General features: G+C 37.4%; 4 protein-coding genes across 9 annotated transcripts in view; 2 read left to right on the top strand and 2 right to left on the bottom strand.

Moving 5' to 3' along the window:
- LOC127977336 (golgin subfamily A member 4) overlaps positions 1-18,219 on the top strand; it is a 77,274-nt gene extending 59,055 nt beyond the window's left edge. For 3 of the 5 annotated variants that reach the window (XM_052582205.1, XM_052582204.1, XM_052582203.1), the window contains exons 18-21: positions 7,825-7,922; positions 8,002-8,115; positions 12,294-12,411; positions 17,284-18,219. In XM_052582205.1, the coding sequence (XP_052438165.1) occupies positions 7,825-7,922; positions 8,002-8,115; positions 12,294-12,411; positions 17,284-17,445 (492 nt within the window). In that variant the 3' untranslated portion in view covers positions 17,446-18,219. Of the gene's footprint in view, positions 1-7,824; positions 7,923-8,001; positions 8,116-12,293; positions 12,429-17,283 lie in introns of all 5 variants that reach the window. The other 2 variants (XM_052582207.1, XM_052582206.1) reach the window with 2 other exon arrangements.
- An 18,470-nt stretch (positions 18,220-36,689) lies between these two features.
- On the top strand, positions 36,690-39,307 carry LOC127977400 (uncharacterized). The gene is made up of 3 exons (XM_052582301.1): positions 36,690-36,850; positions 37,101-37,304; positions 37,949-39,307. The coding sequence occupies exons 2-3, from the start codon at positions 37,110-37,112 to the stop codon at positions 38,861-38,863; spliced, it is 1,110 nt and encodes a 369-aa protein (XP_052438261.1). The 5' UTR covers positions 36,690-36,850; positions 37,101-37,109; the 3' UTR covers positions 38,864-39,307.
- A 187-nt stretch (positions 39,308-39,494) lies between these two features.
- LOC127977375 (ATM interactor-like) lies at positions 39,495-48,326 on the bottom strand. Of its 2 annotated transcripts, none has more exons than XM_052582252.1 (4): positions 48,056-48,326; positions 46,231-46,356; positions 44,212-44,411; positions 39,495-43,945 (listed from the first exon to the last, which is right to left on the bottom strand). In XM_052582252.1, exons 1-4 carry the CDS (start codon positions 48,269-48,271, stop codon positions 42,205-42,207), a joined length of 2,283 nt encoding a protein of 760 aa, XP_052438212.1. In that variant the 5' UTR covers positions 48,272-48,326; the 3' UTR covers positions 39,495-42,204. The 2 variants fall into 2 exon arrangements, with proteins under 2 accessions (XP_052438212.1, XP_052438213.1); XM_052582253.1 differs by having other exon boundaries at positions 44,212-44,399.
- A 6,288-nt stretch (positions 48,327-54,614) lies between these two features.
- On the bottom strand, positions 54,615-59,992 carry LOC127977401 (centromere protein N). Its single transcript, XM_052582302.1, has 10 exons — positions 59,639-59,992; positions 59,061-59,106; positions 58,884-58,943; positions 58,658-58,731; positions 58,357-58,530; positions 58,074-58,175; positions 55,815-55,869; positions 55,411-55,520; positions 55,131-55,254; positions 54,615-54,998 (listed from the first exon to the last, which is right to left on the bottom strand). Exons 1-10 carry the CDS (start codon positions 59,807-59,809, stop codon positions 54,877-54,879), a joined length of 1,038 nt encoding a protein of 345 aa, XP_052438262.1. The 5' UTR covers positions 59,810-59,992; the 3' UTR covers positions 54,615-54,876.
- Between the last annotated feature and the right edge of the window lie 12,097 nt (positions 59,993-72,089).

Below are 72,089 nucleotides of genomic sequence, written 5' to 3'. Positions count from 1 at the left end.
AGTTAACTAACATTAACTAATGGAACCTTATTCTAAAGTGTTACCGGAGATGCTTGTTGGTCCAAATAAAGTTGGTAATGAACCCTCTTTTATGGCCAAACGCTTTGAAAATCCCGCCTTGTAATCACAGAGATTAGAAAAGCAGTCATCAGTGAAATGTTGTGAACACAACAAGGATTTGTTGTACTGCTCTGGTATTGTGGTAAAAATGAATTTTAGCCATTGGTTCTTCTGATCTTCATTCTTTGGCAGTGAAAATAAAACAAACTTTACAATTAAAAACACACTGTCTCCTCGACATGATGCTATCACACCAACCAGAGCGTCTGTGTGGGGGGTGGGGCAGGTCAGAGTTCCGTTTCTCCCAAGACGGTAGGCGGAGATTATTATGCAAAGTGTTCTAGTGACGTACATAGAGATGGGCAAAAGATTTGAAATCTATAACGACTCGTTTCAGCGATTCAGAGTCGACTCCTTACTTTAGAAGCCAATAACTGTATAAATCGTGTACTTTTTGGTTTAATTACTTTGCACATTGTTTACACTGATGTATAGCTACATCATACACTGTAATACAGGTAATTTTTGATTTCCCATCTGTGTGGCTCTTTAAAGGCAGTTCATCATTGAATTAAGTGATGTCATCTCTGTTCAGTTAAATTGTGTCTGTGCATTTATTTGCAATCAAGTTAACGATATCACTGTAGATGAAGTGACCCCAACTAAGCAAGCCAGAGGCGACAGCGGCAAGGAACCGAAACTCCATCGGTGACAGAATGGAGAAAAATACCTTGGGAGAAACCAGGTTCAGTTGGGGGGCCAGTTCTCCTTTGACCAGACGAAACCAGTAGTTTAATTCCAGGCTGCAGCAAAGTCAGATTGTGCAGAAGAATCATCTGTTTCCTGTGGTCTTGTCCTGGTGCTCCTCTGAGACAAGGTCTTTACAGGGGATCTGTATCTGGGGCTCTAGTTGTCCTGGTCTCCGCTGTCTTTCAGGGCAGTAGAGGTCCTTTCTAGGTGCTGATCCACCATCTGGTCTGGATACGTACTGGATCCGGGTGACTGCAGTGACCCTCTGATCTGGATACAGACTGGATCTGGTGGCTACGGTGACCTCGGAATAAGGGAGAAACAGACAAATATTAGCATAGATGCCATTCTTCTAATGATGTAGCAAGTATATAGGGTGTTATGGGAAGTGTTTCCGTTTCCGGTTTACCTAATTAATGCAGCCTAAAAATCCTTTAAAGGATTTGGATATTAAAAGCATATTAGTATGTGTAAGCCAGGTAAAAGAGATGGGTCTTTAATCTAGATTTAAACTGCAAGAGTGTGTCTACCTCCCGAACAATGTTAGGTAGGTTATTCCAGAGTTTAGGCGCCAAATAGGAAAAGGATCTGCCGCCCGCTGTTGATTTTGATATTCTAGGTATTATCAAATTGCCTGAGTTTTGAGAACGTAGTGGATGTAGAGGATGTACATGTATCTTACAAACCACAAACAAATGCCTTGCAATTTGATTCAATTTGATTGTGCAGCGGTGTGGACATGTACGTGTACATGTTGCAAATAAAAATGTTCTGTTCTGCATTAATATATCATTAATTGCTCATGCAAAAAGGAATCCATGCATATGTGGAACAGGAGACATGCATGCATTAATTGACGTCTAGTTTGAGTCAATCTTGTTTGGTTCATTTGGATTTTGAGACTTCATTTTCGCAGTTTTCAGCATTTCACGTCCCACACATACACACACACAACTACTAAAGAACAAGGCCCAGTGCAATTCATTAAAGTACATGATTTGAAAAATTTGCGAATGTGCGTCACTACAGTGAAACAAATGCTTTTCAACCGGTGTCTGCAGAGTTAAGAATTACATTAATGTGCAGCATTTTGTTCAAATAGAGACATATTTGTGAATACAAATGTTGTATAGTTTGTATTAAAAAATATCATAATTTGTAGGGATTAAAATGTTCATTTGTGGATCATCGATTCTATTTGATACATTTGAATTTTGAGACTTTCATTCCGCCCTTTAAGCCTTGCCCAATCCACACACAGCTCACAGTCCACGCGCAGCTGAGCCAAAGAAAAACAACGACCACTAGATGGCACTACAGCCCCACTCACCTGCGCATTCCATTGTGTACAGTTTTATGAATGTTACATTGTGTTTTCTTTGTATCTTTTTGATCTGGCTATTCTCCTCTGCCCATAGAAATACAATAAAACTGTTTACTTGAACTTGTTCTTAATTAAGACACAGAATAACTTATGTTTTTTTTTTTTTTCTTTTCTGTAATTTAACAGCACATTGTCAGTTATTCCTTCCTTGTAGGCTATTATTATTATTACTATTATTATTATTATTATTATATATAGGCTTACAACATTAAACCAAACATATAGATACACTATAGAGTCTAGATACATTGGTTAACTAAAACAGCCCATAGTACAATCCGTGCCGTTCAGTCTGAGCTGGGGTCAAACATGAAGAGGACAATTTTTTCATGTGAAGAAGACCATGAATTTTTTTTTTTTTTGAAAACAGGTTAAGTACAAAGCCTGGTTTACATAGGTCTAATAAATAATAATCTGAAGCATTCAAATTCAAGTAGCCAACATTGTGAAATGGTGAATTTGTGGTTCGTAAGATACATGTATAAAATTGATGTAGTAAGAAACGGAAACAGTTTCCTCCACTATCAAACTAAGCCGTATGTCACAGGTCGGAGCGGACCACAGATGTCGTGAGTCTCGCCCCTCCCTAGTTTCCACCTCGAGGAGGTCCCAAGAACACCCCAATGACCAGACACACGAGAGAGAGAGTATAATTAAAACAACTTTATTTAAATTATTTAAAAAGGTGTGAAGGGAAGGGAAAAGGGAATCTAAAATCCACTCTCGGGGCCAGAGAGTATAGGTCCGAGTCGCTTCTGACTCTGTCACGGGGACTCTCAGGTAAGCCTGTCCGTAATTTGTGTCCTTTCCTTCACGTGACTCAACAGGGTTTTTCTCAGTAGTGCCTTTGTGTTTCTCCTGCAGGAGAAACGTCGGTGGGGCCCTTTCAGTCCCTGCACGCAGAGCAAAGGAGGTAAGTAATTCTGATGAATTGGGTGGGGTGCGTACCTGACGCCGTTCACCACGAGATTCTGGGTCCGCGGTTGGAAATGCCTAAAAGGTCCACAGGTAAGTATGCAGGTGAATATATTGGGGTCTTGGCCTTCGGTGTATAGGCAAGTATGCAAGAAAGATACACGATCATTAACTTCGATTTTCGTCCAGGTAAACCCTACGGATGGAGTTTGCAGGTGAGTATGCAAGGGCGATGCACTGGTATTTAACTCGGGGCGTACAGGTAAGTATGCAGAAGGACAACTTTGTCTTTACTTTGGACGCACAGGTGAGTATACAAGGGCAACTAGAGCTTGACTCTGGGCATATAAGTAAGTATACAAGGACAATATGCTGGCTCTTAGCTTTAGACGTACAGAGAGGTATACAGGGGCAACTGGAGCTTGACTTTGGGCATACAGGTAAGTATACAAGGGCAATACGCTGGCTCTTAGCTTTAGGCGTACAGAGGGGTATACAGGGACAACTGGAGCTTTGCTCTGGGCATGCGGGTGGGTATACAGTGACAATACTGAATGGATACAACTCACAGACCCTCGAAGAGGTGGACGTCAGGCTTAAAGGGGGGGTGAAATGCTATTTCATGCATACTGAGTTTTTTACACAGTTAAAGAGTTGGATTCCCATGCTAAACACGGACAAAGTTTCAAAAATTAAGTTGTACATTTGAAGGAGTATTTTTGTTCCCAAAATACTCCTTCCGGTTTGTCACAAGTTTCGAAAAGTTTTTTTCGAGTATGGCTCTGTGTGACGTTAGATGGAGCGGAATTACCTTATATGGGTCCTGACGCACTTCTGCCGGAAGAGCGCGCGCTCCCGTATAGCGAGGCTGAGCACAGACATTTCACTGATCAGAGCGATTCACTGATCAGAGCGAGAGCATCGCGAAAAGTCACAAAAGAAGTGTGTTTTTGGTTGCCAGGGCAAGACAACCCTGCACAGATTACCAAAAAAAAAAAAAAAAAAAAACAGCATTAAGGGACCAGTGGATGGAGTTTATTTTTTACAGAGCATCAACGGAGTTGTGCAAGTGTTTTTGTTTGTTCCCTGCATTTCGAAGATGCTTGTTCACAAGGCCCAGTTTGACAACGGATTTGCGTATCGTTTATTTCTTAAGGATGATGCAATCCCAAGGAAAAAGGGTCACGATCGTGTGTTGGAACCGCAGGCGGTGAGTAAAACTGCTTCAAATATCTCTGCCTCCTTGTTAGTGCGTCCCCTCCCATGCCAGAGACCCGGGTTCGAGCCCCGCTCGGAGCGAGTCGTTGCTGCTGCTGCTTTCGTTCAGTTTCAGCCTCTGGATCTGATTCTGGATCATAAATAAACGGCTGAATCTGACTGTAAGCCATGGTTTGTTTTGGATGATGGGTTTTCCCTCACGGTAATGTCTAGGCCCGTCGTCAAGGGGGGGCATCGGGGGGCAGTGCCCCCCCAAATGACTTTTTGTGCCCCCCTAAACCAAACGCACAGAACAATTAACCAAACTTGCATTACTGTGTATTCACACCGCCGGGGTCGAGAGCGTCAAAGTGGCATTTTCAATGTAAACCAGCGGGGCGGCACGACTTGGCCTTTGAGAGCGTCGAACAGAGTTGAAATCAAGGCAACTTTATGGTAATGAGCTATGACGCGGTTGGGCAGCAACCAATCGGAACGTAGAAGTCAACCGCTTGAGAGGATTCCAGAGGACGCAGCTCCGATCACATTAGTTCCCAAGTAAAATAGAGGACAGGTTGATTATTGCTGTTTAGCGTTTGCAGTAATCTATGATGTGTCCCTGTTTGCGTAAAAAAATTATTAAAAGTGATACTTGGACCAAGGTGTCTGAGATCGTTCATTTTTAAGTAAATGATCTTAATATTTCGTCCACATCAACATTTAATGAGATTAACTTATAACGTTAACCTCCTTTAGAAATGCATAACGCATTACCTTCAGAAATGATTCAGACGATTAATTATTCAAAGCATTATTACACAGAACGTAATTTTAAATATAATTATATTCATAAATGTCTGTTAAAACATCCCAAAACAGCACCCAAACCTTGCAAAGACCTACCTCATTAATTATTCAAATACAACAACCAATGGCAAGTCTCCAGCAGCAGACCTTTCAATATGTTATTTTTGTGTTAGTAGTTTTATTAATTCAAATTACAATATGCAGTTTGTGTGTAAGTATATGTATATGTATATATAAATCATGCAATTCATTTAGTTAAGCATACAGTATTGTATTGTTTATACGCAATTCCTTTGCGCAGCTGAGCTGCGCGTTGCATGCGATCTCAGAATAAAATTTTGGCGGTTTTGGAAATGTTAAGAGACAATAAACAGAGACGTTGAGATCAAACGGTGAAGTATTTTATTTGAATAATTGAACAAAACAAGACTATTGTGGTCTATTTTAGCTATAGCCTAATATGGGTTTATGTTATGGTCTGTCTCAGATCATTAAAAAAAGTGTGCCCCCCTATGAAAATTAAATGCCCCCCCATTTGGTTTGTTCTGGCGACGGCCCTGGTAATGTCACAGCTTCCACATGCTCTCAACGCAAAAGCCTATTCGCGCTCGTGATTCTTTAGCTCCGCCCACACGTCACGCCTCCAGTCGGTCGTGTTTTTCCGGCAAAAATCGGTACAGACTATCTTTCTCTTATGAATATAATAAAACTAAAGACTTTTTGGATTTATGAAGGATGCAGTACTACTCTATATGTACTCAAGATTAACAGGATATTGAGTGAAAACGAGCATTTCACCCCCCCTTTAAGCTCTTTTCAGCTCGGGAGTCTAGAGAAGGTGTATATGTCACGACAACTGTGGTCTTCACCGGGGCAGACTTCCCAGACCAACACTCAACACGGTCAGCTCCAACCGTGGAAACTCTCCCAGGACGACTCAGAGCCTCAAGCTCAGACCTGTAGGACTGGTAACAGACAGACAGAGTTCCTTCACAAATTTACTTAGCTTCAGTGAATATATGGAGAAAGACACACCACCTCTCGAATTTTGAACAAGAGTGGATAGAAGTACAGATTGAAGTTGCTGCACGTTGGGCCTTCCATGGCCTCAGCTGGTGCCACCACGCTGGGTGACTTCAGGTAGGTTTGTGCCACCGGGTATGTACCTCAGGAATGACTCGAACGCTTCCCTCTCCTCTCTTCCAGACAACGGACCAGAGATCTAGACAGGGGCGAACCTCTGAAAGCACTCCACAAACAGGTATTCATACACAAGGGCTACACAACTGGATGTTCATATAGCAGCCAACACTTCTCTCAGTCGTCGTCCCCCACAATATGCACACTGTTCCTTACTTGCTATTGTTCACACGTCACCACTCGGCGGAGTAGGAGTCCAAAGCCACGAGCGGGCATGTATATAAAAAACGGTCGTCTCACAACACCGGTGCACGTTCTTCTCCACAGGGTTTTCTCTCCCAGCCTAGAGGGTGATTACTGACGACATGACACAGCACGACACTGCAGACTTCAAGTGTACACACAGCAAAGAAAAGGACTCACCCACTGCACTCCACACACTCACAGTGAATTAGGGTCAAAACCACATAGGACCGGGGATTAGTTCCTGGACGTTGGGGGCACCGATGCAACAGACGGCCAGAGGAAACGTCACAGCCACGACAAGGCACCAGACTCCTTTTTTGCTGCTCCCGGCTCACCCACCAATCCTATTACGGTGGGGCCGCTCACACTGGCCACAACTCACAAGAGGTATATGGATATTCCACACTTGCAAAGTAACTGTTGACACGACGAATATTTCAGTGTACTCACACTTTCATTAACACTGGATCTTTCCACTTCTCTTCCAGATAACCGACATCCGACACAACTGGCAGCACGATCTCCTTCCTGCAATCCTAGCAGATCTTCAATGGGTGTTAACTTCACATCACACAATGCATCTGAACTCAATGCTCCAATAAAGGCCCTGTGTGTGTATCTCTCTTTGCCCAAGCTCCACAGTACACCATACACTCTCTTTCCCACTCTCTCCTCCGCTCCGTTGCACCCACAATAACTACTGGGAATCACCAACCACTTCCTGTGTATCTGATGCCCTATTTATGTGTCTCCTCTTCACCAAATTGCCCAATCAGTGATCGCCACGCTCAACAAGACACCTGTTCCCAATAACACACCGATTTGGGTTCGCCGGCGTTCCCGGAAGCGGCGGTGTTTGTGATGTATGGTCCGGGCGGAACTAATCTTCCTCATCTTTGGTTCCGCCCCGTCACAGTCACTCCGTGACACGTACATCAGCGGTTTTGTGCATTGGCTGTGAAAGTACTGATATAGCCATCATCATGACAATTTAAATTCTAAATATCAAACATGTTTGACAATAATGTGTGCGAGCAGATCGGGAGGTGCAAGATTTGATCGGTGAACGCCTCACAAATAATAACAAATAATCCGTGCCGAACATCAGGACAGATCAAGGTGCTTGACAAGATGTTAGCTCCGATTCCTTGTGGGGGGAATCGGGGGTAAAGCCAGATGAATCATAATGAAAAGAAATCTAACAGAAAGAACTGGTGCGACAACACCTAGCTCTTGGATCTGAAAAAGTAACTGATATGATGAGGCCTTGAAATGAAATTATTATAAAGTATTGCATATGTTTAAGTCTGTTCATTTTTCAACAGGGTTCAGTCTACGCAGAAGTTCCACCAGGAGCCCCTCAGGAACCAATCAGTGCCGATTTGAACCCAAGTGGATCAGACAGTGGAGATCTCAGGATGAGGTTTGTCAGACAGACAATGTTTGAAGATGACTCGTGTTGTAAGCTTTTAGTGTGATTCTCTCTTAAATGTTTTGTCCAGGCTGGCTGAGGCAGAGTTTCATCTGTCTCAGTTAAACTCCAGATTAGAGGAGGAAAGATCAAGGAGAGAGGCTGCAGAAGAAGCCATGTGGTTGACTGAACAGAAAGTTAAGGGGTATAAGAGAAAAGTTCCTTTGTTACATCACTTTTTTAAAAGCTCATAATATAAATCACATAACAGTGGTGTGACTAAAGTCCACTGAAACTGGAGAATGAGCAAATGATATTTGTAAAATGTTAGTGCAATATGCTTATGATCTTCTTAGGGAGCACGGCCTTGGAACATCCAACCCAGTCTTGCATGAATCTGCATGAGTGACTTAACATTCTGGAACAGCTCAATAGGGAAGCCTACCTTCTCTGTAAACTGGAAATGAAATCGAAGGGATTTTACCAGACACTATCAAATAAAAAGCTAATCACAATGCTTCTCCTAGCATGTTAGATTGGAAAGGATGAAACCCTCTATCGCTTTAGCATTTGGACGTCCTCTTGTACTTTGTAGAGAATCGAATCAAAGCCAGCTTTCCCCTGTAACCCATGCTGTTCTGCAGATTTTGAAAGGATCATAGTATTTCAAGAGCATCCCTTGGCATAGGTCTTCTGAGATCACATAGGTCTTCTGTGCTGCTTGGTAGGACTGTCACACTTCAGGCATATCTTATTCACCCTTTCTGTCACTCTTCTGTGTTTCCTTTTCTCATTTTACCTTCTTTTTTGACTGTTGGGCTGAAAAAAAGTCATCTTCTATCTTAAATAGTCCTCTAGACTTTGGTGTCAGATAAGAAATCATAACCTTTGCACCACTACCCAAACTGGTTATAGTCTGCCAAGTAAGGTAAAGTATGGGCCTAGGTCAAGGCAACCTTTGACAATTAGTTCACCCTCAATATGTGAACAGCATCTTAGCTGAACTTCATCATCAGGGTCCAAAGTCTTTAATATGTTCATGAACACTTAATTGCTGCTGTCTTTGCACTTAATTACTGGGAAGTCTGGTTTTGTTTAAGGCAGTGTGATGGGGCCTAGTCTTGTGTAGCCAGACCTTCATACTTATGGTAGAAGGTCAGGGAACCTTGGCCACTTTGAATGACCAAGGACCGCCCAACAGGCCATATGACTGACAGGAAAAACAACCAATCTCCAATTTAGTGTTGTGCTGTGTCATTTTTAGGGGAATCACAATAACAGACCGGTGTGTAAAACACCTGGACATATTATAGTCTCTGCCACAAACTTTACTTATTTCATATACTTTTGGAAATCCATTGTCACAGTTGTAAACATTATGGCTTTATTATTTCATGAGGGGGTTTGGCATAACATCATCTTTGTTTCCAGGTGGAAAAAGCACGATGCGCATCTCTCAGAAATCCTGTATAATTCAAACAATATGCTGATGACTTCATGACGTCTGAGGCTGAGACTAGGGCTGCCCAAACTTTTCATGTAGTGTGGCCATTTTTTTTTATAGGTGAAGTATACAGTATTGTTCAAAATAATAGCAGTACAATGTGGCTAACCAGAATAATCAATGTTTTTCGTATATTTTTTTATTGCTACGTGGCAAACAAGTTACCAGTAGGTTCAGTAGATTCTCAGAAAACAAATGAGACCCAGCATTCATGATATGCACGCTCTTAAGGCTGTGCAATTGGGCAATTAGTTGAATTAGTCGAAAGGGGTGTGTTCAAAAAAATAGCAGTGTGGCATTCAATCACTGAGGTCATCAATTTTGTGAAGAAACAGGTGTGAATCAGGTGGCCCCTATTTAAGGATGAAGCCAACACTTGTTGAACATGCATTTGAAAGCTGAGGAAAATGGGTCGTTCAAGACATTGTTCAGAAGAACAGCGTACTTGGATTAAAAAGTTGATTAGAGAGGGGAAAACCTATAAAGAGGTGCAAAAAATGATAGGCTGTTCAGCTAAAATGATCTCCAATGCCTTAAAATGGAGAGCAAAACCAGAGAGACGTGGAAGAAAACGGAAGACAACCATCAAAATGGATAGAAGAATAACCAGAATGGCAAAGGCTCAGCCAATGATCACCTCCAGGATGATCAAAGACAGTCTGGAGTTACCTGTAAGTACTGTGACAGTTAGAAGACGTCTGTGTGAAGCTAATCTATTTCCAAGAATCCCCCGCAAAGTCCCTCTGTTAAAAAAAAGGCATGTGCAGAAGAGGTTACAATTTGCCAAAGAACACATCAACTGGCCTAAAGAGAAATGGAGGAACATTTTGTGGACGGATGAGAGTAAAATTGTTCTTTTTGGGTCAAAGGGCCACAGGCAGTTTGTGAGACGACCCCCAAACTCTGAATTCAAGCCACAGTACACAGTGAAGACAGTGAAGCATGGAGGTGCAAGCATCATGATATGGGCATGTTTCTCCTACTATGGTGTTGGGCCTATTTATCGCATACCAGGGATCATGGATCAGTTTGCATATGTTAAAATACTTGAAGAGGTCATGTTGCCCTATGCTGAAGAGGACATGCCCTTGAAATGGTTGTTTCAACAAGACAATGACCCAAAACACACTAGTAAACGGGCAAAGTCTTGGTTCCAAACCAACAAAATTAATGTTATGGAGTGGCCAGCCCAATCTCCAGACCTTAATCCAATTGAGAACTTGTGGGGTGATATCAAAAATGCTGTTTCTGAAGCAAAACCAAGAAATGTGAATGAATTGTGGAATGTTGTTAAAGAATCATGGAGTGGAATAACAGCTGAGAGGTGCCACAAGTTGGTTGACTCCATGCCACACAGATGTCAAGCAGTTTTAAAAAACTGTGGTCATACAACTAAATATTAGTTTAGTGATTCACAGGATTGCTAAATCCCAGAAAAAAAAAAAATGTTAGTACAAAATAGTTTTGAGTTTGTACAGTCAAAGGTAGACACTGCTATTTTTTTGAACACACCCCTTTCAACTAATTGCCCAATTGCACAGCCTTAAGAGCGTGCATATCATGAATGCTGGGTCTTGTTTGTTTTCTGACAATCTACTGAACCTACTGGTAACTTGTTTGCCACGTAGCAATAAAAAATATACTAAAAACCTTGATTATTCTGGTTAGTCACATTGTACTGCTATTATTTTGAACAATACTGTAGGTGACTTCTGCATGTTCTCTTCAGATCTGAATAACATCATAATGATCAAAGATGGTTCATGGCCCAGAAAAGTTCAAGATGATGTAAGGTCCCATGATGTAAGGCATTACCTTTAATGGAGACCTATTATCCCATATTATGCCCCTTTGTACAAGATGTAATATGAGTAGCATGTGTCCCCATAATGTGTTTGTGAAGTTTCATGCATGTCTCTTTAAATGCAAATGAATGTCTGCTCACCACCACCTTTGCCAGAATAGGGTGTCTTTACAGCTCATACCTCAAATACTCGGTTTGGTTAAATATCATGTCTATCGTGCTAAAACATTATGTGTTTTAAACCATAGTAGTTCATATTAAACTTCTGCACACACACTGAAAACGGCTTTCACACTGCATGTGAGTACTAAACGAAGTTATTTTTCATGTCTTAAAGGGACCTATTATGCTTTTTCAACTTTAGTCTGTAATGTTGCTGTCTGAGCATAAAAAAGATCAGCAAAGTTAAAAAGTTCAAAGTCCACTTCAAAAGGAGATCAGAAATCACTTTTCTACAAAATAAGACCCCTTTAAAACACATGAGTTACAGAAACAGTTATGTCTGTGAAGGTAAACAGCCGGGAAAGAAATTGCATGTTAATATTAGATCTGTGTGGCAGCAATGTAATGTATAGTAAGTAAATCAAAATTTCCACTGCTTTCTTGTCTCCTCTGAGGCTGTGATACAAAAATAGTGTTCTGTGCTCCTCAGTACAGCCAAAGACAGAACTGTAACAATTTCTAGAACTTTCGCCATGGATTTTGAACAGGCAGACCACTGACACTTGCAAAACACAATGGTTGGCCATGGTTGGAAAGGGGCGGTAACATTTTCTACTTCAAAGTGGGGGTGAAATCTGATGTGCTAATTTTTTCACAAGATTGTAGAGAAAGAGTTACCAAAAAAATGTACTGGGTTAATCTTTTCATGTTTCCTGGGTTGGTTAAATCAGGGTTGTGATTCTGTTAAACACAGAAGTCGTCAGACTTTCATAATATGTCACATTTAAAAGAAAAATATTACAACACAAATGCATATGTTTTTTTTTATTCATGTATTAATAACTGATACACTTTGCTAGTGTTTTGTGCACCATTTGATATTCTGTGTGTGTGTGTGTGTGTGTCAAACCAGCATGGAGTCAAACCAATTACGGCATTCTCAAAGGGACTTTAGCGTTCAGCTAGAAAGAGACGAGGAACAGTGTGAAGATCTTGTTCTTCGCCCAAGCCGGCACCTGTTCATACACAAGGTACTTCATGTAAAAATGTATGTATAAATGAAGCTTCCAGTCACTCCCCTCAGCTACTGAAACCATTAAAACCCATTCAAAGTACTATCAGCTTGTTAATTCTTAAAATAATTGCAGTTGCAATTTATAAAGAGAGAGAGAAACAAGAGATTGACTAACTTTTGAACCTGATCTGTCAGTTATCATTCTTTATATTTTCATTGAAAGTTTCAGCTGTTTATATGTCCATTAGACAGAACGTATTTGTTTTTAATTTAGATTTTAGATGAAAGTGAGGCTTCATGATGAGTAGGGCTGTTAAGCAATAAATTTTTTTTTTCTAATTAATTACATAATGTCATGAATCAAATTATTTGCAATTGAATCTCTCACTGAATCTCTCATAAAAAATTGCTTTAGAATGAAATATTTTATTTAGTTTAACTCAAAAATTGTTATGCATAAACATTTAGGCTCCAATGGCCATCCCTATTTAAATATATTTATTTTTACGTACAGGCTGTGTACTGCAAAGGATAATTGCAACAGTGCAATGATAATCACATAGATAATGCCATGAGATGAATGGTTTTTAAATGGGTTATAAAGAGTTAGTTCACCCAAGAATGAAAATGTATCCATCTTCTACTCACCATCAAAGCATCCTAGGTGTATGTGACTTTCTTCTTGCTGAATAGTCCAATCCGAGTTATATTAAATATTGTCCTTCCTTGCTCTTACAAGCCTTTCAATGGGGGTACGTTTGTTGTCAATGGATCAGAAGACGTGAAATAAAGTAAAGTAGTATGTTGTCAAAAATAACCATTCCATTAAATTCCTGGGGTCAGAATTGTATGGAAAAATATGTTCATTTGTCTCTGTATGTTGTTTACTTCAAATGTTATGCCACTTTCTATATAATTTTTTGATGTTTTGGGTTCCGGTTGGGTGCAGCAAAGGGTTAAAAAAGAACCCTTTGGGACATTATTTCAGCTTGGTACCTGGCAGATTATGAAAATAGACACTTTAAGGATTTTAAAAAAATCAGGTGGCATAAAAAAGCCGGCGGGTGCGCGTGGACCCCTATTTCCATCTAAACTAAACACAGCACTTCTGTGATGTTCTGATTTGCAATGATCTGTAAAGCCACCATTTCTGCACAGTGCTTTTTTCCAATAAGAGAACCCTGATTTCGACATGAATATAGACATTGGGGAATTTGGGAGCGAAAAGTGGCGACAAGGGTAGCAAAACACAGTCTTTAAAGACAGAATACTCCAGCCACATAAAGAATGAACCTCCTTATTGTTTCCATGGCGACGCGTCATGCTTGTCATGTGACACAATACAGCCAAAATAGTTCTGTATTACACATGGATCGCTTTTATTTAGTTTTTCCTGTTTTATTCAATACATTTGCAAACATACTCACTATATTATGAAATATCTGATTTTCCGATTCTGAAATATGTGCAAGTAAATATATTTGGTAGCTCAAACACTTTTATATCGACCGTGTTAGTTGATCTATACCAGGTGAGGAGCGCAGCCATGTTAGTTCAAGCTGAATCCGAGCTGTGGGATTTACAACATGCACATTCGTCCTCTCCTCCTGAAGCACGTTGAAGTAAGTCTCCTGTGAACTCGAAGAAGGGCAGAGTTAACTTAAGTTACCTACACAATCTGTATATGATATCAATAAAAACATGAAGTCAGATTATATTTTTAAGGATCATTATTGCGTTTTCCATAGACATCAGCGTGTATTTTACAAACTGTAAATGTATGTTTTTGCTTGTACTTATGTGTATTTAAATGTCTTAAACCTAAAATAAGCATTATATGTTTGAAAACACTTAATATGTGTGATGTGACCAGTGCTCAGCACGTCTGATCTGGCTCAGCGCCAGTCAAAGCGTGAAAGCGGATTTAAATTCAGCAGTTAATGACGTGACGCACTGAAAGTTCTAATCACACCTGTGTGATCGTATGTGTCAAAGGGTTAACAAGTTTATTGGTTTACTTCGACAGTCCTTCCACAATTTAGTTAACAAACCTAAAATAAGTGAGAGCAGCAGCTAAATATCCTTTCATATTTTAATGACAACCAACAAAAGGATTTGTGACTCACCATGAATTGTCTTCAAGTTGGATAGATAGATGGATTCTTTCTCCCGCCTACTGGCATAACGTCAGAGAATGTTCTGGTATTGCTCAAGCCAAAGCCATTCACAGTCAAAATTTCAAGCAAAGATAATATAAAGCCAAGACCTCTGCTTCTTTTCCCAAGTTGCATCGACACATTACTGCCCCGAGTGCCACCAATTGTTTGGGGGTGGAATTGCATCTGTGCATCATTGTGAAGAATTCTCCGGTTGCTCTTCTCGTCGACGATTGATGGAACAGGGGCCAATCAGGGGCCAATCAGATTTCAGCAGGGGCCATGGCCCTGCCTCTAGAACCGCCCCTGGTCTGAGGGGCGTTTTTTTTTTTTTTTTTTACAGATGTGCACACTTTATTTCACGTCTTCTGAACTGTTGACAACAAACACCCGCTTTCACCTTTGAAAGGCTTGGAAGAGCAAGGACAATTTTTAATATAACTCTGATTGGATTATTCTGAAAGAAGAAAGTCACGTACACCTAGGATTGCTTCGAGGGAAGATGGACTAATTTTCATTCTCGGGTGAACTTACCCCTCAAAGTGACAGTTCACCCTAAAATTTTTAATTATGCCGTCACTGAAAGAAAGAAAGTCATACAGGTTTTAGATTACATGAGGTTGTGTAAATGAAGCTCTTCAGAGTTTCAACACACACACACCATGTTGCATGAAATCAGTTAACAGCAGTCTTATGATAATGTACTAATTTCTGGTGTGATATTACTGCTATGATATGAGAATCATATTTTTTGCCACTGTATCTTGGATTTTAGGGCCATACAGTGGGGAAAGTATTTATTCCATCCCCTGCCAATTTTGTAAGTTTGCCCACTTACAAAGAAATGAAGGGTTTGTAATTTTTATGGTAGCTTTATTTTAACGTTTAGAGAACAAATACCTACCAAAATACCCACACTATATAAAGGTTAGAAACTGACATTTCAGTCAGTGAAATAAGTATTTGATCCCCAAGAGAAAAATGACTTGGTACTTGGTCCAGAAACCCTTTTTGGCAAGCACAGAGGTAAGATGATTTTTGTAGTTGGTCACCAGGTTTGCACACATCACAGGAGGGATTTTGGTCCACTCATCTTTAAAGATCCACTCTAAATCCATAAGGTATCTTGGCTGTTGTTTTTCAACTCAAAGTTTCAGCTACCTCCACCGGTTTTCTATAGGATTGAGGTCTGGAGACTGACTAGGCCACTCCATGACCTTAATGTGTTTCTTCTTGAGCCACTTCTTTGTTGCCTTGGCGGTATGTCATTGTCATGCTGGAAGACCCATCCACGACCCATCTTTAGTGTTTTGGCTGAGGGAAAGAGGTTCTGGTGACTTTGGTCCCAACTGCCTTAAGATCATTAACAAGCTCCTCCCATGTAGTTCGGGGCTGATCGTGATTATCCTTAACCCATGAGGCAAGATTTTGCACAGAGCTCCAGACCCAGGCGGATTTATGGTTGTTTTGTGTTTCTTCCATTTGTCTCTGACATCTTTTGACAGTTCTTTGGTCTTGACTATTGAGGTTGGAATGGAAGATACAGATTATGTGGACAGGTGTCTTATACACCTAATGAGCTGACATTAGGAGTAAGTTCTTAAAGTGGAAGGATTAATCTGTTTTCCACATGGGTACAAAACCAGTCTGTGGGAGCCAGAATTCTTGCTGGTTGGTAGTGGATCAATACTCATTTTACTCACTGAAATGCAAATAAACTACCTACTATAAAAATTACAGAGACTTAATTTCTTTGTAAGTGGGCAAACTTACAAAATCAGCATGGGATCAAATATATATTTTCCCCACTGTATAACTGCATTCTATAGGCTACACATTCTAAACGAGTTGTTTTCCTGCATATTTTTTACCACTCATGAAATGTAAAATGACATACTGTATGTAGGTCTGATGAGGGTATGTTAAATGTGTCAATAATTTTAATGCATCACTTTTTCCATAATTTATTAATTAAATGCGTTAAAGAAACACTCCACTATTTCGGAAAATAGGCTAATTTTCCAACTCCCCTAGAGTTAAACATTTGAGTTTTACTGTTTTCGAATCCATTCAGCCGATCCCCGGGTCTGGCGGTAGTACTTTTAGCTTAGCATAGATCATTGAATCTGATTAGACCATAAGCATCTCACTCTCTGTAGTTACATTGTGTACGAAGACTGATGGAAAATGAAAAGTTGCTGGGGTATATTTTAAGGCGCTGCATAATTAATAATATAATTATATAAATAAATATCGGGCCAGAAAATTGCAACTTTATATTTTCATCCTATAACAGAAGAGTCAAGTTTTAAATATTTTCAGATCTTCAGAAGTTTTAAAAATATCGAAACTCTTTGTTTATTTTTGAGCGAGATGCTAATGATCTAATCAGATTCAATGATCTATGCTAAGCTAAGCTAAAAGTGCAACCACCAGACCCGAGAAACTCAACAGTTTAACTCTACGGAAGTTGGAAAATGAGCCTATTTTCAAAAATAGTGGAGTGTTCTTTTAAATTTACAGCCCTAATTATAAGTAATCATTGCAGAAATCCAGGTAATTACAAAGGGTTCACAAACTTTTTCTTGCAACTGAAATTCCTGAATCTAAAGCTACAGTAACTGTCATGTTTTTGCTTACAAGTGAACTGTAGTAATGCCCAGTATCATTTTTAAAGGTGCCTAATTTTGGTATGGTATTATTTCATTTATGTATTTATTTATTTATTTTAGATGAAGCGTGGGGTTCACTTGTGCCAGCGTTGGCTCAAAGGAAGGAGCGTATACTGCTGTTCCAAACTACTGCCATCCAGGGGGAAGTCTCGCTACATATTCATGGGATACCTTCTTATGCTTCATCTGCTGGTTTTTGTGTGCCTCAGCTGGTCCCTTTAGAAAACAATTGTCACCGAAATAAAATTTGCACCAATAGAAGATCTGCAAAAAAAAAAAAAAAATGGTGTGGGCAGAGAAATGCTCATAGTCCAGGCGCTTTGATGCATCACATAGTCAGTGTAGGAGCTTCTCTTTAGCTGCTCACTCAAATTTAGAACTTACTTTGTTTCCATATAGACTTCACCACCAGCATTTATGATGCAGAGACCTCATGCGTATTGGAACGTGTACAGATGACCATTAGAGTTTGGGTTATCTTATGTAATTACTATGCACTGAAATCTTAAATTTAGTTAAGCAATTGGTTTTTATTTTTTTTTATTATTATTTTTTTTTACATTCTACCATCAAATAAACCGAAGATGAATGTCTTGTTTTGTCTGCACTGGAAATGAACCTGAGATCAAAACATAATTTTATTGTTGTATGTTTACAGAGAGATTATTGAGTTAATGTGCAAACTTTTAGAAGTTGTTACACTGTAAGCTAGTAAACTAAAACCGTTAGAAGCTTTACTATGTATCTGATTACAATTTAGAAACACTGGAATTAAAATTGTGGTTTTGGAATTTAAACTAAATTATGGTTACTTTGAAGGTTGATTGTTTCTGTGGAATTTATTTATAGCATGAACCTTTCAGATGTTTGCTTGCAGAGCCATACATTTATATTATTGTATAAAGTACTACCTGTTTTGCAACACTAAATATGTGGAGTAGAGTATGATATGAGAAAAAGAGTGAATCTTTGTTGAATTAAACTACTGAGACCTTCCATGTGTCTGCACAATAATTATATATGCACTATATATATATATATAATAAGCACAAATATTTTTGCTATTAAATCATAATATAACTTTGTGATATACATTTAGTGGCCTTCAATTAAATCATGTGTATGGCATTTGATTTCAAAGTCCTATCAATAATGGCATTTTCAAATACTGAAGATGTTATTCATCATTACAGTAATTACAGTGCTAATGCATGTCTGGTGTAAAGCATCCATCAATATCAGGGAATATTGAAGAACAATTCAAGCTCAGATAATTGAATCAGCCCTATTTATTGACTAATTGCAAAAGTGTAAATGTAACTCCTGTCCATTTCCTTGAGATCAGTATAGCACAGATTAATGTGTAACTTTAATCTGTTGTAACTGATATCATACAGAAAAAAAAGTGCAGCATGTTCAATCACTGTCATAAAACCATTGGCATAGTGTAGATCAGGAAAGTACACCACTATATTGACAAACACATATTGTTTGTATGTTCACTGGCATACATATATATAATTTAATTAAATTCCGTATTGCATTGCACTGGGGGGAAAATGTCTGCATAAACTTAGCCTCTATGTTTTAAAAAAATTATATATATTGTAGCAGAAATGAGTCGATTTAGACAAATCAAAGAGTCTATCAGAGCTGTGTGCATTGAAACGAGAGCCGAATTCCTCAGGAAGTCATAAATCAGTTCTAGTGCCACAAGAACCAAGCAAGATAACCAACCAACCAACTTGTTCACACAACAGCTTTCAACATTAACACCAATATAACAATTATTGACAATTTTAATTCGAAGAAGAGATTGTCAAATTTATTGTTCGTGATTGGAATGCAACGCTGGACATCACATGTAAACCCAGGAGATCAAGTTAAATACTTGCATTGACTTCCCCCACCCAGCCAGTGAAACCAGACTGAAATTCCTAAGGGGGAAGGGCTTTAAACCTTTGTCTTCACAGAAAAGTCCCTTTGCCAGAGAATGGCAAAGAAACTGCTTTTTATACATTATATATGGACCAGAATGAACTCAAAAAGACTGCTAAATGAATCGTTACATTGCTTAACTCCATATTCATTTATGTGTAACCCACACATTTGACTATCATGTATAATCACTTATTGTGTATGTCTTTTGATAACTATAGGATACATAGTCATGTCTAGTATTGACATAATCTAATTTTCTTGCTTGATATTGTCCTGACAATCATTTATTTGTAAAATATATCATAATCATGTTATAGGAATCATGTCCAAAATTAGACCCTGTGAGGCAAGAACCACATGCTTGGTAAGATAAACAATGATTTATGATACCCCAGACCCCAGGACCATATCTGATTGGTCAAGGCAACATTTGAGGGGTGGCCAACAAGGAAGTTTAAAAACTTTGGACACGATTAAATCTTGCTTTTAGTTCTAGTCTAGCTGCTGCTATTAGCCATGTCGGCTTTTAGTTCTAGCATTGCTCGTGCTATCAGTCATGCCTGCTCTTAGCTTTTAGCTTGTAGCTTTGCTACCTAGCTTTAGCTTGTAGCATCTAGCCATGCGGTAGTCATCATTGTTCTTTGAGCGCGGTTCCAGCGTGCCTGCCTGCTGCTACTATGAGAAGGAACACAACCTAGTCTCGCCAAACTTTATTTCTTTTCTTTTCCGTTTGAGAGTTTCGTGTTCTGAGTTAAGTTTTGTAACGTCCATTCAACTTCAACCAGCGAACACGACTCTGCACTTTCAGCCAACGCCCAACAACCACGGGCTTCCCAAGACGTCACTTCAGAGACTGAACTTCCAGCCAATCAACGACCTCGGGATAGCCCTTTCACCGAGGCTCCTTCTTCACAGGAGATGCAAGTAACTTTACCTCCAGACTGTGACCTTTACTGGTGTATCTAATATAATTTTAACCTCATTGAGGAACTCAATGCGAGCGCTAATTACGTGATTGATGGTTGTTCATGTTTATGCAATTTAACGTATTGCTGTTAACTTGGGATTCCATATTTCCATTCTCTTAAACTCATCTTTCCCTAACTTTCGACCTTCCTGCAACTTGTGTGAATGTGTGTGTGCGTGCGTTTATGTGTTAGATTAGTTTATATGTCTTAGATTTATCTAATAAAGCCTTATTCATATTGAAAAGAGAAGTATCTTGTGTTTTGTGCTTACAAGTTAATGTCTTAAGCTGCCGATCTTGTTACTGTGCTAATTGATAGTGTTTTCACTATAGTTTGGATATTAGTATCCAGCGCAGATTTGATGTTAAACGGCTCGTTCACTGAACCGCAGGCGCGTCTCCGTGAACAGCCGTGAAACAGTGATTCTGTTCAAATTCCCTTTAAAATCTTAAATGATTCCCTTTGAGCTAAATTGACCTGTTTCCCTTACAATATTACTGATTTTATGCAACCAGCAACTAGCATTTTTCCATCATAGGGCAATATGTCGGCTTGCAGCAGAGTGAAGTCCACTAATGTTCTTTCTTTACTAGATAAAGAACAACTGTCTTCATAAATACTCAGTACACAGAATACAGGGCATAATGGAATTAAAGAAAAAGGAAATTGAGAAACTTACTGAACCACCCCACCCCAAAAATTTTGCATTTCTTCACATTCCCACATTTCCACATAAATTATGAAAAAAATTACCGTGTAGTTTATTACATTTAAAGCATAGGTCAGGGATATTTGGGTTATATTTATTTAATCTTATGGGGTAATATAAGTTCACGTTATACAATTGTATTATAAGAGAATAAGAACATTGGGGGGAGTTGAGCAGAATTCTTTAGGCCTGAAAAAATAAAACTTCTAACTTGCCGATAATTAAAAGCTTCAAATTATATTAGAATATTGTCTTCATATAAATCCATCACCCTAGTAAATCTGTATTTTGTAATGATTTTATTTTTTATTCTCAGTGTAACAGACAGTTCTGAAAATGCAGAATGCAATTAATTCAAGGGCAAGCTTCAGTTATGTCTATGACATTGCAGTTATAATAGCATGGAAGGTTTTTGTTCCACAGAGAAAAACCAAAAGAAACCTTACAAATTTGTCACATTTTTTAAATAATAAAATTAGAAGACGGAGCCCCATTAGTACAAGTAAGTGACTGTAGGTTTTATAAGTGACTATCAATAACTTAGAAGTAGAAGTTTATGGAACTTCAAATTACTTCACTATTATACTATAACAGCAGAAATTGCATAGGTCAAAACAAACACAATACATATTTTTGCCAACTATTTTAAACAATAATTACAACAAAACCTAAAATAGCAAGTCTTTTCCTTAAAATTACCTTTAAACTGTCCCAAACCCCTGCTTTAAAAGAGAAAATGACTATAGAAGAAACCCAGTGATGAAGAAAACATTACAAAGAATGGCATATAAGAGGTTTAGCTTGTGGATGTTCATGAAAAGCAGGATGTTCATTTGTGCAGGAGTCATCCAGAAAGTATTCAGACTCTTTTCTCCCCCCTTTTGCTAAAATACTTTCATTATTTTTTCACATCTATATTCAATGCCCCAAACCATAAAACACATTTGCGAGTTTATTTAAAAGGACAAAAACTGAACTATCACTATTAATATAAGTATTCAGACTCTTCAGGCTCTGACACATGAAATTTAGTTTAGGTGCCTTCCATTTCGCTGGATCATCTTTTAGATTTTACCATAAGGATGCAACATATTAAAATGTGAGAACAAAATATATAATTATAAATATATAACTATAATAATGTATAAGGTATCTGAGTTCTTTTTGAATGCTGTATGATTTTACAAAGGGTAATGCTCTACTCATACTTTGTGAAAGGTTCAGCTTTACAATCATTTGTCATTCAGTAATAAACTACTCAAAGTGCAGATAAAGACCAAAAAAAAAGGCTTAAATAAAAGTGCTGAACACTTTTTGACTGATGTCAAATGTTTTAAAATCTTCCCAGCTAACATTTGCTGTGACGTCTGCTTCAAACATTTCATGCTTTCTAAAGAAAAGGTGAATACTTGACTATCGAAGTCTTGCACATAATTCTTTCAGTGTGCTTTTGTCATTGAAATTAATTGGGATGTCCAAGCTTCAAATAAGGTATTTCAGGTAATGAAAGTCTTGAAATATGTCACTGACCTTCATCTAAGTTAGGTAATTAAAAATAACATTTATAAAAACACCAAATTACAAGATTTACTAGCTTGCACAATGTGAGGTATATAAAACCCAGACTCCGAACACATTCTATTGTTATGGTTTTAGCATGAAAGCCGATAACTTCACTTGTTTTATTAAAGTCTGGGTGTTAATCATGATGTTGTTAATCATCCCTGAAAAAAAAAAAAAAAATATATATATATATATATATATATATATATATATATATATATATATATATATATATATATATATATATATATTATAAATAAATAACATCAATGTTACCATCTGATTAAAAAGAGAATAAAACTGGAATTGTTGGAAGAGTCTGAGATTCTTCACAGTGGATATGTTTTTGGTCTTAGGTTAGTATGAGATTATATAGTCATTATATCATTGTAAAATAACCCCTCTACAGTTTGACCAGGTCCCAATGCACCTGATCAGGGCCCCTTGAAGGGGTTTATTTTGTGACAGTGCCTGACTGGCTGTATATGATTCTACTTATTAAACAGTTACCAAATAAATACATCGACAGAAATTAAATATATTTAACGATAAAATTAAGATAAAATACCACAGTGATATACAGTAGACATAAAACTATGTAGCAGCTGTACAGCTGTATGTATATATATATATATGTGTGTGTAACATGTGTACATAGTAAATATGTGTGTGTGTGTGTGTGTGTGTCTGTGTGTTTGTGTGCATAGCCTAATCGTTATTCTAATCATATCATTTTTCCAAGCACACTTCCAATTCCAAACCACATCAATCTTAATCATTCTTATTAAACTATAGGTGATATTTCATTGCTGATGGGGGAAGGTATGAAAAAAAGTTGATTTAAATTAAAAAAATAAAATGAAATGGCTATGAAATGATGCAACACTTTGCAACACATGACCATCGTACTCAGTTGGGTCAGTACGGTTGCAGAAAAAATAAACACACACACAGAGAAAAGTCGTAGGCTATATAAACTGCAACACATGCCACACCTTCCTTTTTCATAAATAACATATCTATGAGCTGTTATGTACAAGCTTAGTAATGAAAACTGATGTGGTTTGGATTTTAACAGGACTTATGTAATCAGGGCCTTAAATAAAAAAGCATTTTCTGAAGCAGAAGTTGCGACTGACTCTACTAATTGTATTGTGCCAAATTTCTGAGTGAAAATGGGAAGAAAAAATGTTAGACAGGACTTGGTTTTATCAATCAGTTGTCTGGATTGTGTAAAGTAAGTGTTTCCAACTGGAATGGTCACTGAATGTAACTGCATTTAGATGACAAGTGAGCATATCACAAGAAAAGCAAACATGTAAGGATGAATTGTTCACAATTAAGCCAGTAACCAGCATTAAAGGGATAGTTCACCCTTTTGTTAACGTGTTAATGTTAATGTTTAAAAGATAGAATATTTTTCTAAAAATCTTTGTCCAACTAAAGAAAGTCATGTACAACTGGGATGACATGAGGGTGAGCAAATGAGTGGACTATACCAACTTCTATTTATTTAAAAAAATATATAAACAGGGTACATATTTGACGACTTGAAAAGTAAAAGAAAACACAGACTGTTGCCTATTTTATGGGGAAGAGAAATTGTATGCAATATTTAATTGCTGCACATGGATGGATTGCTAAAGCAAAACACCTCAGCTCTGTAAATTAATTTTTATATATCTATGCAGGTAATTCCCCTGGCCTCTAGAGGCACTTGTCCAAGGCCTGCAAAACAGATTTCAATTTTTACATGGACCCAGGGGCGTAGCCATCATTTCAGAAGCGAGGGGGACAGGAATGATATATATATATATATATATATATATGTATATATATATATATATATATATATATATATATATATATATATATATATACATTTACATTTATTCATTTAGCAGACTCTTTTATCCAAAGCGACTTACAAATGAAGACAGTGGAAGCAATCAAAAACAACAAAAAGAGCAATGATATATAAGTGCTATAACAAGTCTCAGTAAGGGTTAACACAGTACACGTAGCATGGGATTTTAAATAATATAATAAATAAAAAGAGAATAGAATAAAAAAAGAATAGAGCAAGCTAGTTGGAGGTCTTTACACACACACACACACACACACACATAAAAAATTGCATAATAAATGGAAAGAAAATAGAATACAAAAAGATTAGAAAGGTAGTTAGAAAGTTTTTTTTAAGAACAGAATTAGAATAGTGAGTGTTAAAGTTAGAGGGTCAAATAAAGATGGAAGAGATGTGTTTTAAGCCGATTCTTGAAGATGGCTAAGGACTCAGCTGCTCGGATTGAGTTGGGGGGGTCATTCCACCAGGAGGGAACATTTAATTTAAAAATCCGTAAAAGTGACTTTGTGTTTCTTTGGGATGGCACAATCAAGCGACGTTCACTTGCAAAACGCAAGCTTCTAGAGGGCACATACAGTAAGTCTGAAGTAACAAATTTAGGTAAATGGGTGCCAGTGGTAGTTTTGTAGGCAAACATCAATGCCTTGAATTTTATGCGAGCAGCTATTGGAAGCCAGTGCAAATTGATAAACAGAGGTGTGACGTGTATTCTTTTTGGCTCATTAAAAATGAATCTTGCTGCCGCGTTCTGAATTCATTGTAAAGGTTTGATAGAATTGGCTGGAAGACCTGCAAAGAGGGTAATTGCAATAGTCCAGCCTGGACAGAACAAGAGCTTGAACAAGGAGTTGTGCAGCATGTTCCGAAAGAAAGGGCTTGATCTTCTTGATGTTGAATAAAGAAAATCTGCAGGATCGGACAGTTTTAGCAATGTGGTCTGAGAAAGTCAGCTGATCATCAATGATAACTCCAAGGCTTCTAGCTGTTTTTGAAGGAGTTATGGTTGATGTGCCTAACTTGATGGTGAAATTGTGATGAAACGATGGGTTTGCTGGTTGAGTTGAAGGTGATGGTCCATCATCCAGGAAGAAATGTCTGTTAGACAAGCTGAGATGCGAATAGCTATCGTCGGATCATCAGGATGGAATGAGAGGAGTTGAGTGTCATCAGCATAGCAGTGGTATGAAAAGCCATGTTTCTGAATGACAGAACCTAATGATGCCATGTAGACAGAGAAGAGAAGTGGTCCAAGAACTGAGCCCTGAGGCACCCCAGTAGTTAGATGTTGAGACTTGGACACCTCACCTCTCCAAGATATTTTTAAGGACCTATCTGATAGGTAAGACTCAAACCATTGAAGTGTGGTTCCTGAGATGATATTTGCCAGTAGGGTTGATAGGAGGATCTGGTGGTTAACCGTGTCAAAAGCAGCGGACAGATCAAGCAGGATAAGTACTGAAGATTTGGATTCTGCTCTTGCCAGTCTTAGGGTGTACTCACACTAGGCACGGTTGCCATGAACCGGGCCCGAGTACGATTGTCCCCCCTCCCCACTCCCCCTCTGGCCTGCACTCACATATAGGGTTTCAGCATTCGTGCCAGAGCACGTTTACGTCATTATGGTGCGACGGTTTCGGGATAAACAGTAAGAGCGGCGCTCACTGAACACAATGGAGTGCATCGCTCTGTTTTCTTTGTGGATAATTTTGTGTCGTTTGGTCCACAGCCTGTTGTTAAACAGATGTGTCGCCTTAGTGGCGCGAAAATTTTCACGTAATCGTGCTGCTCGTATGAGGATATTTGCAAGGTACCAGCTGAAGTGCAGCAAGGACTTTGCAGTTTTTAGTTTTTATGCGTTTTGCACCTCTGCCGTAGACCAAAGCGACCCTTTCCCTGCCATGTTATTTTTGGAGCGTCGCAAAACCGTGACGCAACGCGTCCTCTTCCGTGCTCCGGCACGGTTAGCGCTCACACTGCATGCGAACCGCGCCCGAGTCCAACTGAACCATGCCATGGCCCACCTCTTCCAAGCGGGCCAGGGCCGGCCAATCGAGCCGCGCCCGGGCACGGCTCGGAGCACTCACACTAGTCAAACGAACCGCGCTTTGGTGGTCAAACGCACTCGGGCACGGTTCAAACTGGCTAGTGTGAGTACACCCTTAGAGCTTCAAAAACTGAGAGCAAGGCCATCTCAGTTGAATGTCCACTTCTGAAGCCAGATTGGTTGCTGTCAACCAATCTCCAATCAAGGAGATTGTTGTGTGTGAGAAATGTAGAGACTTGTTTGAACACCAATATATATATACAGTTTTTGAACAGCAAGATTTTTCATGTTTTATAAATTCTCTTCTGCTCACCAGACCTGCATTTATTTGATCCAAAGTACAGCATAAGCAGTAATGTTGTGAAATAGGTTTATAACTGTATATGACTATATCTATATAACTGCTTTCTATTTGAATGTCTTTTAAAATGTTATTTATGATATATTATATGATGATTTACTGCTGAAGAAACCTTTTTAAATTATTATTATCAATATTTAAAACAGTTGAGTAAAATTTTCAGGATTCTCTGATGAAAAGAAAGATCCAAAGATCAGAATTTATATGAAATTAAAAGCTTTTATAACATTATATACTATACTATTTTTTTTTAAAAAAGATCTCATAGAAATTAATACTTTTATTTAGAAAGGATGCTTTAAATTGATCAAAAGTGATGATAAAGACATTAACAATGTTACAAAATATTTATATTTCAGATAAATGCTATTCTTCTGAACTTTCTATTTATCACAGCAACCAGAAAAAAATATACTTGGCTGTTTTCAACTCCATCATAATAAATGTTTTTTGAGCAGCAAATCAGAATATCAGAATTATTTCGAAGGACTGTGTGACTGGAGTAATGATGCTAAAAATGTAACTTTGAAATCACAATAAATTATATTTTAAAATATATTCAAATGGAAAACCGTTAATTTAAATGGCCTAGTGAAAATATTTCAAAATGTTAAAGTTTTGCTGTACTTTGGATGAAATAAATGCAGGCTTGGCGGATAGGACCCCAGACAGCAACATAGTGTTGGCCCAGATCCGGCCCACATCTGGGCCACAACTGCTTGCTGTCTGGGACAGAATTCTTTAAAAAAACTAACAATCATACCGTTTAAAAACTGTTCACTAGTAGTGGATACTATAGGCAACTTTCATTTTTTCTCTAACTTCTAGCTTTTAATTTTAGAAATATATAACTGCTGGACAATAACCAATAATAGGCTAATGATTTGTTTACTGTATATACTACAAACACTTTTTTTTTTCTAAAATCACATAAAGCAAAATAGTTTCTATACTGTAATAAATGCTAGGCCTATGTCAATTAGCACTGCATTGTTCATATAGGCTACTTTATTTATTAGGCTACCTGGATTTTACTTGAAAAACAAATAAACCATATCTGGTCACAATCGAATGTCTTCGTGTTTCCAAATGTTTCTGGTGTCTGTGAAAATCAGCAATAGCCGGACGCTGTTGTCCATATTAGGAATTTCCTGGTTATGACTTTCTGCGTGAGAGCGCCCTCCAGCTTCGAGTCTGTATGAAACACACACTGCATGAGTGTTTAGCGCTCCGTGATGTTCATCGCCTTCTGGTTCCGAAAAAAAAAAAAAAACATCAGATGAGCAGACTATCCTGTATCTTTGAATTTAAACCTATATTTATTCATACCAGCTCTTTAAAACCTTTATGCAAACACACTTTCCCGAAAAAGTGTGGGGGATGAATATTAAAAGTGTGTGTGTGTGTGTGTGGGGGGGGGGGGGGGTTACTAATTCCACTATGGTGGAGAATTAGCTCATGATTATTACCAATTCGTCGATGGAAGTATTACCAATTTAATAACGCTATAGCGGTAAGGTTGAAGTGTGTACTAAATAAAATGGATCCAGCCGTTTTCCCATTCCCTCGGAGGAGAAATTTTTAATCTGTGCCTTCTTACTCCGTAATTATTCCCATAGTTGTTATATATATAATGTTTTTTATTTTTTTTTCTCAAGGAAGTTTACTCTGAATTGTTATTGCGTGTTTTATGTACTGTGAGACGTGATATAGAGCACGAACTTGTGGCTAATGGAGTATGTCTAAACTGTTCAGTAGGAAGACGTAACGTTATGTAATGGATGCAGGTGGCAAGGAAGTCGACCGGAAGTTGAAGTCGGCCACGTGCCGCCCTCTTGTAGCAGAACTTCACTTGGGTTAGCATCCCATTGACCTCCCATTCATTTTGGCTTCACTTTAACAGCAAATAACTTTACATCTGAGGCGTTTAAAGACTCCATTTGTCCATTATTTATTTCTAAAGATACACGACAATGTATAAAGGGCTCCATTACCTTCTATGTTACATTATGGCCCCGTAGAAACAGTTTTTGTAAAAATAGGCTAATGATTGCGTCATAACCACTCGACTTTCTGTCGCACAGTAGAGAAATTACAGTACAGACAGGAGGAGAAGCTCGCAGGCAATTAACTTAATATGGCGTTCTGGTGTTACATTTTAAAATACTATACAAAATAATTAATCAGGTCTTTACTCCTGCTCACTCACGCCCAGGGCCGTTTGAAGGAACTTGGGGGCCCCAAGCAAAATGGACATAGAGGCCCAACCCCCCACCCCCCGCACGCACGCATCTGAAATTACTTGTGAAGAACGTTTTATCATTTTCACTGTTAGTATATTGAAAGAGGTCACTATTAACAGCTCAGGGGTGCGTTTCCCAAAACCATAGTTGCTAAGTTAGATGGTAGACACTTTATAATAACAAATAAATAAATTGATAGTTAATTAATCTTTAGTTAATTGTCATTTAACTGTTAGCAAACAGTATTTTTACTAATTATAAAGTTTACCGAAAACTTAAAGATATGTTAGCATTTCCATATTTTGATATTAGAAGGGAAGGGATACAGGCACCTGCTTTCACTACCAATGCTTAAAAACATCCCAAGCTAATGTTTGATGCACAGAATTTATTGTGTGGTTTTCATAACCCCCATTTGGTAAATAGATTATCACGATGGAATATTATAGCATGCTATTTGCTATGCCACTTTCATCTAGGGCTGTAGCTATCGAATATTTTAGTAATCGAGTATTCTACCAAAAATTCGGATAAAATGCGTTTTTGCTTAATATTGCAATATTAATTATGCAAGAGAAAATAAGACTCCTGGGTCTCTTAAAACGAACAACTAAGTTTCCTTTTTTAGAAAAAATTGTTTTTTTAAATGCATAGAATGCAATGCACATCATAAATAAACATTTAATTATTACCCATTGTTTCTCTGTCTGTACTTGTACTGTGAACAAAGACAATAAAGTTGACAGATGAATCAAGTGCATTTAAGTGCCATTCAGTAGGTGTTTAAAATAAAGCATTTTCTGAGATGCACATTAAACATTTAACACAAAACATTAATTTAATTTATATTTTAATTATTGAAAATTAAGCAAACTTAACTTTTTGGTAAACAAAGGGGATTTACTATTAAAAATAAAACATGGAAGAAATTTTGTGTGATTAAACCTTGAAATTATTTTTTTTTTAAATAATAATGTTTGATTTTTTTTTGTAGTAGGATATGTACATTCTGCTGAACAATAGTAATACATCTATGGCAAATACTTGTCTAAAAAAGAACTTTTATTTTGACAGGTTGACGTACCTTTACAGTTCTGTGTATGTGATGTGACGCTAGTTTTACTCAAATCAAACGGTCAAATGCTTAGTGAAATTGACTGAAGTTAGTGAAGTGACTGTCAGAGCAATTCTGGAGATGTTGTTCATGTCCAAGTGAGACAGCAGATGCTGAAAACACCACGAGTGTCACGCACGCTTCAGTGTGTGTTAATAAAGGAAGTCGCGCTTCTGCTCCATTCATTAACAGAGACACGCAGAACATTCAGGACTCATATTTAATCTATAATCTTAATATTTACAGATATTAGTCCATATCGTGATTTGATGTAAGTGCAATGACCTAATTTTAATTAATTAATTCAAAATTTGGCAAATTATGTGTCATTCTGCTTTAAACTGTAAATTCCGTTTTTGTGACTGGATTCCGTGATTCCCTCCATGTTTTCTGCATTGCGGAAATCATAGGGCCCTAGTTTTATCTTGCAATCGACACACGGCAAAACGTTTGCCCACACCCTCAAATCAAAACACTGCTGACTCCTTGCAGTATGCGATTTCTGTTCTGTCTTCCTTATCCCGTTAAAAAAACATATTACAGTAACCATATTCCTTCCGTTCGAAAAAAAAAAGGTTGCACTAACTGTTCGTTACAAGCAGTATTTGCCGTCAGGCAGGAAGCTAACATAAACATATTTTTGCTAGCCTACCTGCTGCAAAATTACACCATTTGTACAAGACTGACAAGTAGAGCTATTTTATCCAGTGTAATTTATCACTTACCACTATCTTTTTTTCTTATCCTCCACTTCCTTTCTCTTCTGGCTTCCTGAAGCATAATTCAGCTTCATGACTGCCGAGGAGGTTTTGTATTTTGCCGGCAGCAGAGATCACGTGGTTGGCTGGCTGCTGTCAGTGACTACTGAGAGGGGCCCCCTTGAGGGGGATCCCGATAACAGTGTCATTACACTTTACTGCATTGACGATGAAAGGGGCACTCACACAGTGTTGTTGAATTTTATTCTTAACCAGTCGTTGTCTTGGGGCCCCAGGTCAGCTCGGGGCCCCAAGCAATTGCTTGGTTTGCCTGCCTTTTCGCGACGGGCCTGCTCACGCCAAATAACTCCCCACTCAAGATCACCGTCTCTGCAAGATTAACGATGGCAGTTTTCACGCACAGCTACTAGAAGATTTACATCTGTCAGACAGGTTGCTGAAGTCATCAAGCTTAGTTTGAGTCTGCGCGTCAGAAACGGAAGTGCTAATAATAGATAAAAATGGGCTTCACTTGTCTCAAATGAGTTCCAATGGGGTCACTGTGTCCATTTATTTTACTGTCTATGAATGGATGTCAGTCAGTTGACGAATAAGCTTATTGTCTTATAAATATTAATTATGTTTCTTGCGATATTTCATATGACAGTTCCTTTACTTGTTTACTAATATTAATATTCATATTTATTACGAGTAGGTCATAAACACAAGAAGCTTTTTTAGTACCCGAGTACAGTTGAGACACCCATCCTTAATGCTGTAAAGCTGCCTAACCAAGTCATTGCAAAGGCAAAATACCTTTAAAAAAATAGAATTCAAGATGTTTTTATTTCCATTCAGTATTTTAATTAATTGTGTTTAGTTAAAAGTATTTCATTTGTAAAACATTGTACAGTAATAACAAACAGCAATAAAATATTTAATTTCAGTTCATCATTATATAGTAACAGTTGAAAAGTTGAGTATCCAAAAAAATAATAAATATATATATATTGACCAATTGCAAACAGCAATAATAAAACAGATCTAATGCAAACAAAAAAAACTAATAAACATAATAACACAATAACGATGTGCAACTAAACTTCATGTTCCGCAATAGGAATATAGTGCGGACATGATACCTTTCTTTTACTGTCTATGTTTGATACATCGTGTCTCAACTGTTCCCCACTGACCTCCTCGAACATTTCTGTAGATTTTACGATGACCTTACATGAGACATTCATGAAATATGTCAGTTTTTAGAGCACAGATTAAGGCTTACGAAAATGTAAGTTAGGCTACCTTTAACAGAAATGTAAAGGATGACAACCGACAAGCTATTCAATGACGAAGGGATGTGGTGATGAGAAAAACGTACTTTGAAAGAATAAAAAAAAAAAAAAAATGAAACTTTAGCCGAAATCTTCGGACTTGAGAAGCGCACGTAACGTTACTTCACATTTCCCACGATCGAAGAGGGCGCTAATATGTGCGAAGCAAATATCACAGATCAGACTTATTGTGCACGCAAGTTATTTAAGGTGTTCCAAATTTGCCCCTGTACCAACTGTACCTGGTCTATACACACAGACCTATTATCAATGTGCCTGTATGTCCCCTATAGATACAGTCGGCATCTAGTCATAGCTGGGGGCGTGGCCGGCGTGGGGGAAAACACTGCGAGCACCGTGTGTATCTGAATGGCAAAATGCACATATTGAGCACTCATTCCCAGAGACACGTAGTACAATTGTAGTCTCTTTAATTTTAATATTCATATACACTAGTCCATATCGATATTTGATTCATTTTACAGCCCTAATATAGATATATTCATTCAAAAATAGTCAAATTCCGTGACGTTCTGCTTTATACAGCAAACTCTATTTTTGACTGGATTCCGCGATTCAGTCGTTTCGCAAACACAGACGGGGTCAATTTATGAATGAAAGTGTAAAAGTTCTGACACAAAACTAAGTTGTTACGTGTCCACATGCTTTTTTAAGTGGGTTTATGTTCGACACTAGGCTAACGTTACATTGTTTTGCTTAAGGTAAAATGATAAGGCTAATTATATATGCATTCCACTTTCTGAAACAACCTTACACAGTTTGATAGCGTTAATAATGAACACGATGTTAATATAGCCTGCCTGTGATGAATGCCGACTGCACACACACACACGTGCTTAGTCTTGGGATTCCACAACTTCCCTTGATCACAGCAGGGGTTCAGATAAAAAATCGGCAGCTGGCAGCAGGAAGTGGCTGCCATTGACAGCCGGAAGGCAGTAACTGGCAGTAACTGGCAGCCGGATGGTAGGCGGGACCTGCCATTCGGTGGGTGCCAATCAGTATCGACCAACGTGGGCGCAACCAATCAGATATAACTGCACCCAAACGCTTCAGTAATGGTTGCGATTGATCAAACGGTAAGTTCAGAAATTGGTCATCGGAGTAATTAATGTTTTTTTGCGTTGTAAGTTTGATTTTAATTGTTATCTTGGTGAACGACTTGGTAGACTTGGTGCCTACTTTGGTTTAATTGTTCAATGAAATCTAATTAGTGGTAGCAACGTTGTTTGTGTACCTTGTTAGGGGCCTACCATTAACTTCAAATTACGTTTGACGTACCATTAAATATTAACGTTTGTTAGCGTTTTAACAGTCTATTGAATAATATAAAAGAATGTTGTTTGACTGGAATGATAGAAGATAAATTTGCAACACTAACCATATATTTTTGCTTGTTAAGTCTTTCAGGAGATTGTGTGATATACATTAACTTAAGAGTTCTTAAAAGAAGTTTTTTTTTTTTTTTTTTTTTTTTGCACTATTGAGGTGTGTTTTCTCTAATACTATGCATGTGCAGAACTGTTCTGTGTACCAGTTGAAGTTGTAAGCATGTGAATGCAAAACAATTTTTTTTTTTATTTTTTTTTTTATTATCTATACAAAATATAATGGACCGGTTCATAATTCCTTATAACTTTTAGGTCTAGTTTCACAGACAGGGCTTGGATTAAGCCAGGATTAGGCTGTAGTTAAATTTAGAACATTGAAGTAGCTTTTGTAAACATGCATTTAGAAAAAAAAAAAAAACATTACTGATGTGCATCTTAAAACAAAACCATGGCACTGAAACTTTTTTTTTTTTTTTTTTTTTTTTGTAATACCCAATAGTTGCCAGATGCTGTCCTGTTGGAAATTCTTCTTTACGTGATCCTGGAGGAGGGGTGATGCTACATTACTAAGTCTGTCTTTGGTTTGTTCCAAATTCAGAAGTCTGCTGTACTGTATACCGACTCCTTTCGAAAGAGGGCACAATCCAGCTGGCTTGACGGAGTATCTTCTTTTACATATTTGATTAGAGGTTTAAAAAGGTGCCATAACATTACATTTCTCAGTTGCCATGTCTGAATGTTTATCTTTGTAATAATGCTGTTTTCATGCTCCTCATCTCAATATACAGGTGGAACAAAATGGAGAACAAGTCTAAGCCATGTCAGGAATTCAACAAAATGTACACCCTGCAGACACTGCGACGAGGTTTACAACAACTGCTTACCAGGTGTGCAAATTATGCATGATAATGTAATCACTGCTCTGTACATGATGACAAGATGCAATGGGAATAATCATTAATATGGCTGTGCATGCATGTCTACTGTTAATAAAGCAATTTAGGTATTAAAGTCACCATTTTCTTATGAATAATAAAATGCAGCAGCTAGAGTTCTTCCTAGAATCAGGAAGTATGACCGGATTAGCCCAGTTCTGTAAACCCTGTGCTGGCTCCCTATCAAACATCGTATAGATATTAACATCTTCAATTATATTAATCTGTTTCTTTCTTATTCGAAGGTCACTGCAGTCACCCGGATCGAGTACGTATCCAGACCAGATGGTGGATCGCACCTAGAAAGGACCTCTACAGCCCTGAAAGACAGCGGAGACCAGGACAACTAGAGCCCCAGATACAGATCCCCTGTAAAGACCTTGTTTTTTCTCCATTTTGTCACCGGTGGAGTTTTGGTTCTTTGTCGCCTCTGGCTTGCTTCGTTGTGGTCACTTCATTTACAGTGATATCATTGACATGATTGCAAATGATTCCACAGATACTATTTAAACTGAACCGAGCTGAAGGATGACATCACTGAATTGAATGATAAACTGCCTTTTAAACTGACTACGAACTGAGTTTACTAATGTCCTTCTGCATTATTGACTGACACACTATTTTCCTATTTAATACTGTAAAGTTGCTTTGCTTTGATCTGTATTATTAAAAGCACTATATAAATAAACGATGCTTGACTTGACCATTTTGCAAGAGGAAAATGAGGGGAGATGCACATCCACCATGGGTTTTACAGTGATTGGTGCAAGATGCTGGAGAAGTAACTCCGTATACCTCATCAGTTCTGATCTAGGAGTCTTGAAAATACCTCCGGATTGTTAGTGATTCTGATTGATATTTTAATCTGCTTGCTTACTGGATATATTTTATACGGTTTACATTGTAAAGCACTGACTTTGACAACTTACTAACCCAGTTACAAATTTAACAGCTACTTTATACTATATATATATATATATATATATATATATATATATATATATATATATATATATATATATATAGTTGTTTCTTGAAATACTACAAATATAACCGCAAATTATGATTTTAAATAAAGGTCTCTGAGACTTCTCTCTTTTCAGTCATTTGTGTATATAGCCTATAATAAATATACAACATACACCCAGTAAGTGCCACTCTCGTATATAAATATAAATTGTTTTATTTCACACAAACAATGATACATGCATGCATAAACATTCAGCTGGAAATTAACGTTTAACAAAATGATCTTATTTCTTTGTTTATATTTGATCAATATTTTAAATCAAATAATATACAATACTGACCTTTTATACTTATTTAAAAAAGTATTAAACATAATCATAAGTGTATATAATTATTTATTTGTCTTGTTGCCGCCGGCAGCCTCCTCCAATTTCCGGGTATTAGCGACAGCTGCCATCCGGTTTTATTGGCAGCCACTTTCTGCTGACAGCTGCCGATTTTTCGAGACTTAGGTCTCTGCAGAGCAAAAGTGGGCGTTTATCACCATGTGGGTGGTTTAAAACTGCTGGGTGTTTCTGAATCATGCAATCTAAATGATCCCCCTTACCCAACCCCACCCCTAAACCTAACGTCACTATTACATCAACCAATCAGGTATCATGGTGTAAAAACACCTTGATCTTGTAACTCCCATTACTTTCTTGCAGAGACCTATACTTGGATTTTTCGCTGAACCCCCTCTCCTTGATCATCCTCACAATTTATTGCTTGTAGCCATTTTGTAATCCTTTCCGGCTCTGTATGTTTATTGGGAAGGTTGTAGAACTTAAATTCATAATTTGTTAGTTTATTGGAGGTACAGAAAACGACACAGCAACTCTTCGGCGTGATTGTCCCGTTTATTTCAATTGTCGCCAAGTTAATGTTTTCCCCCACGGGCTAAATTCACATCACGTGACTGGGCGTTCCCGGGGGCGTTCCCAGACCAACCGTCTGTATCTATTCATTTTTCAAAGCTTACTTAACAATTAGGATCCTGAGAGATTCATGCGACTGGCTTTATTGCTAAATAACGTAGGACCTGTCAATTTTTCACAAAATTAAGAAAATTAATCACACAATAAGTAAATAAATAATCATATTCTGTTGTGAATTGCCTTAAATGGAAAGACCATATTAAAATAATTACCCAAACTTCCACATAGTGAAATCTAGACTATTTAATTTAATTTTTAAATGTTTAAATTTTTTTAATCTTTTTAATATTTGAACAATACATTGTTTCATTAACAATTTCTAGGCTACCCTACTTACGACAAGTGCACAAAAAACATAGACAAAAACACCCATTACGGATAATCTTTTTCCACTACGTTATCCTATCCCACGGTTGTCAAGACAACATGACTCTAAACATCCGTTCACGCAGTTTACTTAACAGAAATGCCGTAGGGTGTCAGTCTCTATACGTATTTTTATTGCCCAGCATTCGGCTATTCCACGTTTAGGATAGTGTTGTCAAAACTAACGTAAGTTGTTCAGGCTACTTTGCATGTTTGTTATTCACGTGATGCATGTACTGTATTTACGCATAGGCTAGACATGTGTTTGCTATGTTTCATGCAGTCGTTCAGTAGGCTAGTTAAATTGGGTGTTATTAAACATGTTTTACTTAACTACAGTTGTGATGTGACAACTTAAGAGCTAACTTGTAAAACACAAAATAATTTTTAACATAACGTTACATCTCTTTTTTTGTTGTTGCTGTGGCGATTGTAGCAGTCCGGAATGAATAGCACTGAAGTCCATGCATCAGACTACACTGAAGCTGAGAAACAGCATACGACTACTGACAGCACAAAAAGGAACACGGAGTCTTCGGGCAGACAGTATGTCAATGTTTTGTTGGATCTCAGCGAAGAGGATTGTTACAGGGAGCACAACATAAATTTGCTTCAGAGTCGCACTGGCTGGGAAGATGCTGTGAGTCATTCGTTATCAAAAAACACATCGGAAAAACAAACACATACAGTATAATGTTTTCCCTGAACTAACTAATCTATCCATTGATATTACTCTATCATTTATTTTTATCAACAGTTGTCCATTTTTTATCACTATTTTGTCGTTAATTGTGTTTACATTATTACTAGTATTATCCACTGATCTGTAATAAGGAATTTATATTATTATTAATATTATTTAAATAGTGTTATGGACCCAATACTCTATAAGGGATTGTATGAGGCACACACACACCTGATTACAAATGGGTTTTAATTTAAACAAAAGATAACCCATTTGTAATTGTTTGCTTGTGTTCCTCCCTAACTGTATTAACAGTACAATTGTAGTTTGGCTGCATTTGTGTGTAAGCACATTATTTATTATCCCAGATTTTAAGATTGTAATTACTTTCAATTATTTTGTTGTTTATATATCAAGTTGTAATGTCTGTGGAAATGCCACACTGAACAGGATGTAAATACATGTTGTTTGTAAAGGCTGTGTAAACTTTGTGATGCATATGGATTTCAGATGAAGCTTCTATGCTGTTCTCACAGTGTAAAGCTGACTTTCGTTAATAATTTAAAAACAAGAAAGTCACATACTGCATTTTTTAACAGGTTGAAGGTTGGGGGACATTTCCTCCTTTTGGTGTATTTCTTCAACCTCCAAGAAAAGGGAAAAAAATCAAGCAAGAGATCATAGACTCTCACTGTCTCCTCTGTGCAGACCTTAATCTTTCTGATTTGCCAATCTACTGCTCTGCTGGAATTGCACTGAAAACTTTCAGGAAGACTGATCCAACAATTCTAGATCTTGCAGAGGAAACTGACAATTCCTCTTCAGATGAACTATACTCTTTCAGTTCATCTCTGCAAAATATGTCAGAACCATTAATGAACAAATTGTTGTCTGGAGATGAACAGTGTACACAAAAATCACCATCAGTCTGCTATTACCATACAGAACCATGTCAAATCCTGAAGGAAAATACAGTTGCTTTTAGCATCAAAAGCTTTAGTGTGTTGCCGCCTGTCAAAGAGTCCAGAAACCTGAGGAACAATCATTTTAAAAGAATGGAGCCAACAGATTTCCATCCAGCAGAAGTTGTCACCAAGACCATGATGGCTGATGCAACCGGAGCAGTCACCGCTGGTGAAAGATTGAGTGTCAGTGGTGACCCAGAAAATGTCTTCAAAGTCCTCACAGACTTTATTCAAGAAGAGAACAGCTACAGGTTAAAGGAATCTCCCTGCACGAAGCATTGGCTGACCCAGGAAAGCAATCACCTGCCATCTATTTTTAACATATCTTTTCAAAATAAGAATAATTTACCCACCAGCACTGTGTCAAATACATTACCACAGGCTTTCTATGCCCTGGGAAGAAACCACAGGCAGGAAGAATTGACAAGGCCTTCTACCAGGAACAACATCAGTTATAGGTTGTATTCTAGCCACAAAGCAAGACATCTGAAAAGACCTGAAGCTCATCGACTTATGCTGATTGGAACGAGATTTCACATGCCTATGTGAAAATTACTGACCTTTAAACTCATATTGCACCATAATGTTTGGAGACAAATAAGCATTTATAGACTATGAACAAAAGTTTCATGCTTCAGTTTACTTGAAAATTGTGCTACATGAAGATTACTATGCAACATAAAAAGAAGTCTGATGATTTTCTGGGAAGACACCATCCAATTACTCAGAACCATGCAATTTTACTGTGCATGTTCAGTGTTTAAACTAGCCAACATAAAAAAAATAAAAATTTCCTGAATTCAGGTGTGTAGACTATCCTTTACAAGTATACAACTGAATATTACTTTATATCCTGTGTCATTTGTATATGGCTTTGAATACTAAGATCATAAGAGATAATAAAAAAAAAAAAAAAAAAGGTAACTTTCAATGGTTGTTGATTTTTTTTTTCCTTCAAAGTATTATTTTGCTTCAAAGTATTTTGATTTCATGAAATTTATCACAAAAAGGGAATGTTCTACAAAGTGTTGTTCAGCTGTATGTGCCAAAAATATTCTAATTTAGAGCAGTCATTTGCAGACACTTATATTTGTTCTGGACAATAGAAGAAGAAAATAAAACAATATTGTATTAATATAAATATAGCAGTATAATTATTGATTCAATTAATGACCAAAGATTTATTTTCTGCAGTTTATTTTCCAGTTTCATGTGAATCAGCATAGCCTCTAAATAACAGAACATAGCTATACACATGGCCAGCTTTTAAAGAACAAAAACTGTAATAATTTTATAATTATCACACCTAATTATAAATTATGTCCTATACCAAATTAAATAAGACATGGTGGAAAACAAAAAGCAACACAAAATTATTCTTGGCACAAAATTATGCATGCATGCACTCTTTACAGAGAAACACTTGGAACCGTTCAAGTTTCTATAGCAACAGTTTTCACTATGACATCATCATTGCCTACACAACATTAACATGTATTTACTTGCAGTATTTATTCCAAGATCTAAATAGCATTTCAGTTAATGTAGAGGCTGAATACGAGAGTTCCTAAAGTTTGGCATAAAAATACTAAAGCTCTTTTACAGTTACAATGTTGAGAAGCAGCCAATGTGACGTCATAAAGGGAACAGACACTGTGTCACTTACACTCTACTTGTGGAAATTCCACTATATACATAATGTTCAGGAGCAAAAATAAATTCAGTGCATATCGCATATCCCATATATATATAATACACAGAGAGAGAGAGGCTAAATGAAAATAAAGCTATGGTTGCCTTTCATATGTAGTGTCTAAGGCATATGACAATTTTGACACAGAGATGAAACATTCATAAGAACCAAAACAATAAATACACACACAAACACAAACAAGAAGAAAATAAAAACACGAAGGACATCAATTCAAAATCTCCTCCCTTAAGCAGCACTGCAATTTCATTATCTCAGCCAAAAGCATATGAACACTTAAATTAAGGCATCAACAAAAGGTTTCTACAGTATGTGTAAACAGTTACTTAAAATCATGAGGAGGGATGAACATATTCCATCAAAACCGACACTTGCTTTCAAAGAAATATTAAAGGTTTTGTTTTAAAGTAAACATTTTTGATTTGTGTATTTGAATCTACTCACAATACAGAATGCAAATCACAGTTAGCAGGAACAAATCCTCAGCACTGTTTTTTAAGGAAATGTGATGCCTGGAACATGCATAAGATGCAAATTCAACTGGTTTAAGATGTAAGTTTTAAATTATGACATAACAGTCAGCAAGAAATATTTGCATGAATTTTGTAATTATTCAAGAACTAAATATACTCACATTGGCTATTAGATGGGTCTAGAGCATTGTACTATTAAAATTTAATAAATTTTTCTATAGCACAAATCAAAGAAACATCTAAACATTATCAGACCAGAAAATACACCAATGAGATAATATATATTATTTGTGGAATGACTGTTTTATATAATTTCTGTCTGATTTCTGAGTAACATCAGTACGAACTTACTACACATTGCCACAAGAGGCTCTGACCTGACCTGCTACAACAAACAAAATACTTGAAGGATTACCAATATACAGTGGGGCTCGAAAGTTTGGGCACCCTTTGCACAATCTGTGAAAATGCGAGTAATTTAAAAAAAATAAGAGAGATCATACTAAATGCATGTTATATTTTATTTAGTACTGTCCGCAGTAAGATATTGTACATAAAAGATATTAACATTTAGTCCACAAGACAAAAAAAGCTGAAATTATTAAAATAACCCCACTCAAAAGTTTGGGAACCCTTGGTTCTTAGTACTGTGTGTGGTCACCTGATGATCCACGACTGTCTTTCTGTTTTGTGATGGTCGTGCATGAATCCCTTGTTTCTTCTGAACAGTTAAACTGAGCAGCGTTCTTCAGAAAAATCTTTAAGGTCCTGCAGATTCTTCAGTTTTCAAGCATCTTTGCATATTTGAACCCTTTCAAGCAGTGGCTTTATGATTTTGAGATACATCTTATCACACTGAGGACATTTGAGGGACTCAAACACAACTATTTAAAAAGATTCAAACATTCACTGATGCTCCAGAAGGAAACAAGATGCATTAAGAGCTGGGGGGTGAAAACTTTTGAACACAATGAAGATGGCCAAATTTGTCTTATTTTGTTGAAATATAACTTTTTTCCATTCCATTCATCTCAAAATCATAAAGTCACTGCTGGGAAGGGTTCAAATATGCAAAGATGCTGGAAAACTGAAGAACCTGCAGGACCTTTAAGATTTTTCTGAAGAGCGCTGCTTAGTATCACTGTTCAGAACAAACAAGGGACTCATGCACAACCATCACAAAACAGAAAGACAGTCAAGGATCATCAGGTAACGGAACACAGTACTTTTGAGTGGGGTTATTTTAATAATTTCAGCATTTTTTTTTTGTCTTGTGGACTAAATGTTAATATCTTTTATGTACAATATCTTACTCAGGACAGTACGAAATAAAATATAACATGCATTTAGTATGATCTCTCTTATTTTTTGAAAATTACTCGCATTTTCACAGATTCTGCAAGGGGTGCCCAAACTTTCAAGCCCCACTGTATGTTGATCATTAATAGTGCGCGATAAAGTGCTGCAAATGTATACTTATACATCCTTAGACTTGGGCAGATATGCAGTACCTTATTGTGGACTTGATAAATATTGTGTCTAAAATAAAATTTGGCGATTACACACACAATTATTAGCTGACAGATTGCACTCTAGATTGTTGTGAGGAACTGTTTTGAAGTTCTGCCACCCTTGCTGATGGAGATACTAGGATTCACTCCCTCATTATATGACCTAAATCAACCAAATCATCTTTGATGGAGCCTTTAGCTTTTGGATTTCTCATTGTGTTGAAATAGTGAGATGAGCTCCTCACATGTTTGAGTTTCCACTGAGCTAAAGTGAGACTCCATGTTCCAGGCCAAGTCTGCTGAAAGGAAGTCATCCACTGCTGTTTGGGTCTCGTTGCTAGTGTGGAAGAGGTGGCCAAGGCTCTGAAAGGAACTGGAGATGGTCTGGGTTTCAGCAGTGCTGAGCCTCACCTGCCCATCATGGGAGCAAGGCAGAGAAAGTGGATCAGGCCTGACATCGGTTTGTGTTTCTGTGTCTGAGGAATCTGTGCTCATGCTGAAACTAGACTGTCTGAGGATACTGCCAAGGGGCATGTGCCCACCCGTGTCTAGCAAGAAGTTAAGGTCTGTCTGGGTCTGAGTGTCAAACATCTCAAGCTCCAGATCACTTGGTTGCACCCTTGTTCCAACATCACTGTTGTGCCCATTACCAAGGTTGTCATAGAGCAGGAAGTCAGTCTGTGTCTCAATGTCTAGGAGTTCCAAAGTTGTCTCTGTGTTCAGACTGTTTAAACCACTTTCTTCTGTCTGAGTCTGAATGTGTGTCGCATTAAGGAACTCTTCAAAGTCAAAGTCAATGCCAGTGTGATGCGGTTCATGTGTACCAACTAAACCTGAAGAACAGCTCGAAGCCACCCCAGTCATGCTGTCAGAAAGAATATTCTCAAGGTCACGGAAAAGTATCATGGTCTGAGTCTGGTTGTCTGCTACTGTGTTTTGGTGCAAAATATCAGTCTGGGCCCCAAAACACATGGATGCAGCAGTCTTGTCCTCAAAAAGCCCAGCTCCAGTGCTGGTCAGAGGATCTTCTAAACCACTGGTTCTGAAATGTGCATCAGCCTCTGCAGTCTGAGTGGAGACACTGAGAGTATCAGTATCAAATAGATTTGTGCACATTTCTTGGTCCATTTGGCTTTCATCCACTGGGGCTGCAGAACAGCTTGTTTGTGTTTCCCGGGTCACATTAATGGAAGAGAAACTGAAAACATCTGTCTGTGCTCCAATGGAAAATGTGGCTTTGATTTGTGAGGGTAGGGTCTGGGTTTGCACATTAACAGGCAACTGAATCTGAGCGCTTACACTGATGTCTGTCTGAGAGCAAGAGGACACTGAGGCCTCACAGCAGGGGGAGACAGTTAATGGTCCAGCATCCATCCCTTTGTTGAGGTATGATATGTCAGTTTGAATGTTTGTTGAAGTGCTTTTGTTTCTGGATCCAAAACACATTGGATCTCCCACAGAGGCTTGACTCTCAAGATTGACCTGTACCCCTGTGCTAATTGTTTCCTGGCCTGATGTATGTACAGGAAAGGCCTCTTTGAAAGCCTTATTGTTCAGATCAGGCACCACTGTGCTGACCGACGGTGACAAAATACGCACAGTGCTTACGGACCCTTGTGCATCCACAGACAAGACCAATGACCTCAAGGCACTACTTTCCACAGAGGGTAGGAGAACAGGCAGGTGGGTGAACTGCATAACAGGAACATTGACAAGGGCCACTTTGGGCTTTGGGAGAAGGAGCTTCTGGGTGTGTTTGGGGTGGTTAGTGTTGTGTTTTGCTGTGGCCGAGGTTCCAGAGATGAATTTGGTAGGGACTGCTCCTTCGCTGATTTTTTTCTTACAGTCTGGAATTTCATTTATTAGTTCATCAGGCATAAAATTTGTTGTACTGCTTGACAATATTTCCATTTTCCTCTTCTTCACTGGTGGATACCTAAGAAAAACATTGCATTTTAATAAGACATACAGTATGATTAACAGCCTTACACTGGGATACAAGTTAGCAATTAAAGACACAGTGACTGTCCTGAGCCACATATTATCCTAGGTCAGACATGCTATTTATTTGAAAGAGGATATTAGTATTATGATTAAAGCAAGCCAAGGTGGAAATTATACTATGCTCTTTTTTATGTTTTAATATGGCAAAATCTACCATCACAAAACCAGTTTTAACTCTTAGCCAGATAAAATGAGTACCTGTGCTCTTTGGGAACCTCATGGCCTGTTCTGTAGATATGAGACAGCAGTGCTGCTCTGCTGGCATAAGGACAACCACATGTACAGCTGTATGTCCTCCCACAATCCTCAACATGTCTCCGCAGGTCCCACTCAGTGCTGTAGCCATTACTGCACTTCAAACACTTGTGCTTCTTTTCTGCATGCATCTTCATAAAGTGCTACACCATTAGTAAGATTAGGAAACATGTTAGTTGTTTCCTAGCAGGACATACAGTATTGTTCAAAATAATAGCAGTACAATGTGACTAACCAGAATAATCAAGGTTTTTAGTATATTTTTTATTGCTACGTGGCAAACAAGTTACCAGTAGGTTCAGTAGATTGTCAGAAAACAAACAAGACCCAGCATTCATGATATGCACGCTCTTAAGGCTGTGCAATTGGGCAATTAGTTGAAAGGGGTGTGTTCAAAAAAATAGCAGTGTCTACCTTTGACTGTACAAACTCAAAACTATTTTGTACAAACATTTTTTTTTCTTCTGGGATTTAGCAATCCTGTGAATCACTAAACTAATATTTAGTTGTATGACCACAGTTTTTTAAAACTGCTTGACATCTGTGTGGCATGGAGTCAACCAACTTGTGGCACCTCTCAGCTGTTATTCCACTCCATGATTCTTTAACAACATTCCACAATTCATTCACATTTCTTGGTTTTGCTTCAGAAACAGCATTTTTGATATCACCCCACAAGTTCTCAATTGGATTAAGGTCTGGAGATTGGGCTGGCCACTCCATAACATTAATTTTGTTGGTTTGGAACCAAGACTTTGCCCGTTTACTAGTGTGTTTTGGGTCATTGTCTTGTTGAAACAACCATTTCAAGGGCATGTCCTCTTCAGCATAGGGCAACATGACCTCTTCAAGTATTTTAACATATGCAAACTGATCCATGATCCCTGGTATGCGATAAATAGGCCCAACACCATAGTAGGAGAAACATGCCCATATCATGATGCTTGCACCTCCATGCTTCACTGTCTTCACTGTGTACTGTGGCTTGAATTCAGAGTTTGGGGGTCGTCTCACAAACTGCCTGTGGCCCTTTGACCCAAAAAGAACAATTTTACTCTCATCAGTCCACAAAATGTTCCTCCATTTCTCTTTAGGCCAATTGATGTGTTCTTTGGCAAATTGTAACCTCTTCTGCACATGCCTTTTTTTTAACAGAGGGACTTTGCGGGGGATTCTTGAAAATAGATTAGCTTCACACAGACGTCTTCTAACTGTCACAGTACTTACAGGTAACTCCAGACTGTCTTTGATCATCCTGGAGGTGATCATTGGCTGAGCCTTTGCCATTCTGGTTATTCTTCTATCCATTTTGATGGTTGTCTTCCATTTTCTTCCACGTCTCTCTGGTTTTGCTCTCCATTTTAAGGCATTGGAGATCATTTTAGCTGAACAGCCTATCATTTTTTGCACCTCTTTATAGGTTTTCCCCTCTCTAATCAACTTTTTAATCAAAGTACGCTGTTCTTCTGAACAATGTCTTGAACGACCCATTTTCCTCAGCTTTCAAATGCATGTTCAACAAGTGTTGGCTTCATCCTTAAATAGGGGCCACCTGATTCACACCTGTTTCTTCACAAAATTGATGACCTCAGTGATTGAATGCCACACTGCTATTTTTTTGAACACATCCCTTTCAACTAATTCAACTAATTGCCCAATTGCACAGCCTTAAGAGCGTGCATATCATGAATGCTGGGTCTCATTTGTTTTCTGAGAATCTACTGAACCTACTGGTAACTTGTTTGCCACGTAGCAATTAAAAAATATACGAAAAACCTTGATTATTCTGGTTAGTCACATTGTACTGCTATTATTTTGAACAATACTGTACATTATATATCAAGTTAAAAAATGAATTAAATGTCATTTACCAAAAGAACAGTGAAATAACAACACACACACACACACACACACACACACACACACACACACACAAAAAAAATCAAAATCAATGGCAAATACCTGTTTAACTAGTGAAAACTGAGAAAAGGGTCTGTTTGGTCCTCTTGGACAACCTTCTATTGGGCAACAGTAGAGCTTTTGTGATTCTTTAATGTCCTTTCTAATTGTAGGGTTGACCAGCCCCTCCTGAAATCAAAAGAAATATAGTGAGAAAGAGCTTTAAAAGACAGCAATAAGAATATGTTTTTTGTGCAAGTAGCAAGAAAAAATCTTGGTTCTGACTGTAATCTTTATTCTCTGTATACACAATGAGAGGCTGCATCTGTAACTATGAGAATCACAACTCTTGATTTGCCTATAACCAAGGTTACATACTAATCTGAGACATTGGAATAGGAGAAGCACACTTATGAAAAGCCATCGCATTGACCCTGAGGAGAATAATCCATTCAGTGTGAGTCACTGAACATGATGAAATCCAAAGCAAGGACAAACAGAAATAACCACAAACAGATCAATTGTGTTCCTGAGGAAGAAAATGTAAGTTGTGACGGTATAAGTGCAACATTTAGAGGCATTAGTGACGTGATGCCTCAGTGTTAGTACCATCATACATTTTCATCAAATGTTGGTCCGTTTTAAACATAACAAGTGATCATATTCAGAAGAAGAGATTTTTTCAAATATTTGAATTTTCCCACAGAAGACCGAAAAACATAAATAAAACAGCATGAGTGTAAGTAAATGATGAAAGAATTATAATTTTTGGATGAACTATTCCTTTAATATTTTTCATTCTGAATGGTCAGGTTGGACTTGTTATTTTTTTTATTTTTACATCAGCAGGTTACAAAAAGAACAACAGTAGTAAACTGCCTTCCCAGGCTGCAAAGTAAATAGACAGACACCAAATTTATATGTAGTTTGTGTTTATACACAGAGGGATGCAACAATGAAAAAAAAAGGCATGAAATTACAGTTTTTTGACCATAGTTCTTCCTCCTCAGTGCAACAAAGACTTCAGAAATTTGAGTCCATGCTTGGCAAACAGCCCTGGCTCATTCTGTGTTGTAAACTGGGTTATGTCACTCAGGCTGTCAGCCTGTCAAGCAGCTCTTATTCAATACATTGACAATTCTAGCTAGGGGCTGACAAAAAAAGCTGATAAAGAGATATATGCTTAACATACCCAGAATAGCTCTGACAATGAGGTTTTGCTTTATATTATAGCACATATTTGAAGTCAAGCACAATAATTTAAGAAATGTTTCCTGTCTGGGGAGTATAAAGATTAATTAATTGTATTTAACTAACTAAAAGTACAAAGTTGTTTGTTGTACTAGTAAAGGTGTTCTGACGATTTGTTCTACCCGGTCAGATTTTGCTACCTCCCATTGAAACAGTAGCATAATTCAACAATGAAAAATGCTTACTTACCCATCAGATTTTGCTTCAAACATGATATTAATGTGGTGTGAGGCTTTATTATTCTTTACAGCTACCCCAACCCTAAACCTACCCCTACAGTATTACAAATACTTGTAGCATTATCTGATAGGTAGCATTACTTGTTAGAACAATGGATATATGGCAAATCAGGTGCATGCTATATAGCGGTGTACGATAAAATATTTTAAACTGATTCTCAACAGTCAGAATCGGGAATTTTTTATATATATATATATATATATATATATATATATATATATATATATATATATATATATATATATATATATATATATAAACAATAAAGACAAACATAACGGACTATAAAAGAGTCAAGATAGTAGAAGTAAAATAAGACTCACCCTGTACAATGAAGCAGAACTGAAATAAAAATATTAAATAACAAATTTAGCATGGTTATGATGCAGTGTTGTACCTTGATTCTGTGGGACTTGACCAGATGCATGTTGAGTGCTGGAGTGTTAGGCAGAATCTTCCCACATCCTTCCACCGTACAGAGGATGTTGGTCCGCACTTCTTTGGTGAGCTCTGTTATGGAGGGTTTAATAATCTCTCTGTCTTGTAAAGGCAGCTTCTCGATGCATGTTTGCCTTTTGTGACGGCTATTACTGTTGACTGTTGAAGCAGCCATGATTCAACAAGCCACAACGAAGACATTTACTTCCGGGACACGTCGCATAGCAACCCGAACCTACTCTTGTACTCATAGATATACATAATAAAGGCCTTTATTATGTATATCTATGCTTGTACTTATTACATAAATTCTGCACATTTACACTAGCACACGCCCACAAGCAACTCCAATGTGTCGCTGGGTGTACATAATTTGATCTATATGCATTACCTTTGCATTTGTGTTTGAGACGAGACCAAAGGTTTATTAGCTGAAACTTACTGAAACTACTTGCAAAAGTGTGTAACATTTCAACACTGTTTATACCTTCTAACATTAGTTGGATCATTAAAGTCAACGTTCCAAATGACCAGTTATCGGAAACCTATATATATATATATATATATATATATATATATATATATATATATATATATATATATATATATATATATATATATATATATATATATATATATATATATATAAGTACAGCCTGAATGCACTGTAAGTCGCTTTGGATAAAAGCGTCTGCTAATGCATCAATTATAAATTATTATAATTATATTTAACACGATGATTTTATCGGGGTTTTTGATTAACAGAAAGTTTGATATAGAAATAAAAATGTTGAATAAAAATGTTAATTTGTATATAATTGTGTCTCCCCATGCAATTGTGTGGTTTGCATGGTGCCTAAGCATGCTACTGACTGTCCCCAAACATTTGAATGGTAAACAAGTAAATATAATTATACGCCTAATTATAATAAACACAGAGTAATAATCAACCATAAGATGTCACTGTCTCAAAGCTTCACTCTTGCCTACACTCTGAAGGTTGATTTCTAGTGATTCTGGGTTTCTCAGGAGGAAAGTTGTCATAGTTGGGTAAATTCTATAGCAGTGAACGGGACACTACATAAGGTATATCTTCTTGAATTACCATTTGCTTATAAAACAAAATAAAAACTCCATAATAGTGTTTTCATGACTTTCAAAAAGAGGAAAAAATAGAGAGATATATGCAGAAAAGAGAACAATGCAGAAGAGAGAGCGATGTGAAATTTACCGTCACTCCCACAGCAGTAGCAATTAACAAGGTTTTTATTTTTATTTTGTATTTTGTATAGATATGCAGGTAATATAATTTGATTGAAACACATAATTGCAGTCTGTGGAAAGGGTCCAATTGAGCAACCCCTAGCAATCACAAGTTGCTGATAACATACAATAATAAAGCCCAACATATAAAGTATACAACAGAAGTGAGCAACGCCACTCTCTCTCTTCCATCTTTTCTCGCTTGCTCCTTTTATCAGGGGTCGCCACAGCGGAGCGATCCGCACAACCAGTTTTTGCACATTTCTCGCAGGATGCCCTTCCTGCCGTAACCCAGCCTCAGAGTGCACTAAGTGAGCAACATCACTAAAATGAACTAAAGATTCTAGAATATTTCCTCCTATAAGCAATCAAAAACAAAATATTCTGAAAGGCTGTTCAAAGGTTCAAAGTAGAAACTGCAACAAAAGTGAATCATAATGTGAAAAATATATATACCATATTGTGATTATTCACACACAAGTTAAAAACCTGTTTCATTATTGACATAAAATCTAGTATATATTTTCATGATTTCTATGGATGAACAGGAAGGACCTGTGAAATCTGTTTTTACAGCATTGTGGGTGCAAAATGCTATCCCCTCTGAATATTTGTCCTTCAGGACAATCCCTCATCCTAAATAAGCTCTGCTTGTCTGTAAGCAGATACCACCAGTGAAATGATCATTGAGATGCATGCCGTTCTCCTTTCAATGTTTCAGCGAAACATTCAATGATGCTGTCATGAAAAGGCTCCATTACCTTCCACTCTCTGTTTAAGACTTGATGGTTGCTCTGTCAATTCTTCGTCATCAGTTAGGAACCTAGGTGTGCTATTTGATCGCAATCTTTCCTTAGAAAGCCACGTTTTTAGCATTTGTAAAACTGCATTTTTCCATCTCAAAAATATATCTAAATTTCGGCCTATGCTCTCAATGTCAAATGCAGAAATGTTAATTCATGCATTTATGACCTCAAGGTTATTGAGGACCGGGTCCTGTCAACACTGCACTGGCTCCCTATCAAACATCGTATAGATTTTAAAATATTGCTTATTACTTATAAAGCAATGAATGGTTTAGCACTGCAGTATTTGAATGAGCTCCTTTTACATTATAATCCTCTATGTCCGCTACGTTCTCAAAACTCAGGCAATTTGTTAATACCTAGAATATCAAAATCACCTACGGGCAGCAGATCCTTTTCCTATTTGGCGCCTAAACTCTGGAATAACCTACCTAACATTGTTCGGGAGGCAGACACACTCTTGCTGTTTATATCTAGATTAAAGACCCATCTCTTTAACCTGGCTTAAACATAACATACTAATATTATTTTAATATCCAAACTGTTAAAGGATTTTTAGGCTGCATTAATTAGGTAAACCGGAACCGGGAACACTTCCCATAACACCCTATGTACTTGCTACATCATTAGAAGAATGGCATCTACGCTAATATTTGTCTGTTTCTCTCTTATTCCGAGGTCACCATAGCCACCAGATCCAGTCTGTATCCAGATCAGAGGGTCACTGCAGTCACCCGGATCCAGTACGTATCCAGACCAGATGGTGGATCAGCACCAAGGACCTTTACTGCCCTGAAAGACAGCGGAGACCAGGACAACTAGAGCCCCAGATACAGATCCCCTGTAAAGACCTTGTCTCAGAGGAGCATCAGGACAAGACCACAGGAAACAGATGATTCTTCTGCACAATCTAACTTTGCTGCAGCCTGGAATTGAACTACTGGTTTCATCTGGTCAGAGGAGAACTAGCCCACCAGCTGAGTCTGGTTTCTCCCAAGGTTTTTTTCTCCATTCTGTCACCGATGGAGTTTTGGTTCCTTGCCGCTGTCGCCTCTGGCTTGCTTAGTTGGGGTCACTTCATCTACAGCGATATCGTTGACTTGATTGCAAATAAATGCACAGACACTATTTAACTGAACAGAGATGACATCACTGAATTCAATGATGAACTGCCTTTAACTATCCTTTTGCATTATTGACACACTGTTTTCCTAATGAATGTTGTTCAGTTGCTTTGACGCAATGTATTTTGTTTAAAGCGCTATATAAATACAGGTGACTTGACTTGACTTTAATAGAAAGAGTCATTGTAAGAGCACTAATCTCTCAGAGGTAATTATTTTCCACACACATCCAGGGGACAGGTTTGGGAAATTCAGAGGGAGTCTGATTCAGAGGGATGGCCTATTAGTTTAAAATTTTCTTTAATCATTAGCCTCGAGCACATTCACAAACACATAAAAGCAGTACTCCCCCCACTGAAATTAGTGGAGTCTGTTTATTGAACTTGATGGTTGTCTGTTAGTAATGTTTGAGAATGTACTGAGTGAACACAGGGAAAAGCAGTCAAGCTTGATTTAGTAATAGTGGGGATGCATTTCAAGGTCAAACAACGCGCTCCATTCTCCAACTGCTGTATCGGTTCATACTGGCAATGCATCTTGTTTTGTGACACAAACCTCACACCGAGTTAGGATTTATGGTAATAGAGGCTGCACCCTTAAAAAGAGTTAAGGACTTGAGACAATTTCAGCAAAGTAGACATTGACCTGAGATGATGAAGCTGCTGTAAGCTCTCCTTTGGCTAATGTCCTCTTACAAGCAAAGGCTAGGTTTCACAAACTGGATTGTGGTATGCACATTTCTGAACACTCAAAACAACTTGTCAGACTCGCGTGCACTATCTGATTTTCTGTGCAGTATGTGAAGTGATTATATCATGGAAGGAGCATATGGCCATTCTGTGGACAAAATGGCTCGGTGATCATATTCTTAGAGGCACTGATCTACATAAGCTCTTTGTAAAAGGAGTTGAGAAGATAGGTAGTGTAAAAAGAGAAGAAGAAAGAAGACATCTAGGTTATAAAACTACGAATTATGAAATTGTATTTATTTTTTCATAAAATCATGTTCCTGGAAGAGAAAATAGGCAAAAGAGGCAATGTCAAACAGTTACATTCATGAATTTACTGGAGGACATCAAATTTATTTCTTTTATAACCCCAAATCAGTAAAAGCTGTTTTGTAAAATGCAATAAAAATAAAAAATCTGAGATTTGCTAAATTTATTTAACTTTTATTTAATTGACAAAATAATCCAGAGAAATCTGCTGCTGCATCAAGAAATGTATACGTCTATGTCAATTCTATGCAGTGATGCTGCCAGGTTATCTGGCCCAGTGCTGTGGTTTGTGTAAATGCCACAGCCAATTGAGACTTTCAGCTGAGTCATCCTGAAACACTGGAGTTTTCGCATGCAGAAATAAAAGTGTAACTTACAATCTTTCATTTTTAAAATTAAATTGTAATCACATTAAATACAGTTTCAGTCATATTAAAATATTTTATGACATGACACCCATCTGGTACTTGCCTAAAATTATGGGTTTGTGATGCAAGTTGTAGGGGAATAACAGTTATATTTCAAGGACCAGGTGTGTTGCAATGAAGACCAGGAGTCAGAGATGCGTTCAATGAATAATAATTTTACTTGAAGAAAATAATTTACAGTTTCATAAGCAGAAGTCAGCTTCAGTACTTTGACGGAGTTCTGCGTACAACTAAAAATCACCAACAATTATACTCCAGACAGATACTAATTGCATCAAAGCGCTGGCCAGCAGAAATCTGATTGGTTCCAAAACCTAGATAAACTTAGACAGTCTCCACATATGGACATACACATCCCAAGCATATCTCCAATGATTGTAGCAGGCATCAGCAATGGCAAAGAAAACACCTCATCTCAGGTAAGGGTCTTAGCAGAAAATGGTCTTCTCACAGAGCATAGGTGCTGACACACACATAAACAAAGAGCCCTTATCTAAATTTCAAGGTTTTCTAGCACTGGCAAGTGTCTTATCATTACGGTTGGATACAAACACATAACAAGGAGACATTAATCTTAAAGAATAGAAATACAGGATAGAACAGGATTCTTAATGTCTAGTATACATCTCTAAATGTCACAGTTCTCTTCATCTCTCGTAGTGCACGTAGATGATAGGTCACCCTGACCCTTTTAGCCTGGCCTTGTGATCCTAGGAGAAGGAATACCCTCATGCCTGTCACTCTTAACTCATAGCACTTCTAAAAGGATATATATATATATATATATATATATATATATATATATATATATATATATATATATATGCATTCTCTATCTATACAAGTATAGATGGCTTTTACTTATTTAGTTAAATCATCAAACAATATTGGAGGTTAAATACTGATTAATAACTTGATTAATAGTCATACAAAATATTAATGAAATAATTAATATAGAGAAGGAAGGACATGATCTGATCATGGCATCCACTTCATCCTCTCCTTTCAGGGTTATTACCCTGGAGTTGGTTCACCCTCCACCTATGCGTCAGAGTGATGTGCTAGTCTGAGTGTTAAAATATATGCCTATGCAACTAATATTAATCCTTAAATCCTGCTTTCAAGTCAAGTCACCTTTTATAAATATAGCCCTTCATACAATACAGATTGTGTCAGAGCAGCTTTCTCTTTTCTTCCCTTTATCAGTCAGCCTCTCAGGCTGATAGAAGACTTGGTTACAGTTGTATACAAAATAGACAGCATTATTGATTTTAGATATCAGGTAAGATTTGCGGTTAACTGATTTTGGTTTCAGACAAAGCTCTGCTGAATGGTTTCGGATACCGGACAAAACTCAAGTTCTGACGGGATATGGAGCTGGAGTCCAATATTCAAAAGAAATCAAACTTGACATGCATCTTTTCTCAGTTGTACTTGTCCTCAAAACAGACCTTGTTCTCACATGTATTGATATATTTACAAATTATGAAAATCTTATAGTATTTATTTGAATTATGTTGATAATAAATTTTTGGATTTAAGTAGCGTTTCTATTCCTCAAAGTATTTCACTCCATTAATTGGTGCCGTCTCACAAAATGCCCTGGAAATTCTGTTGATATACAGATTTAGTGTATTTTCAACACGTTTACTTTTATAGAACAAAAGCAAATGTTCAGTGTTAGAGGCGTTCAGATTTGTTTTTCTTTGATGTTACCAATTTTATTTTAGCCAAAAATGTGGTATTAGGATAAGGATTCATAGTTACAAAATAGCAAGTGTGAATCAAATTTGAATTTCCATTGTAAACATTTATTATTGAATCCTGTCATGCAATATTGCCTGGTTGCATAATGCAAGAAAGTTGTTTAGACGTATACAAAAAATTCGGTGGAAAACATTCTTATATCAAAACCTTTATTTAAACCATGCTCCAATTATGCTAAAAAATAATACATGCTGTATTACCAATGTTAACTGTAAAAACATTTTGTCTCTCTTTGCTGAATCACTGATCATTACAGCAGTCTCAGACATGTCCTCTTACTGATAGACTAGAAACATGACTACTCTGTTTTTTATGGTTTGCAGGATGCAAAATATATATTCTCATGTATGCACATCCTGGGTGAATTGATCTTTCTCTATAATGTCTGTTGTGATCAGGCTCTCTGTGCTGATGCTTGGCTGGAAACACCAGGGCTTTTGTCTGTGATCACAAAATAATTCCTTCCTCTCTGAATGATGGCTGACAATAGTGGAGTTACTGGACCTTCAGCCATGCCTGCCAAAAGAAAACAAAATACTTTATTAACTGCAGTGAAGCAAAAAACAAAAGCTGACAGCCAGAGTGGTAAGCGTAGGGTATTTCAGACAATATTGACTTGTGTCAAGTGAAAGGTTTGTCAACTCTCACCTGAAGCAACACAGTGGCGCAAGGAATCTAGCAGACTGCTGCTTGAGAACCTGACCACCCCTCTGAAGAACTCCTCTCTGTCACTAAGGGTGTTGTTGCCATTTCCCCTGTACCTTGTCTCAAGCTAGGAGAAAACAGAGGATCCATAAAGCTCATTTATGAATTTCAAGAGGCTTGTTGTTGTGGCTAGTTGAAATGAAATATATGTATTTTATATAACAAATAAATTACTGATATTCAATCTAAAGGTGGTTATGTGAGATCACCGGTTTACACTCACTCTATACACTGCTGTTTCTAGCTTAGGTGAAGGACTGTGTCCAAATGCCTCACAGGACATCTGATGTCTCATCTCTTCATGGTCACCGTGTTCCTTTCCAATACAGGGATCTGTAAAAAATATAAGAAAAGGCCAACAAAACTACATAGATTAATTATAGTTAAGTTATATCACATCTATTTACTCAATGCTTTCACAATAGCAACGCATAGCCGTGATGAAATTAAAAAGAATGTCTGTTAACACAACACAAGTTTCATAAATTGTAATGTGGGCAACAGGCTATAAACAATGTTTATTGCCGATTTGGAACAGTATTTAAATTTGACTGGAATACTCTATCTACCCACATCAATAGCTTTGATTCTTATGTAAGATACACAAAAATAAAAACATGTACATACGGGATGAAAGGGTGTTTCTTTCCTGTGGGATTCTTGAGTGTTCATTTGGAAAAACCTATCAGTAAAAAAATACCCCCAAAATAAATAAATGATAATTAAATTGAAAATAAATAAATATACATAAAATAAGTTTGTTTATTATGCAAGTGAAATTTTCTAGCATTTACTTTGTTACTTTGAAAAAAAATCACAACTAATTCATTAGTAAATTAAAAATTTAACAATGTTTTCATTCTCCAATATTGCCTTTAATGCATTCTTGACATTGACATCTTTGGATATAGACGACTCAAAACACATTAGGATGTGGTCAGGGTATGCCCGCGTTCTTACATTTGACTGCTGGTCATATGCTCTCCATATAACCATGCATGTGACAATTAAAAATCTTGAATCTTCTAGTAGGCAGAACAACATAAATGGAAATTATGTTATTTTTGGACTAAAATTGAGACCGTGAAAAAGCAGAGGTACGTTCCATTTGACTGTATTCCGTTATCTTAAGTGAGATTTCAATCCCATAGGAGCGAACATGTTCAGTTTGAAGGGCATGGCGAAAGGCATAGGGAATAAGGGAACATTGATTCATCGCTTAACAGGATGTGGAGAAGGAAAAGCACCCAACTGTAATTGCACAACGTGTCACCAGTAGTACTAATGATGGAGTGATTGAAAAAGTTTTTTAAAGCTGCAATGAAAGTGGTTGCAGTAAATGTTGTTATTATTATACAAATTAAGAGTATTTATCAATGGTTATGGTGATGTTACATAGGTGAAACTAAGTAAAACCAGCGAAAACCAGCTGAGGCTCTGTCAGTTTTTATTTTACTTTATTTACCTCAAGTAACGTTATGAAGCTGTGTGTGGGAAAGAAAGTATGAGACGAGAACACTACAATCTGGTAACAGTCTAAACGTATAAATTTTATATTATATATATATATAAAAATATATATATATATATATATATATATATAAAATAGTTTTTATGTATATACATTGCATACATGTGTGTGTAAATATATATATATATATATATATATATATATATATATATATATATATATATATATATATATATATATATATATATATATAGCATATATACAGTACAGACCAAAAGTTTGGACACACCTTCTCTTTAAATAAGTTTTCTTTATTTTCATGACTATGAAAATTGTAGAGTCATGCTGAAGGCATCAAGAGCTATTTGACCAAGAAGGAGAGTGATGGGGTGCTGAGCCAGATGACCTGGCCTCCACAGTCACCGGACCTGAACCCAATCGAGATGGTTCAGGGGTGAGCTGGACTGCAGACAGAAGGCAAAAGGGCCAATAAGTGCTAAGCATCTCTCTGGGAACTCCTTCAAGACTGTTGGAAGACCATTTCAGGTGACTACCTCTTGAAGCTCATCAAGAGAATGCCAAGAGTGTGCAAAGCAGTAATCAAAGCAAAAGGTGGCTACTTTGAAGAACCTAGAATACAACATATTTTCAGTTGTTTCACACTTTTTTTGTTATGTATATAATTCCATATATTATTCCACATGTGTTAATTCATAGTTTTGATGCCTTCAGTTTGAATCTACAATTTTCATAGTCATGAAAATAAAGAAAACTCTTTGAATGAGAAGGTGTGTCCAAACTTTTGGTCTGTACTGTATATATAAGCAATTATGTATCTAATAAATGTAACCAAAATTTATATGTTTAGACTGTTATCAGATTGTAGTGTTCTCACCTCATACTTTCTTTCCCACACGCAGCTTCATAACATTACTTAAGGTACATAAAGTAAAATAAAAACTGACAGAGCCACACACACACAAATTAAAAAAGTAAAATAATTGACAATATTTATGTTATTTTATAATCTGCGTGACCCTGTCATTAATTTTCTTTAATGACGTTCCAGTGTATTCCAAATGAGCAAAGTTAATTTTGTTAGCAAAGTAAATTTCAATGGATATTCTGTGGTTAGGGAGCAGTGAACACTGCATAGGGACCCTGTCAATCGGACCGCAACATTTTTCCTTTGTAGTGTATTCTATAGTAATTCAATAATTCTTGACAAGTGCATCACCACAACTAACACGTTAATTTTAATAAAACTTGAATATGAAAATGCAAACATACAAACACATGCAGTTAATTAGGCTGAATTAGATTTTAATAATAAAAAAAAAAAAACAAGGTAAATGATCTATAATGTAAAGCACACTTTTGGATTTTTTGCCACTTGGAGAGCCCTGATGGGTTACCTGCTGATAATGTCTCAAAAGTAAGTCCCTCATTGCAGTGAGACTCCTGGTGCTCAGGTGGCCATCCTTTATATAGCCATGTTTAGTGGCTATTACTAATGCCTATGAACAAGTGAACAAAACAAACAAAAACATTTTTTTTTTTTGTGGGGAGGATCAAGTTGCCTCAACATTTGGTTATACACTACACATTTCGAACAAACAAACAAACAAACAAACATACATACATATCACACTAAAAAAAGGAAAGGAAGACCAAAAGAATATACACATCAAATGTCACCTGACAAAGAAATATCTTGTGTTTGACCATGAGGTTGGATATAAACACATAGGAAGTGTGAAGGTGGTGCACAACATAAGTTGGCTTAAGGTGGTTGGGTTTACTGAAGTTGTCTCCCCACGCAATCCGAATCCATATAGCCTCATCCTCATGTTTCTTCATCTTAATGGAAATCTTCAAAAGCAAAATGTAAAGATTTGAATTAATAGACTACTAAGTGACGTTACTTTGAATTCTTAAACTGAAAAAAAAGTTTAGTTGGATTTGAAAGCTTAAATGCCAAATTAAGTTGTGTTATTACATGCCGAATGACTCCATGCAAGTGTGCCTTAAACTGCTCTTTAAACTGTGTCAACTCTACACAAACTGCATCATCTGTGGAAAAAACAAAAAGGAACTTCTTTAGATAATGATTCATTTCTCTAAACAAGTCAAAAGAACCATACACTTACATGTGGCAAGCGATGCTGACTGTACATTCCTTCAAATCAGTATAACAATGAAATGCATAAATAAAACACTCTTACCCTGTGCCTCAGCGAGCTGGCATGCATGCCAGGTGCCTTGATTAGGGTTTTCTATATGATCTAATGGGAGAAGACATGTCAAGCTCAGTGGGTTAATTCAGATATGTACTTTAAAATTACTATAAATCTTGACTTTTATTTTTTTTTATTTTTTTTTTAAAAGTCAATTTCACTCACAGATCATTTCCAAAGTTGTGATGTGCTTCAGGTTAAGTCTGTTCTCCTAGAGAGGAAGAGAGAGATTTTGCAGTCATTTTAGTTAACGTTTACTCTAAAACTCGCTGCCTGTTCTGATAGGAATCCCAGAACCAAATTAATAATAATGTCAACTCAAAAGTGTCGTTTTGCTTCATAACCTATTACTTTATTTATTTATTTACTTATTTTTTAATCAGAAATTCATGATATGTTTCAAGACACCGCTATGTAAATAATATAGAAGTCTGCTGGATGACCGTACTAAGACAATTACTATTAGTTACCATTACCATATCCTGGATAACAATCATTTTCTGGCCTTGTTGTTGCTGTTGTTGTTAAAACATAAGCTAAAGCTTTCAATTAAATCGAATGTGTTTGGATTAGGTCATATTGCATTCACCGAAAATAATTGAGGAGTAAAAAAGAAGGCAAATAAACGGTCTGTGGTAACGTTAGTACGTTACGCCATTTAACGGAGTTTATTCACACATAACGTTAACTGTTGAAAAAATATCAACATTTAATGGATTTACGTTAACGTAACGTTACCTCACCTCACAGAAACTGACGATATGTTCCACTATCATCCATTTGGGTCGTGTGTAATCCAGGGCACGCAGTTGATCTGCTGATAAACAGTTCCATTTCTTCAAAAGACTTTCAATATTTTTGTTCGGTATTCTCCGGATTATCCGATTTAGAATTGATGTGGCTAGTGCGTCCATCGTACAGACGAAAGTGTTCTAAGCACTGATGTATATATATGTCCTCTATTAGAGATCAGTGGTTATTCGACGATAAAAAAAATAATAAAAAGATCTTTCATATCTTTCGCGTTTTAGACGTACAAAACAAACCGCCAGAAATCAAATAGATATATGAACCGGAAGTTCCGGTCTAAAGCGGGCGGGCAATGACATAAAAGTCTTTCATATGCAACATAAGGTGCGTACCATTCGACAGGGTCCCTAAGCAGTGTTCACTGCTCCCTACTCCCTGAGCACGGTATATCAGTTGAAGTGGACTTCACTGACAATAACCGCTCATTTGGAACGCCCTGCAAACGTAATCAAAGAAAGTCACCGATGGGGTCGCGCAGGTTATATAAATATATAAGACTAAATTCATATTTACATTTTTATTTACAATCACATTTAAAATATGTACACTATACAATAAAAAAATAATTGAGTACTATATAATGAAAAACGTATGTTTATTATACACTTTAATTGACAATTGCTGCTATTACTTGACTATTAACAGAATTGAAGCCCTGCTGTCATGCAAATATGAAAATATAGCCTCTATGTGTTTTTAATAAATGGTCATATAATTGCATAGCGGTCTCGTGCGCCTTCTTCCTGCGCACCGCCGTATAGTAAACACTGAGGTAAATAAAGTAAAATAAAGAAAAATGGCAGAGCCTCTTCTGCTTCTAGCCACTTTTACATTATCATACCTTTTTACAATCCATAATGAATATGAACGAAGACAGCGAAGACGGCCGTTCTGACTGGTGATGACGTGCTGCGCGCAATGACAGTTGGGGGATAATCGCTCTCCACTTCATGTGAAGTGATGTTTTTTTTATTTTTATTTGTATTTATTTTTTTATTGAAGATATAAAGATTTACAAACAAACATGGCTGCATAAAGTCAGTTTCTTCATAATAGGATACAGAAAATATATAGCCTGAGGGAGCAGCTCTTAATACAGACAGGAAAATATATAGTCTTAGTAACAAAAATAAAAAGATTTATAAAAAAACAAAAAAACAAAAGGAGATTATAATACATACATGACATGAGGGGAGAATTCAGTCATTACTCATCTATCAACCTCAGTTGGGAAGTGTTTTAGGGTATCAAATATTTTTTGTGCTTTAGGACCTTTCAAGATTTTTAAAGATTTCACATATAGTTTAAATTCATTTAAAAAAACAACAAATTTGGGAGATGATTTCACAATTCTACATTTGTGAATGAAGAATTTAGCTAGACATACGATTGTATTAATACAGAGCTCATCATTCTTGTTTTTCAAAATCAATCCAAACGTTATGTCATCACTAGAGAAAGAGGTTGGGAATGAAGACATCTGTTGCTTAATCCATTTATATATCTCACACCAAAATGTCTGAATCACATTACATGAGAAAAACACATGGTCCGTAGTTTCAACATCATTTTCACAGAATGTGCATGTATTATCCTCTATACCAAAGCGAACATTCAGTAAATCTTTAGAGGGGTAAATATTATTCATTACTTTGAAGTGTGTTTCTTTCACTTTGGGAGGTATAGGGAGAGTTAAATACATTGTTCTTAGTTTAATGATTGAATCTTTATCAAATTTTTGTAGGATGTTATTTTTATTTTGGCTTTCAGGGTAAAGATAATCAATAAAACATTTTCTAACAAAGTGGTTAGTGCATTTTTTATCCAGAATATAGATCCCTTGAATTGATAGTGGGGCCAATTGTGGTTGTATCGTATAATATGTCAAAATGCTTCTTGTTAGAAGGACAAAAGCTTGGGGTAGTGCTTTATTTAATGTAAAAAAATCAGATTTTGAGGGTTTGAAATTATGTTTGATGCAAAATTGTTCATAATTTAAAAATTGTCTGTTGGTATCCATTAAGTCGGCCATGGACCATATGTTTCTCACATACCAATCCTCAAAGAACAGAGATCGGTTACGGTGCAAAATATACCTGTTGTTCCAGAGAACAGATGTATGGGGTGAAAAGTTATGTACGTATAACATTTTCCAATACAAGAGTATTTGTTTGTGAAACTCTGACAATGATATAGGTAATTTATTAACATTAAAGTCCGCTCTAAGAAGAAATTCTAAACCTCCAATTTTCTTGAATAAGGTCTTTGGTATACAATACCAGAATGAGTTGCTGTGTTTGATTCAAGATTTTAACCAATTTATTTTTAAGGTTCCATTAAGGCAGTCAAAATCAATAACTTTTAGTCCTCCATCCTTTGTGTCTTTAACCATATTGCCTTTTTTCATATAATGTGGTCTGTTTCTCCAAATTAAGTTTAGGTTGATTTGGTTGATAGATTTAATCAATTTGTTTGAAATGGCATTAGAATAGGCTGGGTAAATACACCTTGATATACATTCCATTTTAGTAAGGTAAATTCGACCTAGAATTGATAAGTCCCTCTGTAGCCATCTATTTAATCTTGATTTGCATTCTTTAATTTTATTTTCTACATTCAGAAGTTGGCTTTGTTTTTGGTCCTTGGAAAGGTAAATTCCCAGGTATTTGATTTCTGATTTAATAGGGATATTACAAATTTTTTTCAGTGAAGTGTTGTGTACAGCAAGCAATTCACATTTTTTTAAGTTTAATGTTAGACCTGAAGCTTTCGAGAATTTTTCAATTTTGGAAATAATTGTAGAAATTTGGTATCTATCTTTTAAGAATATTGTCGTGTCATCCGCTAGTTGGCTGATTATTATGTCAGTGCCCAGTACATTAAGTTTTTTAATATCATTACAGTTTTTAATATAGATTGCTAGCATTTCTGTGGCTAAGATGAATAGGTATGGTGAGATGGGGCAACCTTGAGGGATACCCACATTAATCTTGAAGCTTGGGGTGGTACCACTAGGTAATAGGACACAGCTACTAATATCTTGATATAAACCACCAACCCATTCACAAAATTTGATTCCAAACCCAAATAGTTTAAGCACCGAGAGAATAAATAGATGCTCCACGGAGTCAAATGCTTTATAGAAGTCTAGAAAGAGAAGGAAACCATCATCCTCTATTTGGCTTCTATACTCGATAATGTCCAATACCAGTCTTATATTATTATGGATTGATCTTCCTTTTAAAAACCCTGACTGTGTATCTGATATAATATCTGAAATCCCTGTTTGAAGACGAGAAGCAAAGATATAAGTTAGGAGTTTGTAGTCTGAATTTCTGAGTGTAACGGGTCTTCTGTTATCTATAATTCTGTGATCTTTCCTAGGTTTTGGGATAGAGATGATAACTCCATGTCTCAATGTTGGTGGAAGCACACATGTTTCGAATATTTCAGTAAAGACTATTAGCAGCAGGTCTCTTAAATCTACCCAAAAATGTCTGTAAAAGTCACCTGTGAGACCATCTGAACCAGGGGCTTTGTTAAGAGAGAGACGACCAATTACTGCGTCTAGTTCTGTAATAGTAATTTGATTATCACATGTTTGTTTGAGGCCATCGTCTATTTTTGGTATATGTTTTGCTATATCCTGAAAAAAATTCTCACAGTCCATGCTAGAAAATTTAGAGCTATAGAGCTGGCTATAGAATTTCCAGATTTCTGAAGAGATCACTTTTTCATCTGTGACTTCATTATTATCAACCATCCGGGATCTGATGCTATTTTTTTCCTGCCTTCTTCTTTCTAGACCACAGAAATACGATGAATTTTTTCCCCCTCCTCTATCCACTTAGCTCTGGATCTAATAAATGCCCCTTGGGCCTTACGACTGTAAATTTCATCTAGTTTAGGTTGGAGGCTTAAAATCTTCTGTCTATCGTCTTCAGTTGGGTTTGGTCTATTGCAGTACATATTTAACTGATTAATAATGTCTACCTCTTGTTTTTCACTATCTTTTTTAATCATTTTACTGAATGAGATGGTAAATTGGTGTATTTTATATTTTAGGAATTCCCACTTTTTGGTAGCAGTTGTTAGCTCCTTAGAATTGGCATATTCTTTAATTAATAATTTGATTTTTTTGGCAATATTCATTATTTTTCAGCAGACTGGAATTGAATTTCCAATATGTGTGTGAGTGGACATTGTTGTCATTGGGTTTGATCTGTAGTAGAATAACACTATGATCTGTTAGTGGTGCAGCAGAGATATCAGAACTAATATTATAAACTAGCAAATTATTTGCAATTAACCAGTGATCAATTCTGGATTTATAATTGTGGCTTGAACTAACCCAGGAGTATTTCGATATTTCTGGATTTAAGTGTCTCCAAGCATCAACTAAATTTTGTTTTTCGCAGAAGTTGGTGAATATGGTGTTTGGATGACTAACAGAGTATCTGCAAGGATATTTATCAAGAGATTCATCATGAACTAGATTTAAGTCGCCACCAATGATGATGTTATCAGTCGAGTGTGTTAGTTTAAGATTGTCTAACTCTAAACCAATTTGTTCAAGTAGGTTTCGGTTTTCTTTACTGATGTTATATCCATAAATGTTGACTAAGATGAATTTCAGACCATCTATGTTTGTGATAAGAATCAACCAGTGACCAAATTCATCTGCCATATGGGACACAATATGACCTTTGAAATTATTTAGGAGGATGGCGACTCCTGTGAAGTGATGTATAGATGTTCCCTTATTCCCTGTGCCATGCTCAGTGCCCTTCGAACTGATCATGTTCGCTCCCTTCGGATTGGAATCTCACGGAATACCCTGTGAAGTCCACTTCGCAGTACACTTACGGTCGAACGGAACGCACCTATAATTATTATAGTGCATTCGAGTCCTCACAAATTGAAAGCGAATGTAATTGTGAATGTTGATTAAACAATTTAGTCTGTTTACATTAGTGCTGTATTAAGAAAGAACAGTCACGAAGCTTGTCAGAAATCATTATTTATTTATTCTGGTTTGTGCGTTAAAACATTATAAACAAAATGATAATAAAACATTAAAAGCACTAATCTAATGTGAATTATGTTGCTCTCCATTATGAAGTGAAAGAAACATAATATATACAGAGTTCATATATCTCGGAAATGGCCATGAATGCTCTCAGTCCCAGTTTTTATTAATACTACAAATTATATATATATTTTTTAAATAATATTTTATTTTATTAGTAGGCCTATAAGTATATTGTAAAGTTACATTATACAAATATTGTTTTTCTTAAAAACAAAATACATATATTTTGATTATTTAAGTTAATACATTTATCCCATTACAACTGGGCAGCAGTAAGAGGCCGTGAGATAGTTTTTGTCTGCAAGGACAAAAAAAAGTATTACTATTAATGTGACTGTTTTTTATTTATTTATTTATTTATTTTAGTTAATTAGGCTAAATTAGATTTTAATTTTAAAAAACAAGGTAAATGATCTATAATGTAAAGCACACTTTTGGATTTTTTGCCACTTGGAGAGCCCTGATGGGTTACCTGCTGATAATGTCTCAAATGTAAGTCCCTCATTGCAGTGAGACTCCTGGTTCTTAGGTGGCCATCCTTTATAGAGCCATGTTTAGTGGCTATTACTAATGCCTATGAACAAGTGAACAAAACAAACAAAAACATTTTTTTTTTTTTTTTTTTTTTTTTGTGGGGAGGATCAAGTTGTCTCAACATTTGGTTATACACTACACATTTCGAACAAACAAACTGATAGGTTTACCTGCTGATCATGTCTCAAAAGTAAGTCCCTCATTGCAGTGAGACTTTTTTTTTTTGGGGAGGATCAAGTTGCCTCAACATTTGGTTATACACTACACATTTCGAACAAACAAACAAACATACATATCACACTAAAAAAGGAAAAGAAGACCAAAAGAATATACACATCAAATGTCACCTGACAAAGAAAAATGTCTTGATTTTGACCATGAGGTTGGATATAAACACATAGGAAGTGTGAAGGTGGTGCACAACATAAGTTGGCTTAAGGTGGTTGGGCTTGCTGAAGTTGTCTCCCCACGCAATCCGAATCCATATAGCCTCATCCTCATGTTTCTTCATTTTAATGGAAATCTTCAAAAGCGAAATTTAAACATTTGAATTAATAGACTACTAAGTGTCGTTGCTTTGAATTCTTGTAAGCTTGTCAGAAGCTTGTCAGAAATCATTATTTATTTATTCTGATTTGTGCGTTAAAACATTATAAACAAAATGATAATAAAACATTAAAAGCACTAATCTAATGTGAATTATGTTGCTCTCCATTATGAAGTGAAAGAAACATAATTGTATACAGAGTTCATATATCTCGGAAATGGCCACAAATGCTCTCAGTCCCAGTTTTTATTAATATTACAAATTATATATATATTTTTTTAAATAATATTTTATTTTATTAGTATATTGTAAAGTTACATTATACAAATATTGTTTTTCTTAAAAACAAAATACATATATTTTGATTATTTAAGTTAATACATTTATCCCATTACAACTGGGCAGCAGTAAGAGGCCATGAGATTTATTTAGTAAATCAAAAATTATTTTTCCAGAGTAGGGAATTCTATAATCAACAGTGCAATAGATGGCGGAGGGTTCCAAAAGAACGATTCGTGAATAAACAAGAAAAAGAAGAAGTGAAGGGTACGCAATGCACCACATATGAGACGTAATAACTAGTTGGATATAGTGTAGTTTTAAAACGGGTTACTGCATAACAAAGTAAATAACTGACATCGCTGCCATACTATCAAATAAAGATGAGGAGCTGAGTAAAGTACTTTTCTGATTCACTGTAAACACGTGAATGTCACTCTGTGAACATGTGAACTGTGCTGCCCTTCATGAGCAACATACAGCTGGATTGGAGTAAATGCTTTGTTCTCAGATGAAATGTCTGGTGAGCTGATAATCTTTAATGATTTAAATGTGTAATTGACTGCTTCTGCTAACATAGTAGTCATGGCAAAACTTATATGTTTTTTAAATTATAATAAAAATATACAATATACATTTGTACAGTTAATACAGTCAACACCACCGAAAAATAAATATGGATAAAGGTATAAAGTGTGTGACATATAAACACAAAACTAATTAATAAAAAAATGTAATGACAGTGTACTTGAATGTCACTTTAATTACTTTAGTTATCACGCATAAAATATAATGTCCACCCTTTTTTCCAGTCATTATTACCAAGTTCTCTCAGTACAGCACCATATATGGAACTGTTACAAGTTATTTTTGAAAAAGATGTTCACAGATCAGTTTCCACTATTTGTTATGTTGAAGCCTTATGCTGTAATACATTTTGAAATATAATCGATCACAATACACCATTCAGATCTGTGCTTTTAAAAGTATATTAATAAAGCATTTTAGTGTAACTGGGAGATTTTTGCATTAGCGCTTAAAACCCTATGCAAATCATTTTAGATTATTTGTAAAAGGTTTGTGGTATTTGTGGCCATCTGCTGGACAAAATGATTAATAGTCAAGTCAAGTCAAGTCAAGTCTGCTTTATTGTCAATTCTTCCACATGTACAGTACATACATAGAGAGAATCGAAATTGAGTTACTCTCAGACCCCCGGTGCATACAGATAACATTAACAGTAGAGCCTAAAAATCTAGATCAAATATAAAATGTAGATACAACTATACAATAAGGGAATGTAAAAAAGACATATAATAAAATTAAAAATAAAGTTAAATAAAGCAGAGCAAGGCACATGGCAGATAAATCATACAACAGTGCAGATCAAAGATTTTTAGTGTAAAAAAAAAAGCTTATTTAGTCTGATATTGAAGTGACAAAGTGCTCAAGAGCAGTTATTTTATTTAACTGACTGATGAGGTAGTGGAATGACGTCAGTTCCATGCTGAATGAGGTAGTGAGCAGACCAATGCTGCACAAAGTGACTGGTGCATGTCATCATATATTAGTGGAGTGGTGGAAGGACCTGGGGATGTGGGATCTGGGGGGTGGGGGGTGTTCATAGTTCAGTGGTGCCTGGGGCAGAAGAGGGGAGGGGGGACAAGTTCGGAAGGGAGTTCAGCTTCCTGACAGCCTGGTGGATGAAGCTGACCTTCAGCCTGCTGGTCCTGGCCTGGAGACTCCGCAGTCTCCTCCCTGATGGCAGCAGGCTGAAGAAAATGTGTGATGGGAGGGTTAGATCACATGCGATGCAGAGGGCTTTGTGAGTGAGACGGGTTCCGTAAATGTGCTGGAGGGAGGGGAGAGAGACACCAATGATCTTCTCAGATGCTCTCACTATGCGTTGCAGAGTCTTTCGACAGGAAGCGTTGCAGGCGCCATACCACACAGTGATGTAACTCGACAGGATGCTCTCGATGGTGCCTCTGTAGAATATGTAGATGATGGGGGGTGGGGCTCTGGCTCTCCTCAGTTTGGGCCCCAGTGTTCAGTGAGATGGTGCTGGATGTGTTGCTGCCGACCCGTACTGCCTGAGGTCTTCCAGTCAGAAAGTCCAACAGCCAGTTGCACAGTGAAGTGTTGAGCCCAAGCTGGACCAGTTTGTAAATGAGCTGTTGAGAGATGATTGTGAACTGAAGTCTATGAACAGCATTCTGACATATGAGTCATTTTGTCCAGATGTGTGAGTGCTGAGTTGACGGCAGTGGCGATGGCATCATCGGTCGACCGGTTGAACCGATATACAAACTGGAAATGGTCCTGGGAGGGGGGGGGGGGCAGACTTGATGTGATGTATGACTAGCCGTTCAAAGCACTTCATGAGGAAGGGTAGTAAGTGCAGCAGGACGGTAGTCATTTTGGCAGGATGGAGATGGCTTCTTCGGAACTGGAATGATGGTGGTAGTTTTAAAACATGTGGGAACAACAGCCTGACTCAGTGAGATGTTGAAAATGTCTGTGAAGACATTAGTGAGCTGCACAGTCTCTCAGTACATGCCCAGGGATGTTGTCAGGACCCGGAGCTTTGCGTGCAGTGGTGCTGTTTTGTTGCTCAAAGCGAGCGAAGAAGGTGTTCAGCTCGTTCAACAGATATATGTTGCTGTCACGGGTCCGTGGTGGGGGCTTGTAGTCCACAATGGTCTGTATCCCCTGCCACAGGTTCCTAGTGTCTCTGCTGTCGCTGAATTTATGGGCTATCCTCCTGGAGTGCTGTCTCTTAGCCTCTCTGATGCCATGGGACAGGTTGGCCCTGGCTGTTCTCAGGCGCACCTCATCTCCAGCTCTGAAGGCAGCGTTCCGCATCTTCAGGAGTCTGTAGACCTGCCCTGTCATCCACAGCTTCTGACTGGCCCGTGATGGTTTTTAAGACTGTTACATCATCAGTACACTTGTTGATGTAGGCAGTGACAGTCTTTGAGTACTCCTGGAGGTCAGTGGTGTTATTGCATGTGGCAACCTGTTTAAACTTGTCCCAGTCTGTTGTGTTGAAGCAGTCTTGAAGAACCTCTGATGATCCTTCTGGCCACACTTTAATCTGTTTGTGAACTGGTTTGGCGACTTTAATGAGCGGTCTGTATGCAGGCATTAGCATGACAGTGTTGTGATCTGAGGCTCCGAGGTGAGGGAGGGGGAGGGCTTTCCTCTATGTGTGGTGTAAACAAAGTCCAAAATGTTATTACCTTGTGTTGGAAAGTTAATGTGTATTTTTGGAAACATACTCTTTAAGTCAGCATGGTTGAAATCACCAGCTATGAGGAGAAAAGCATCGGGGTGTGCTGTCTGCTGCTCAATGATGTGCTGGTACAGTTCATTAAGTGCGTCGTTCCTGTTGATCAGGGGAATGTAAACCGAAATGAGCAGTATAGCAGTATATTCCCTCTGCAGATAGAACGGCCGGCACTTAATAATCATAAACTCCACCAGGTGTGAGCAGATTACAACAGCATGATTGATGTAAACACAAAGCCCGCCACCACGGGTTTTTCCTCCCGCGACGCGAGCTCTGTCCGCACAATAGCACGTCAAGCTGGTTGAGCTGAATAGCGCCATCTGAAACGCTGTTGCTGAGTCATGTTTCTGTGAACACAAAAAAACAACAGTCTCTTACAGTCCTCTGAGTTGAACGTAGTAATTGAATGTAGTCCAGTTTATTGTCCAACGAGCTTACGTTAGCCAGTATGATGGTGGGGATAGATGGTTATGTGGGTTAGCCGTTAGCCTAGCCCGGGTACCTCCGCACTTACCCCTCTTCTGCTTCCTTTCACACCGCTTGTGTCGCCTCTGCTGTGGGTGAGATGCAGTCGTGGGGGTCAGTGATGGTGAAGGCCTCCGTAGCAGATCACGATCCTGCAGCTGTTCCGCGTGCGCGGAGCTTAACTGTAAAAATGCGGTTCTGCCGAAATCGAGCAGAAACTCGTGACTGTATGCGCGCTTACAGACAGGTAGACGTGATGACGACGTACAAAAAACACTGCAACTCACAAGACAAAAACACGAAAACACCGTTCTGTCGGGACCGAGAGAAGCCGCTGCCGCCATCTTGGCACGAAGCAAACTGTTGTCTAAGCCTGGACCACAGGATTTTTTAAAACATAACCGATATTAAAATCTGGTTGCAGCACACACATGAGGAGAATCTTGGCAGAATATCTTCCCTCAAATATTAAACATGTACAAAATACAGGATTTAAACATTGTGGCACATCACACAAAGACTGATCTCTCAAAGACTGATCACTTAACTTATAACACTCACTGCATGGCGATGACGTAGAAGGAATACGTGAGAACCACTATGGGTGATAAGTTGGCTCTGCCGCCTTGTTATTATTTTCATGCACACCGCACTATAATTTGATGCTTGCAAAATCCAAAGTCTTGGCCGTTACAAAGTCTCCATCCATAAACAGACATACATCGTATGCAGATATAAGGCATTTCATTGCACTTTAACAAGTAAACTGAATGGCCTATATGTGTTCAATATTTTAAACGAGCCCTCACTAACTGAGTTTAATGCCACAGTTATGTTAGAATGCATCTCATTCTTGTTTTTGTGGCATTGCGTGGTGCTCGCCATGAGGGGCACGGTCCGGAGCGCTGTATGACTGAAGCATCAGTTCAGTTCAGCTTTACTCCAAATATATGAACTTACCGGTTTTAAATACTTTATATTTAAATTGTTTGTTTATGCCAAATATTAGTGTTAAACTGCTGGACTTTAAATTATATCTACTATTGATTTTCACTGTTGACTGATTTTGAAGAACATTTAGACTGATAACTTCCATGCGCAGATGCAGCAGATTTATCACAGGACGTGTGATATGACAGTTGCATCTGACTATATATGAACTAGCTGTTTTAAATACAGTATTTTTATATTTAATGTTAGTTTATCAGTATGTTTTAAAGTATATTTATTTTCTTATTATAGGTGATTCTGTCACGGAGTGACTGTGACGGAGCGGAACCAAAAATGAGAAAGATTAGTTCCGTCCGGACCATATATCGCAAACACCGCCGCTTCCGGGAACGCCGACGAACCCAAATCGGCGTGTTATTGGGAACAGGTGTCTTGTTGAGCGTGGCGATCACTGATTGGGCAATTCGGGGAAGAGGAGACACATAAATAGGGCATCAGAAACACAGGAATGGTTGGTGATTCCCAGTAGTTATTGTGGGTGCAACGGAGCAGAGGGGAGAGTTGAAGAGAGAGTGTATGGTGTACTGTGGAGCTTGGGCAAAGAGAGATACACACACACAAGGCTGAGTATACGAATATCTTTATTGGAGCATTGTGTTCAGATGCGTTGTGTGATGTGAAGTTAACACCTATTGAAGATCTGCTAGGATTGCAGGAAGGAGATCGTGCTGCCAGTTGTGTCGGATGTCGGTTATCTGGAAGAGAAGTGGAAAGATCCAGTGTTAATGAAAGTGTGAGTACACTGAAATATTCGTCGTGTCAACAGTTACTTTGCAAGTGTGGAATATCCATATACCTCTTGTGAGTTGTGACCAGTGTGAGCGGCCCCACCGTAATAGGATTGGTGGGTGAGCCGGGACCAGCAAAAAGGGAGTCTGGTGCCTTGTCGTGGCTGTGACGTTTCCTCTGGCCGTCTGTTGCATCGGTGCCCCCAATGTCCAGGAACTAATCCCCGGTCCTATGTGGTTTTGACCCTAATTCACTGTGAGTGTGTGGAGTGCAGTGGGTGAGTCATTTTCTTTGCTGTGTGTACACTTGAAGTCTGCAGTGTCGTGCTGTGTCATGTCGTCAGTAATCACCCTCTAGGCTGGGAGAGAAAACCCTGTGGAGAAGAACGTGCACCGGTGTTGTGAGACGACCGTCTTTTATATACATGCCCGCTCG

The sequence above is a fragment of the Carassius gibelio genome, chromosome B18 (genome assembly GCF_023724105.1).
Source record: "Carassius gibelio isolate Cgi1373 ecotype wild population from Czech Republic chromosome B18, carGib1.2-hapl.c, whole genome shotgun sequence".
NCBI classification, from domain to species: Eukaryota; Metazoa; Chordata; class Actinopteri; order Cypriniformes; family Cyprinidae; genus Carassius; species Carassius gibelio.
The sequence above is the reverse complement of the archived record's forward strand: the minus strand, read 5'-3'. Positions and strand labels throughout refer to the sequence as shown.

Excerpts from the sequence above, each read along its gene's own strand:
- LOC127977400 (XM_052582301.1), top strand. The coding sequence starts at position 37,110 with ATGAATAGCACTGAAGTCCATGCATCAGACTACACTGAAGCTGAGAAA. Across the intron at positions 37,305-37,948 it reads GCACTGGCTGGGAAGATGCT|GTTGAAGGTTGGGGGACATT; the intron begins GTGAGTCATTCG and ends ATTTTTTAACAG.
- LOC127977375 (XM_052582252.1), bottom strand. The coding sequence starts at position 48,271 with ATGGCTGCTTCAACAGTCAACAGTAATAGCCGTCACAAAAGGCAAACA. Across the intron at positions 46,357-48,055 it reads TCAAGTCCCACAGAATCAAG|GAGGGGCTGGTCAACCCTAC; the intron begins GTACAACACTGC and ends TTTTGATTTCAG. Across the intron at positions 43,946-44,211 it reads GAGGTTCCCAAAGAGCACAG|GTATCCACCAGTGAAGAAGA; the intron begins GTACTCATTTTA and ends TGTTTTTCTTAG.
- LOC127977401 (XM_052582302.1), bottom strand. The coding sequence starts at position 59,809 with ATGGACGCACTAGCCACATCAATTCTAAATCGGATAATCCGGAGAATA. Across the intron at positions 58,944-59,060 it reads CACAACTTTGGAAATGATCT|ATCATATAGAAAACCCTAAT; the intron begins GTGAGTGAAATT and ends TTCTCCCATTAG. Across the intron at positions 54,999-55,130 it reads GCGCCACTGTGTTGCTTCAG|GCATGGCTGAAGGTCCAGTA; the intron begins GTGAGAGTTGAC and ends TTCTTTTGGCAG.